General features: G+C 34.9%; 1 protein-coding gene across 1 annotated transcript; it reads right to left on the bottom strand.

Annotated features, from left to right (window-relative positions):
- Nucleotides 1–20,797: 20,797 nt before the first annotated feature.
- Nucleotides 20,798–44,737, bottom strand: RGS21 (regulator of G protein signaling 21). The gene is made up of 4 exons (XM_045981913.1): nucleotides 44,727–44,737; nucleotides 40,030–40,106; nucleotides 34,700–34,866; nucleotides 20,798–21,001 (listed from the first exon to the last, which is right to left on the bottom strand). The coding sequence occupies exons 1-4, from the start codon at nucleotides 44,735–44,737 to the stop codon at nucleotides 20,798–20,800; spliced, it is 459 nt and encodes a 152-aa protein (XP_045837869.1).
- Between the last annotated feature and the right edge of the window lie 27,352 nt (nucleotides 44,738–72,089).

Genomic DNA, 72,089 nt, shown 5'->3' with positions numbered 1-72,089 from the left:
AATGGCATTTCTGTTCTGATAAATTAGTGTTGTTAATTTAAATTAATTCTATTTGTGTACAATTTTAAATTTTGTTTTTGGCTATTTACTATTGCACAAATTATAAAATAGATTTGATTTTTTACTTATTCAGGTGACATTAAAATAAAAATCATTCTTCAGTGTTGCTTATCCACTAACATATTTTTTCCTTTTAGAAGGAGTTCAGATCTGCTGTAAGTTGAATTGTGTATCCCCACCAAATTTCCTAGGTTGAAGTCCTAAAGCTCAGCACCTCAGAATGTGACCTTAGGTGGAAGTAGGATTGTTGCAAATGTATTTAGCTAAAATAAAGTCATAATAGAGCAGGATAGGTTTCTAATCCCATATAACCAGTGTCCTTATAAAATGAGGGAAATTTAGACCCGGAAAGAACTCCACATCACCTGAAGATGGCCATCAACGAGCCAAGGAATGATGCTTGGAATAGATGCTCTTTTCATGGCGCAGAAGGAACTAATCCTGCCCATATCTTGATTTCAGACTTCTAGCTTCCAGAACTATAAGAAAATAAATCTCTCTTTCTTAATCCACTTAAACCTACTCTGTAGTACTTTGTTATGGCAACCCCGGCAACTAATACAACATCTGACTGAAGTTTTGGAAGTATGTAGCTTTAGTTTCCTCTGTACATTTTTTCAATGTTCTTGAAACTTTCTAACATGATTAATGGCTTAGTAGAAACGAATTTTTCATATGTATCTATTTTTAAACCTCTTTTCCAAATTGCCCCACGAATTTACTTATATTGTTATTTATTCAACTAAACTAGAGCTTGGAAAGAATCTGATTTTAAATAATTTCCATGATGTCACTTCCTTTTTCGCCCACTTTTCTCTTTTGACACATTCATGCAATTTTAGAGAATCAAAAACCTGAGGACCCACTGACCATCATAGAGAAAACTATCAATGTATAGCAGCACGAATATAACGTGTAACTAGATTGTAATGACACTTGTATCAAAATCACAAAGTAAAATCCATCACATTCTCTATAATCATAATTGGTATAGGACTTATATAATGTGACTTTCTCTTTTTTGGCCTCTTCCTTTTTTCATCCTTCCTTCTTATGTAGGCATTGATGCTTTTTTTTTTTCTTTCTAGATTTCTTTTATGTACATACACTTTTTGTCTTAATTCATATGAAAATTTTTTCTTGGAAGATGGTATAGTTTAGTAAATTTCTTGCCTATCATTTATGTTCTTAGAACTAAAGAAAAATGGAAGGAAGTCAGGAAATCAATAATGCTACCAGAAAGAAAAAAAAAATAGCCTCCAGATTCAATCATTTCCTATAAATCACCTTTGCTTGTTTCTATGACTAATGAATGCAGTATGGAAATTACTCACACTCCAGCAGCAACCTCATGCAAACCCTTTTGCAGAAGGCCTTGAATAAGTATATAATTCAGCATTCGTTCATTTTAAATGCAAATAGTGGAATCTGAATAGGACAGGAGTGTCAGTGTGGAAAGGGTGTGTTTCCAGGCATTATAGAAAGCTGTCATGGTGACTAGGAGGCATAGCAACTTACTTATTTATAAAAATAAATCTGAAAAGAAAATGAGTCAGGCACAGGTTTTCGACTTTACTCCTGTCAATGTTAGATGGAGAATGTCTCCTGAAAAATCTTAGTTATCAAGATCCTGAAAAAAAAAGCTTTAGAGAAAGAACAATAACAGAAAACCATACCTTTACAAAGGTGGATATTTGCAATCTATTCTTCCGCAGGTCGTTTGAGATTCCTACAACTACAATTTTTGGAATATTTCCTAAATTAAAGGCAAGGAATAATTTTGTGTGTGTAAAATTAAAAGGTATATATCTAATGAGTTCTGATGTTTTATTAAATTGTGTATCTTGAGTTTTATAATGATAATTTTGCAATCTTTCCCCACAGGTGTATTTTTCTCCTGCACTTCTATGGATATGGTAAACCAAATGGCAAGACTGGGGACTATGTTGAAGCTCATACAAAGAAAACTAACTGGAGGTCAATTTCAAGTAATAAGGCAACATTGTAAATTTGGGATATGTCCTCCCTCTTGACTTGAATACATTAGGGTAAAGTGTCACTGAGATTAGTTTGGGAAGCATGGGGTTTAAACCCAGCTCTGGGTGATGAAGTCCCTGCAGTCCCAGCGTGAGTTCTGTAGGGGCCATACCCCCAGGCCCTGGAGCTCAGCAATTAAACTTAATTAGTTAGCTGGCCATCCTTGGGGGATGGTGGAGGCACCTAATCAGTGGCAAGCAGTTGAATTTTCCACCTGAGTGGTCTTTCACTTCCTCCCATGTATAGACTTTGAACTGGATGAAAGTGTAGTGGTAAATTTTTCACCCTGATGGTATGAATTTTGATGTGAAATGATCAGGAGAAAGGTGATCTCATTCTAAAATACCTATGTGGGTCCCACTGGGAATTTCCTCTGAAGATTAGCTGGCAGGATTCAGGGAAGAGTTTAGTCTATGAAAAGTGTCCCTTGTTTCCCCACCCAGGACACCACACTTCTAGGGTATAGACCAGGGAAATAGGCAAGAGAAGGGCTAGTTGATGTTTTTAGAGAACTAGTTAGAGAACTTTAGTCAACTTCGACATAATTTTTTTTTTTAATTCAATGGCATGCACAACATGAAAGGCTTACAAAATCAAGGTGTCTACTATATTTGTAACCACTACTAAGGTTACAACTTATTTATAGTTTATAGAAAGCAAACACTGTCAGCTTCAGTTCCTTGTATTTTCTGGTTCTAGATTAGATATCACAAGAGCATTTGAGATGTTTTTATTGTGTATGAAGTACCTTCTCACTGCTTTGTGAAAAGAAGCTTTTTGCCCTGAAGTTGCCTATAACTTATATATACAAAGGAGGGGGAAGAAATAGACTATTTTGATAAACATTCCTACATTCATCAGATTATACATAAACATTTAACATTTAGAAGCAGAGTGATGCCTGGGAGGCTCGGTCATTAAGCTTCCGCCTTCAGCTCAGGTCATGATCCCAGGGTCCTGGGATTGAGCCCTGCATCGGGCTCCCTGCTCTGCAGGAAGCCTGCTTCTCCCTCTCCTACTCCCCTGCTTGTGTTCTCTTTCTCTCTCTCTCTCTCTCTCTCTGTCAAATAAATAAACAAATAAATAATCTTACAAAAAATTAGAAGTAGAAATTTTGTTCATTTCTAAGGCATTTCAACACTACAGACATTTATCTTTCTAAAACAAAATTTTGATTAGTTACTTTGTTGGTTAAACTTGTACCAGAGTTTGCTACTCACTCCAACACACAGAATCCAAAGTAACTTTGGAAAGGAACGTTATCTGAGCTTCCCGTCCCTGTCAGACTTTGATATATTCTTCCATGATCCCGGTCCTTTCTCTTGAGTATAAAATATCTTTGGGCTTGTTTAATTTTGCTGCTAAATTACACTTTCCAAAGAGGCAGTTATCCTATCTATTCTATTCATTTTTGTATCTCTAGAAACTAGTACATTGCATACCTCAGAGCAAGTATTTCTGGAATGTGTGAATTGACACCTCTAACTTGTGGTGTATCAGCAGGCAACAAAGCAAAGCCAAGGGAAGTTCATTCCTTTTTTGTCTGGACACCTTCAGTCTTGGTTTATTAGGTGCTGGTTGAGGAGATGAGTGGAATTTCTAGGGGTGCCACGTATCCCCACTTTCACATTCAGCTCCAGAAATGAGGAGATCAGTAAATGCTAATTAACATAGGACAAGCATGAAGCTGGCTGGGCACTGAGGTTCCTTAACTCATAGTTCTCTCTCTCTTTTTCTCCCTCTCCTCTCACCCTACCTGGTAGGTTTTGAAGATTGGTTTAAACCTCACTTATTCCTCAGATTCCTCTTGAGCCTCTCTTCCAAACAGGCAAACAGATACACACTCACATAAATACACTCGTTTTTAAGCTCTTTACTCCATCTCATCCGACTTAATACAGGGCCTTGTATCATTGCATTCTTTTAATTGTCCTATAACTTGATCAGTGAATATAACATATTATTTAACCCATTGAGAGACGTCTCTGCTTCTCATTCACTTTTTTATCACCAACAATTATGAAGCAGCTCAACAGTTAATTACTTGCCGTATTAATGATTGAAAGGATTACATACATGACTGAACAAATGGACGGATGGACGGATGGATGGATGGATGATGGAAAGAGGGATTGGAGCAGTAACTGCTTTTTCCCCTTATCTTGTCAACTTGAATTATTATGTTCCAGTAATAGATTAGGTGGATGAGAGGAAGAAATTAGCAGGAAGAAATTAATAGCAAAATAATAAACAAAATAAAATACATTAAAGAACATATCACAAGGAGCCTGATACATAGTCTTGGATTTATATTATAAAACACTACATCGAGTTACTTAAGACATTTCCCTATTTTGTGGAGATTTGTGTTGGGGTTTGCATAGAGAGATAGTAAGTTTTATGAAATAGACTACCGCACCCCCGAAAAAGAAAAGAAAACACAATGCTTTTAACCCATTGTTTTGATTATGCTTTTCCTAGAAAAAAAAAATTTTAAGGATTTCTTTTTTTTCTTTTAAGATTATATTAATTTAGTTGACAGAGAGAAACACAGCTAGAGAGGGAACACGAGCAGGGGGAGAGAGAGAGGGAGAAGCAGGCTTCCTGCCGAGCAGGGAGCCCGATGCAGGGCTCAATCCCAGGACCCTGTGATTATGAGCTGAGCCCAAGGCAGATGCTTAACAGCCCCTTCCTTGAAATTTTTTTACTGCAGTTGACTTAGTGCAGGCATGAATTATATCTTTGTCCTTGATGAATGGGGGCTTGATAAAGAGCTGTCCTATGCCACTCATAGTGGGAACTGTGTTTAATTATTTTAAAAATTTCTACAACACCAGAATTTAGTATTCCTCCTAACAGACACAAATTGATTTCAGCAGAAATGGAAAGGGACTGAGGTCTACTGCGTAGGGCTTTCAGAACGAAAACAACACAGTAAATGAAGCTGACTTTCAAGTGGGCAACCTTGCTCAGCTGCAGTATTGCATAACCGCAATATGGAGCCACAAGGTGTGACACAACTGAATCTCTACGTGGTTAATTTAGGATTTGAAGCGACGACTTCTTTTTAGAAGACGGCAAACAGCAGATCTGGGAGCAGTGAAGTTTCAGTTGAGTCATCTCACTTGTGACACTTATTTTAAACGCAATCTGTTAGCTCAAAGTATTACCATCCTTAAAAAATACAGGCCTCTTTTCCCAGGCATTTTCTCTTATCCGTTTGTAGGCAGCTTATTGAAGAGCTTCCAGAAAGAAAAATCCCGTCTCATACTAAGCATTGTACTTTGACATATTGTGCTTCTCTAGCAAAGGATGACTCTGACCCCTTCTCTTGATTTTTCCCTCCTTCTCTCAGGGAATGGCTTCCTGCAAGTTCAAATGAAGCTCCTATAGTCACAGTCAATGGAACAAAGATGCCTGAGCATTCCCCCATATTCCTTATAATAAGACTAATTATTTTCTAGCCTTTGGGTGGTTGTTGGGAGACAGTTTCCCATGAACCTCTCACGTTTCTGCCCATGTTGAAAGTAGAGACTGTTTTTAAGAAAAGATTGGTGGCAGTTGTACTCTTAGTTTGGAAGGGGAAAAAACCCTTTATCAATATTATAAAAATCTAATAGAAACAGGAAGAAGAAAAGGAAAATCTACGCACAGATGAGGGCAATAGTAAGTAGTAACGGAGAATAAAACAGAGTTACAGCAAATTGGGTACTTGCAACATCCAACCTCATTAGCTGGGGAAGCCCTGTGGAGATGGCCAGGATGGAGTCCCAGTTGAGAGGCCTGGGCAGAGTGACCTCCCCTCAGCTGAGACTTCCAACTGGCCATCCCCATAAAGGCTATATTTATAGAGCAAATGATGCAGGTCTGATATTGAACCTACGTGTAGTCTGGAGCAAGCTGCCTTCCTATGTTATCATGTCTTTACATCTTCAAAGAGGCTGGGCTAGGTGTGCTTGCCTCTCCTCCCTTCCATTCCATTTGGGAGCAGGGGGCAGTCAGCCTGGAGCCAGATGGGATGTAAGGCAAAATTTATATCTCTTAGAATCCAGACCAGAAGGGACAATTCTGACCTGGAAGCCAACTAATGTCAACTAATCAGTCTCCTGAGATCACTCAAGCACACAAGTCTCACAAAAAATATTCTTTTTTAAAAATTATTATTTCATTTATTTATTTGTGAAAGAGAGAGTGTGCACAAGCTGGGGGGGAGGGCAAAAGGAGAGGGAGAAGCAGACTCCCCGATGAGCAGGAAGACCAACTTGGGGCTGGATCACAAATCCCCGAGATCATGACCTGAGCTGAAGGGAGACACTTGAATGACTGAGCCACCCAGGTGCCCTGCAAACAACACTCTTTTGCCTGCCTGCATCTGTGCTGGTTAAGGTGGTCGGTTGCACAGGAGAAATCACAGAAACCTCCATCCGTACAATACAGAGGCACTGACCATTTTGTTGTGGTCTAATTTTTCAAGGATGTTTTTGTAGCAAACATCTTTGGAGAAATATTGTCTCTCTTCAGACAAAGAGTAGGCATGCTTACTATTCATTATAAATGATTCAGATCCCTAAACGCAGGCTTTCCCTCTGTAACAAACCACTGAGCAAGCAGGTGTCACCTGCCCCTTCGCACACTGCCCTGTGGGAGGTAAGACTCAGGGATTCTGATAGTCTTGCTCCTACTATTGCTATGAGTAATAACATTTTTCGGTCTCAGATTCTGGAGTCTTGTGTCTTCTGCCAGCATCTATAGAATTTTAGCAGGCTAACTTGTTAGCTTAAAAAGGAGATAACATCCCATACCCTTCACAGTAAGTGAGAATAGTAAGGTAAGATATATTATTTTAAGCACTGTGATATAGAATTAATTATAGCTTAGGTTTTAACAAATACTTGTAACATATGCTAACTAACCCTTCACTGATAGCTAAATTGTTGTGTGGTAAGTTTAGAATAGTACTAAGAAGACATGTTTCATTATGATACAATATGTGCATTTATTCAGTGTTACAGTGAGGGTAAAATTACATTTGCATAATGTATTGTGTTGTTTTTGACAACCAGTACACTGCACGTTTTGTTGAAAAGTTGCAACTTTTCTAAGCTTAACATTTTAATTCTTGGGAGAAAAGTCATCTTAAATTAAAAGTTTTATCATTTAAAACATTTCAGGTACTTTCCACCATAAGGTTCTTCAATTATTTTCTTACATTTCATGTCCCCAAGAAATCATATTTTTCTCAAGGCACGTTTCTGAAATATTCAAGCTTAATAAAAATGTTTATGTTTGTTCACATTCAAATATGTCTGTATTTTAAAATTTGTAAATATTTAATTACTACTATACTATTTTAACTTCGTGGAACATTATAATTGATTATAAGTTTGATAGCATTCTCAAAAATGTTAAAAAGCCTAATTTAAACAATAGTCTTAAATAACTCAAGTATAGCTTCTTAATACATGCATTTCATAAAATAGGAATTTTCATTAAGCACTTACACAAAGATTTAAATACCTTTTTATTTCATACTGAAGAGTTAATAAAAGTGTTTCAGCATAGTAACCATATTATTATATTTAGGATTTCAAATTATCTGAAAAATGGAAATTCAGTGAGATAATAATGTGTTTTTTCATTATGTAAATTTAGGAGGTTTTTAAAATAGTCAGTGTCTGATAATTATAATGTTAAAGTAATAAATATATTTGAGATTAGGGAGTTATATATATTTCGTGTTTTTTTCCCTTTTTTAACATGTTCCATTTCATAAATTATTTTGGGTGCTTTTATCAGGGGCTGGCAACTTTTATTGTTCAGAAACGAAAGCTTAGTCTTGAGAATCAGTCTGCTGTATTGTGCACTGTGCTTCCTTCTCTCTTGATTCCTCTTTGGTTCTTGTTTATTCCCTACTTTTATTTCCATATTTACTTCGTTTTCTTCTTTTTCCTTTTTTTTAAACTAAGTGCGTTGGTCCATGGGAACCAAGAATTGGTGAATGGCATGGGGACAAGAATTGGTGAATGGCATGGGGACAAGAATTGGTGAATGGCATGGGGACAAGAATTGGTGAATGGCATGGGGACAAGAATTGGTGAATGGCATGGGGAAGGGAGAATCCACAGTGTTTACAGTGTTTTCCCTCCTCTCTTTCTTGGGGAGTGTCTCCAACAGGGACTATGTCTTCTCCAATGCTTAGAGCATATGTTTAGAACATAGCCCTCCTTCTGTGGTTCCAACTTCTGCCAGTCAACCCTGACCAGGGTGTTCTGGCCCCAGACACTTCTGGCTTTCAAGCTCCACTAACACCCTCTCCTCTTGGTGTTTCTCTAGCCTGAAAAGCAGAAGTGGCTTCCTGCTGATGTTAATCTCTGCATTTCATCACCGTCCTTTTCTTAGCTTCTCAGCTCGTCCATCACTTGTATAACTAATTCCATGTATTAAATGTCTTCTTAACACACCCAGAATGGTTTTCTTTTCCCTATTGGATCCTGACAACTCTCTTGAATTGATGAAGATCTTTATCGCCCTTGGTAGTCAGAGTTTCTTCATTTTCTTTTACTCCTTCCTTCTTGGCTCTTCTCTCTTCTCTTTTAACTTTTTACTCCTCAACTGACATTGAGTTTTTTGCAGATAGATCATGCTATGATTGCAGCTACCCAACAAAACAATATCGAAAAACAATGTTGACCGGATTTCTTATCACACATCTTATGTTTCACAATATAAAAAGAATTAATGAGTACAATAAATTCTTTTTTAAAAGATTTTATTCATTTGAGAGAGAGAGCGAGAGAGAGCACATGCATGAGAGTGCAGGAAGAAAATCCCAAACAGACTCCATGCTAAGCATGGAACCCGACTGCGGCTTGATCTCTTGACACAGAGATCATGACCCGAGTCGAAATCAAGGGTCCAATGCTTCACCAGATGAGTCACCCAGGTGCCCCAATAAATTCTTTTTAAAGTCGTTCATGCAAACTGTGTGACAACTGTCTGTGTGTGTCTGTGTCTGTACGCATATATGTGATTAAAAGAAATGAGAGAACAAGGCATCGAAATCAAACTCAAGTCCCAGTTACACATTTGGCTTTAGAATTTTGATCCAATTTACTCTCTTTGTTTCTGCTTCCTCATTTGTATGGTTAAAAAGTTACCCCAAACCTGGAAAAAAGGCAGAGGAAGACTGCAAGTGTTTTTCACTGTCATGCTAGGACCTTGTGCAACCAACTTATCCAAGGATTATTTTATTGTTTAGGGCAGTGTTTTGGCAAATTATGGCCCAAAGGTAACATCAGCCCCAAGGCCTGTGTTTGTTCAGTCCTTGAGCTAAGTATGGATTTTACATTTTTAAAGAGTTATTAAAAAATGAAACAAAGATTACTATGTGACAGAGACTTTATGTGGCCCATAAATACTAAAATATTTACTATCTGGCACTTTATAGAAAATATTTGCCAACTCCTGCTCTAGGGGAATGAACCCTTGTTTGATTTGTTATTTACTATTGATCAGGATTCAGACTCCATGAAGGTAGATGATAACTTATAAATTAATAAGTTGTAAATGACTTTTGTCCATTGCAGTAGCATTATATTTATGTGTGGCAGAAAAGATATCCTAAAATTATGGTTGTATTACTCTCTAGAACATTAACCAGTTTCTTTTCTTTCTTTTTTTTTTTTTTTAAGATTATATTTATTTATTTGTCAGAGAGAGAGAGAGAGCACAGGCTGAGGGAAAAGCAGGCTCCCTTCTGAGCAAGGACTCCCCCTGCCCCAATGTGGGACTTGATCCCAGAACCTTGGGATCACAACCTGAACTGAAGGTAAACACTTAACGGACTGAGCCACACAGGTGCCCCTTCCATGGTTTTTTTGTTTTGTTTTGTTTTGTTTTTTAAGATTTTATTTATTTATTTGACAGAGAGAGAGAGCAAGGGAACACAAGCAGGGGGAGCGGGAGCGGGAGAGGGAGAAGCAGGTTTCCCACCGAGCAGGGAGCCCAATGTGGGGCTCGATCCCAGGACTCTGGGATCATAACCTGAGCTGAAGGCAGACGCTTAACGACTGAACCACCCAGGTGCCCCCCCTTCCATGTTTTTTTTAACATACTGTTTGAGTTCTGCAATATTGAATCCTCATAGCCAGTGCTCATCTCCTCCTACCAGTAGAATAGTATGTTTATCAAAAGACAGGGAAGTTTTTTTGTTTTTGTTTTTTTCTTCTTCTCTTTGTGTAAGTTTTACTTATTATTGTTAATACGTGATTTAATTGAATAATATACAAACAAAATCATTGCAGGGAGAGAGATTTGATTCTGCGAAGACCAAACTGAATGCTTTGAGAAGCCTAGACAAAGGTGAATTGCTAAATAATAGCAAGCAATGAAGTCTGAGTGACACAGCTGCAAAAGTCCGGTGTGCTTGACTCTGATCCCTGCTTGGAAGTGCCTGGTTTTGAACATCTCTATGCTCTGTGTAAATCCCCTCTCTTATATCTTCATGCCTCATGGCACAGTAACAACTAGAAAGTTTATTACCTTTTGTCTGATATGATAACAAGGTAGTCATGTGTCCTTAGGTGTGGGTGGGCACTAACTGAGGTGCAGAGCTCAGTCACAGAGAGACTCTTGTCTTATAACCCAGCATGGACTTGGTGAGACATTTGGAAGGCATGAAGGAGCAGGTATACCTTTCGTTCTAAACAGCTGAATGCTTTCTTCTCCTTGCCCTAGTTGAGGATCTACTATAAATGGTCTGACTGCTGACCCCACCAGTAGACAGGGCTCCCACATTTGGAAAATAAAAATCTGGAAGAAGATCTGCACTCAGATAATTTCTTGAAGTTCTCATTCACTTTAAAGAGACTGAACTATAAATTGAAGAATTTGGATTGTGGGTATGGAGTCATAAGACAAAGGTAAAAAAGCTGAAACCAAAAAATAGATTCATAGAGAAAGAATATTTTAGGGTAATCCTTATTTTCTTAGATATTTACTTATTTTTATGATCCTTCAACTTTAATTGGTCTTGATCATGTTTAACGAGATGATTTATGATCAAATAAGGAGCATACTACTTTAAACCCATAAAGATATTAAAGTAGGTATTTTGATGATTCCTGAGAGTAAAAAACATCTCAGCTTTTATGACAGTGAATAGAGTCTGCCTTAGTGGGAAATTTACATTATTATCAACTCTCATGGAACATTTAACAGGGTATCAACAGGTCATCATATACAAATATGGCAAACCTAGAAACCATTGCAGTACCCTCCAGGTATTAGAGTCTTATCCACTAAGTTAGTGCACTGTTTTTAAATACCAGAGATAATTCTATATGTAATGTTTGTGTCCCATGTTTTTTACTTAAGCACTTCCCCTGTAATCACGAAGCCTTTGATATTTTTATTTGTCTGTCTGTCTATTTTAAGTAGGCTCCACACCCTGTGTGGGACTTGAACTCAGGACCCGGAGATTAAGAGTGGCTTGCTCTATAGCCTGAGTCAGGCTCGTGCCCTAAATTAATGCATTTATTCAGTATAAATGTGATATCAGTTATAATATCTGACTCATACTCTGATGAAGGCACAGAGTGGGTTTACCTGGGAAGCCTTGATCTAGGCTGGAGGGAGAGCAGCCGTGGTCACGGAAGGCATCCTGGAAAGAGTTCCTAAAGACCAGAGGAATCTAAGCAGTTTCTTTAGGTGGTGATGTTTCAGGCAGAAAGAGCAACAGATGTAAATACCCGACAGTGGGGTAGTCAACGACAATCTTTTAATATTGTCGAACTACAGATGGTGCAGAGATGGGGGTCGAGAATAGATAAGAGGTGTGGCTCATAAAAGAAAAGCAGAAACTATGCTGTGAAGGGTTTTATATGCCACACTGAGAAGTTTGGAAATTGCCTTGAGCATAATGAGTGTCCATTAAGGGTTTAGGCAAGAGGGCAACTTCACACGATTTTCAGTTCCGAAAGCCTGGCAAAACATAAAAGTGAATCGCAGGGTAGTAAGGCCAGCGCAGAAGGTGCCAATTAGTTGGCTGTTGGAAAAGCAGAAGCAGTGGTGAGTCTCTGAAGTAGGCTAGAGGCACAACGATGGCAGCGTTGTTGGAAATAAGTGGAATTGGTCGCAGTTAACAGTTATTTACTTATTTTCTAAAGTTTGTTTATTTTATGTATTTAAGTAATCTCTACACCCAACATGGGGCTCGAACTCACGACCCTGAGATCAAGAGTCACGCGCTCCTCCAACTGAGCCAGCTGGGTGCCAAGTTAACAATTTTTGCGATATGAGATTGAAGGAGAATTGCTAGAAAGATTCCCTGATTTTCGACTAAGGCACCTAGGTGATAGGTGACTGATAACTGAAAAAATAGGACATGATATCAGAGGTGCTGTTGCCCAGAGGTAAGCTTGCCAAATCCTTCTTGAGCATGTATAACTTGAGATGTTTGTGTAACAGCCAGGAGGAGAGGCCCATCTGGATTCGATGAACACTAGGCCACCTCACTAGCATGGCTCTGGGAGGGACCCTAACAATGGGCTCACATGGTCATATGCTTTTGTAAAATTTGTAAAAATAAGGAATTTTAACCACAATTTTCTAAGACTAACATCCCTTTCCACTCTGACTCACTGCTCCCCCCCCACCCCGCCCCGGCCACACACAAACACATTCTCCCTCTCAACAATGGCTGGGTGGGTTTTGGGGGTCCAGCTGAAAGGTGATGAAGATGCAATAGTTTAGGTTGAGAAGGAAGGACTTAGGATGCTATTGCTAGCCACCTTGATGCAGGAAAGTCTTTTAGAAACACATCTACTCCCCATGTGCTGACTCATCCTAGATAATGTGAAGAGACAGGGCCAAGTGTCCCAAGGTGCCAGGCACAGAATAATGTGGGTCATGGAGGAGAAACAAAGTCTGAATGTATGGAACCGCATGTTGTTCTGTGGGAAATTCTTTTAATCACCCAGATGTGTAAAACGTTAGTGGAGAATTTGGCTCTATTAATGCTTGGTCAGACAGAAGTTCTTTTCTTTCATGCTTGTATTTGATAATGAAATACAGAATTATAAATGTCTCATTTTTTGGAAGGGTACTGCAAGAGATGAATTTATCTGAGGGGTGCCTGGGTGGTTCAGTCGGTTAAGCATCCAGCTCTTGGGTTTGGCTCAGGTCATGGTCTTGGGGTCCTGGGATGGAGGTCTGTGCTGGGCTCTGTGCTCAACATGGAGTCTGCTTGTCCCTCTTCCTCCCCCTTTTTTCCTCTTCTGCCCCTCCTTGTACTCTCTCTCTCTCTCTCTCAATAAATAAGTCAAATCTTTAGGAATAAAACAAAGCAAAACAAAAACCATCTGAATTCCTTTGTCAGACATAAATTTATACCAACATCACATACAGCAAGTTTATCTGTATGATTAGTCTCAAGTATTTTGCATTCCATATATCAGTAATAAAAAATTACATCTGGTAAACCATACTAGACGAAAGACTGATTTATCTTTCCATTCTTTCTATAATGTTACAAAATAGTGGAAATGGAGTAAATTGTAAAATCATGCCAGACATTTAATGAAAATGTGTTAGTTTCTTGGATTCTAAAATGCTGTGGTATTTTTCAGCTTTTTAAAGATTGAGTTTTTTTGTTTAAATATGTATTTACCTTTAAAAAAAATACTTTATTTATTTGACAGAGATTACAAGTAGACAGAGAGGCAGGCAGAGAGAGAGGAAGGGAAGCAGGCTCCCTGCTGCTCAGAAAGCCCAATGCGGAGCTGGATCCCAGGAACCTGGGATCATGACCTGAGCCAAAGTCAGAGTCTTTAACCCACTGAGCCACCAGGCGCCCTATATTTACCTTTTTAAACCTAATTTTATGTTCAGAATTCTGTGTTCCTTTTCTTAAAGAGGGACCTCCATGTTGTCTGAGCTTCAGACCCCCGGGGTCTTGAATCACTCCAGGAGTCAACATATTCATCGTGGTGGAGACCGGGGAGTATGGATCCCCCAGGAGAGTGTACTGAGGGGACAGGAGAACAAGAGCAAGAACAGAAACCAAAGTTTGCAAAACGAAGGAGCAGGCAGAGAAAGAAAGCCCAAGAAACTGATGGGAAAAGAGAGCTCTGGAATGAAGACAGTAGTGAAAAAGGGCATCACAGAGACCACGTGAGTCGAGTTTTAAGAAGGAAGCAGTCAAGAGTGTTCAACACCTTGGAATGACCATAATGAGTACTGAAAATTGGTCACTAGATTTAGTCTCAAATAGCCGTATCAGTTTCGGTGAAAAGTGAGAACCAGAGAGTAAAGCCTCACTTATACTAAGTTAAATAATGAATTTAGGGTAAAGAAAAACTGATGACAAAATTTTGTGAAGAGGATACATCATGGGAGAAACAGAGCCGCGATTAAGTGTGGCGACAGCTTTTTTATTAAAAGTGGGAGACCCGAGCATTTGTAACTGCTCCTGGAAGCTGGGAGGTAGAGGTTTTAGCTACTTGAGGGGGAACATGGACTTCTTTTATATTAGTCAAAACCACAGGACATACATAGGCAGCCCTACAGCTTTATTGTTACATTGAATACCTTTACCGTGAACCTAAGTCAGGATCTTACTTTAGTCATTCTGATTTTTTATCAAGATATTTCTATTAGTTTTAGTATTATTCTTCCATTCTTCCAAGGCCCAAAGAACCACTACAAGGAGTTCTTTTCCAGTTTCTTTCCCTGACAGACGGAGCGCCCTACCTATGGTTTTCATATGCTGTTGCATGCTTTGTTCACGTTTTCTCTGGCTCTTCTCTGATGAATGATCGCTGCATTTCTCACACATTGATTCTCAATTTCTAAGTCTTGGCTGAACCCATTTTAACTAGCCCTGTCTTTTTGTGTGTTATATGTAATGGTATTAATTACCAATATTTATAGACACATATTATTCTGTAATTATCATGTATGCTGTAGTTCTTTTAATTGTATATTTTACACAAGTTAATATTTTACTTTTCTCTGTGAAAATACTTTGTAAGCTGCTGTACAAATCTGCTATCTTTCCAGTTTATGGCATTTTTTTTTTGATGACTTAAAAAAATTTTTGTCTTCTATAATGCTTACTTCAGAATTAATAACAGTGAGAAATTCTTAAAACTCAACTGATCAGATGATAGTTATTAAACAGTTATGAATATACAATTATAGTTTTCAACAATGACTTAAGAAAGGTTCATCCATGTTCCAGGGAGAATGATTTCATTTTAATTGATTACATAATGAGAAAGTAAATGTATTTTGCCTATATTTAGCCTTTTTTCAAAGTTATTGATTTTGAAAATAAATCTTTTAAATTGATTAACACTTGCTTTCAGTTGCTTTTTTCAAGTCTTTATTCCTATTTGAAATAGAGGTATTATGAAACACAATTTATATGGGCTTAAAAATAACCAATTGTAATAATCAATTAAAGTTTTCAAAAGACAGAAACTTAAAAAGAGTTCTTTAGTGAATATATACATATGTTCACATGTTCATACAAAGTTAGATTCTCAATGAAGTTCTAAGTGTACTTAAAATCACTACCAAATGATACTTTTTACTCTCCATTGACTTCTACCACTTAATATACAAACAACATTTGGGAAAACGGCTTTTTATCTGGCTTAACACACAGTTAGGGCTCACGGCTTGAAGTTTCCAATCAATCTTTAACCATCCAGTGTTAGGGCTTATTTACTCATTTTAAAGACTGCTTCTAGAAAAAAGAAAATCCTTTAAAAGAATCTATAGAATTGCTGGACAATAAACAATGCTTTAAAACAAATTTGTAATCAACCAATCATAAATTCCACATTCAAATCTCCCTTGAAGTGCTCTTGGTTTTTAATAATGAATTTTTGTATGATCCCATGAAAGATTTATGTTCAGATATGAAACAAACACTGCTTTGAATGATTAATTTTAAAATCCACTTTTCCTACTAAATAATAAAAATTCTCCTGTGTTTTCTGTTTATAAGAAGTAAGGAAAACCAGTCTTATGATTTTGCATTCATTGTTACATTTTCATGGTAAACATGACATATTTGGAAAGTACAACAAAAACAGTAATTCAGAATCATTGTGAACAAAAATATTTACTTTTTAAAGGCCTAAAAGAGTAATTTAAAAATAAGACATAGTAATGAAAATCTATATGAAAAAAATACAAGAATATTTAATATATCTACATTATGGAAACTTTAACTGTTTAAATCAGTTGTTAAACAGAGCCAGATATTTATTATATTTTGTATCTGACCCATCATTATTTGCAAAATTAATGATCCAAATATTACAGTGTATTTTCCTAAATACACAAAAAATTGAAAGTATCAGAACAAAAAAAATACATCATATTTGTAAGGAACTAACTGATCCAAAACTCTTATTTATAAAAATATGTCAATGCAATAAGTTTTTATGTGAGATATCCTGAAATAGTTACTTACACACTCATTACTCAAGAAAAGAATATGAATTCAACAAGATGGTTTTTTCAGAAATATTCGTAGCTGGTTTTAATCTAGATATAATACAAAGCATAAATATTTAATGGCTAAACAATAACCTGGTTAAACTTTGGGTTTTTTATTTTTTCTTTCTTCTTCTACCAGACATCCAATCCTGTTTTTGCATCTTAAAATAAGGAGAAAAAAATAATGTGGTTTCTCAAAGAAATGAAGTCATTTAAAAAATGTTATTTTCCCACCTCTGTTATACTTGGAAACACACCAATATCTGTTCATTTATTGTTAGAGTTAATTACATATATGCATTTTATAGTTGGACATACACTATAAACAGTCATTGTATATAACTATAAAAATTCTTCTGAAATGACATAGCTAGAGTGAATAGTTGTCATTTGCTATTCTTTCCTGATGATGTCCCATTAAAATGAAATGGCAGATCTGACAAAACAGCAAGAGGAACATAGAATAAGCGACTCTTTATTCATATAATAATTGATGGTTATTGTGATAACATCCACCCTTTTTCACATAGTTGTGAAAAGTTCACTTTAAAATTAATTGGCATCACCATGAAATAAATTACATGACCGCATCGTTGGGAAGCAAATCAGGCCCACATTAGATATAATTGGGGTGAAACTGTTATATGGAAATTGTGTGGGTGAAGGCTAGAGTTAGAATTTATGCATAACACTTGAATGTTCTAGGGATACTGAGACCAAATGGTATATTTTTGTCTTTCAAGAGGAAAAGAATCTTCTTCTTTTTTTTTTTTCTGAATGCATTTTTTGGTGGGTTTTGCAACAATGATTCATATTGATTGCTTATGTTAGGAAATATATGATTGGGAAGATGAGCTAATCAGCATCCATTGAAAAGGAAAGTCAATTCAAGCTAAATTTCAAGTGCAAAATAATGGATTTGAACTTTTCTTGAAATTCCAGGAAAGAAATCTAACCTGTTCTCCAAAGTTATGGGCCAGAGTGCTACTATTGTTTAAAAGCCAAGATGATACTAAGTTTCTAAGAAAGGATATCAGAAAGGAAACAGAAAAAATTTTCTCTGCCTTTACTATATCAATAGTACTTTCATCAGGAATACCATAGACACACATAGTTACCGCACCACAAAAAATTAGGAAAACTCTAGAGAACAGTAAAGCACTGAAGGTGAGTAGAGTGAATTCTAGACAAATTTTTAAAAGTTTGGAAACGATAAAGTTTGACACTACCTCATGTTTGCAATGCCCTAAGGGTCTTAAAATCTTACAATATAGTAAAAACAAGACTGTTGATTTTGAGACCAAAATAGAGCCTTTCTTAGCAAATATTAAGAAACCACATTTACATAGACTTATAGGAATAAGTAATCATTATTAATGAATTATTGTTATTTGATAGTCAAGTAAATTCAAAAGCGTTTTGAATAAATTCATGAATCTTAGTTCCACATTGGATTGTTTATAAAGCTAAAATTTTTTAAGGAATATAGAATTTAATTCGTTTAGTCTGACTTAATGGAGGTCAAACATAAATTGCTTTAAAATATATTCTGTAGGAACTGTTAGAAAATGGAAAACATTGTGCTTGAGAAAACTCATAATTTGAAGATTATATCATATCAATATCTTGTAATTCTGTTATAATTCTACTGCTTAGCTTAGCTTAGCTTTTAAGATAAGTGCTTCATTTCTTAAAGCCAACGACATAATTTTAGAAAATGCCATTATACAATCATTGAATATGTAAATATTTTACCAGAGATGTTAATGTTGTTATTCATTTTTTGCAAGCTATTCTCTTTTATTTAAAAATTCCATTGATAAGATCACACATCAGCAATAACTGATAAAATCAAACAGCATATGGAGTGAAAGACATAAACGGAGCCACATGTGGAAGTTATATATCTGATATTTTACTGAAAATCCTTACTACCAAGTATTTCAAAAACCTGATATTTTTAAAATTCTGAAAATTTGCCATTGTTCTTTCTTCTGTCCTATTAAATCAGAAAACCTACAATTATAGCTTGGGATGGGGAAGGAGTCAGGAAAGTGAGAGGAAAGCACGGCTATTTAATTAGGGGTCATTCCACTTCCAATTTTTCAACAAGGTGTTTTGACACCTACAATATTTTTACTCATTATCAACCATCTCCTACTTCTAGGTAGGGTAAGTTTGACTTGTGGCTTCCTCTACATTGTTAGAGAAAACCTGAGAGACAGGCATTAAGCCTTTTCTTTTCTTTTCTTTTCTTTTTTTAAGATTTTATTTTGACAGAGAGAGATCACAAGTAGGCAGAGAGGCAGGCAGAGAGAGAGGGGGAAGCAGGCTTCCTGCTGAGCAGAGAGCCTGATGCGGGGCTCGATCCCAGGACCCTGGGACCATGACCTGAGCGGAAGGCAGAGGCTTTAACCCACTGAGCCACCCAGGTGCCCCTAAGCCTTTTCTTACTCTGGGATAACAAGAAGAAAGCTGCACACAGAGTATAAAAAAAACAATTTGAGTACTCAGTGAAAGGAGCAGTGCTGGGTATTTCGTCCAGGAGTCAACGCAGTTCCAGCTGGAAAGAAGTCGCCATGGCTGCTATGGGAAAAGGCAGTGTGGCACCTTGGGAGAAAGTGCTCTGATGCTTACCAGCTGGGAGACTGGAGGAAAGAGCTCCTGCGTTGTGTGTCTAAAAGGAAGGATGTGATTTTAATTTCTAAGTCTCCTTCTAACTTGTAAAGTCTTTTTCATTTCTTGGAATCATCTTTTTTCCACCCGCCTAGGAATAATTTTTAAATTTCATATTGAAAAAGAGACTAGCTTAAGGTTGGAAACTTCAGAATAAATGGTGAGAAATATGTAGCACTTTCTCACTAAGTGTCCCTTTAATGTGGCACTGAATTCTTCACCATCAGTTTGTGTGAAGCTTTCCTTTAAAGAATTTGCAAATATACAGGAAATATTCCATTTGCATGTGCTTAAGTGTTTATTTTTCATGACAAAGGGGAGACAAAATTTTATCTATCAAATGAACAGTTTGTGGAAACACAAAGTAAGCCATGGTATTTGTCCTCTATTTTTAAATATTGAAATAATCCCCAAATCAGAGATACTAACAAAAATAAATAAATGTTTACACATAAAATGGAAACATAGATGATCTGTGAATCTTTATAGCTTCTCATATTGACATTGAGCTATTCATACTTATACAGAGAAAGAAACAATTTTAAGAACATCTCAAAAATGCATTTTGAAAATTTCTTTGAGTTTCATAAACAAGTTCCAGTACTGAGTGAGTGAACAGATACTTTACTCCCCAATTCAAGTAGATAATGCAATAATTTTTTATTTTGTGGGACAATTACGATGATGCAGTTCATTATATAAGGACTTATCCATCCATTTATCCATTTCATTCCTTCTCTTTCCTTATATTCTTGTAAATCCAAGAAAATCAGTCCTCTGCACCCTCAGAACTCTTTCTACGCATATACCTAAAATTGAATGGCATTGAATTGAACCAGGCGATATATTTTGACAAACTTTGATCCACAGTGTTCCATACACACACACACATACACACTCACATTCTTGTAATTTTCTTTTTAATTAATCTGAGGGTCATGGCAATTTAGATAATCACCATATTATTATGTGGCAGATCCTGATTAAAAGGACATAGCTGAATACACTGAAGGGAGGATTGTGTATTGGTGCAGAATTTACTGTTTTACAGAAGTAAGGTTTTGAATAATGTAAATGGCATTTAAAATCATGTATATGGTGCTAAACAGGCTCCCACCCAGCAACGTGAAGATATATAGTTCGTGAATTCATAATGTCATGAGAATATCCACTTACGATTTAAGAGTATTACATCTCTATTAACTCCCTTGTATGCTCCCAGTAGATTTCTAAGTACCTGATAAAATGAAAAATTCTAAACAAATGACTTAAAACCTAAAGTTATATCTATCTCTCTCTCTATCTATCTATCTATCTATATAGAGAGATAGAGAGAGAGAGAGAGAGAGAGTATTCTACTGGAGTAAAAAAATGTTTTCTAAACCTTAAAAAAAACTTGTTTTTGTATATTTAAACAATTTTAGCCTTGAGTATGGTGATTAAAAGTTGATTTCTCCTGTCACTTGTTTTTCCCCAAATTGTAACCTGATTATTAGTTTATCATTTACCTTCTTTACAAAAAAGGGAGCCATTTCTTATGATTTCCAACCTGTTTGCTATTTACCAGTTTCTTATAAATCTCTGACTTTAGAAATCGAGGAAAAGAATCCTTGGCCATAAGACTATAGATTAACTTTTGAGCCTCATCAAAACATTTGAGAGTTGGTTCTGCAATATTCTTTGAGATGTGGTCCCTGGTACTGAAGTCAATGTTGATCTGTGGAAATAAATTTGCATATCATTATATTAGTTTAGTCAAGGTATACATGGTTTATACAGTTGGTAGATGCACATATTATTTGAATTGTTTTTCTAATCACAAAATTAATCTGATGCAAAACAGCAGAAAAAGTCATGTGCTTTTTTTTTTTCCTGGAATGCAGAACGCATGTGTGGTATAATTATTTCTCTTTCTTTGGGTGATCTTTTCTTATTTTTAATGGGAGGACAGTAAAAAGGTGGTCATTTGGGGAAGCAGCCAGTAGCAAACTAAGGCACACTGGTTGCAAAGAGACCAACCAGAGGCTAAAAACTAATCTGGGTGACCCATTTGGTTAAGTGTCTGCCTTCGACTCAGGTCATGATCAAGTCCTTAGATCGAGTCCCGCATCAGACTCCTTGTTCAGAAGGGAGATTGCCTCTTCCTCTCCCTCTGCCTCTCCCCTTGCTGGTTCTCACTTTCTCTATTTCTCTCTCTTGTGCAACCTCTCTCTCTCTCAAATAAATAAATAATGTCTTTAGAAAGTAATTATTTTTCCTAGTTTGAGAGGGTTGGCATTGACAGAGAACAGAGGTAAGGCCTTATTTTGAGATTATAAAACAATAACAAAGGCGAAAAATCAAACAAGATATTTCATGATTTTAAATATATTTTCCCATAAATCCTTTTTTTCTAGTACTTTAACCCTAATACCAATAATATACTTTCCATAGGCAGAACAATAACTAGGCTTTAGCAGGTTGGCTACTACCAACACATTCTCTGTACTTCCCCTTGTTTTCCACACAACATTCTTTTTTGTATTTCTATATTTTTATTTCTATTTTCCACACAACATTCTTTTTTTTTGTATTTCTAATTTGTATTTCTTTTTGTTTGCCAAAATAAACCAAATAACATCCCCCTCTTCAATGACTCCCATGCCTTCCACAAAGTATACCTGTATATGTGTGTGCGTGTGTGTGTGTGTCTGTGTGTGTCTGTGTGTGTCTGTGTGTGTGTCTGTGTATCTTTGTCCCCAAACGACTACCATACATGAGTATCTTCCGCAAGGTCCAAGAGAGATCTATTACTTTGGAACATACCATTCATCTGCAAACCTGTAAAATGCTCCAAACCCTTGGAAGATGCTTGTTCAACTCTACACATATTCCAGGATATACTCTGCGAAGCAGAAAATTTCACATCCAGGGTGTCTAATTTAAATCAAAAACATTCATGAAGTGCAAAAGAGATTTGAATCTTAGAATTAAAAACTCAAGAAAGGCAGGTGCTCCCTCCATCTTATTTATCCTTCTATTTTCCAGCACTTCACAGAGTATCTGCCAACATAATAGGCAATCAATAAATATTTATTGACTAGAATTAAAATGTCTCTTGGCAAAATGGGGAGATTGTAAAAATTCCATAATTTAGGGGTCCAGTAAAAGAAAGAATATAAATGGCAATTTGTGCTTATTGAATTGAGGTTAAAAGAAGCAGACAGACCTATAATCAAAACTTTCTTCAGCTACTTAACTTGCTATTCATATGAGTGAAGGACATTCTATAATTTCTTTTAATCTTTGATTTCCATGGTATAATAGGGAAGAGTAATAGCATTTATCTTAAAGTGTTTCAAGGACTAAATGAGATAAGTGATATCAAAATATTTTAGTATTATTATTCTAGAAAGAAGAGAAGAAGAAAAAACTTTTAATTTGGAAATAACCAGAAAGAGGTCACTATTTGTTCACAGATGTCTTCCTTCTTGAGGGATTTCAGCTCTTCAGCGATCCCACATCTGTACCTTTATTTCTCTGATCATCCTCTTACGTCCTCCATGAAAATTCCAGACCAAACGCTACAACTCTCTGAAGGCCTCAAATCTGCAATCAATATCTCCTTCTTTATATAGGAAGATGGTGGAGGGCAGTGGAAAGACTTTGGGATAATTTTCTAATCTGTGCTCTAACACTTAGTACCCTGGTGACCCGGGTTGAGTTTTTAATATTTCTGAGCAATGCTTCCTCATCACTAAGCTAGGTAGTTCCTGACTGAGTTTTTTTTTTTTTTATCAGAATTAAAATAAAATCATCCTTACAATCATTGATTCCACAAATATTTATGATTATCTACTATGTACCAAATGCTTTCTATACTTGGGAAATGATAACCGGCAACTAAATAAATAGCATTATTTTAGAAATAAACTTGAAGGATGAGAAGAAGCCAGTCCTCTAAGAGTGTAGGAGGAAAAAAATTTCTAGCAGAAAAAAAAAAACAACAAATGCAAAGTCTCTGATGCGAGAAACAATTTGTTATGTTCTGAAAAGCCACATGTCTGGACTGCTGGGGTAGAAGGTGTGAGAAAGAAAGTTCCTGTAATGAGATTTGCCTACAGGTCTTGTAGGGCTTACATGCAGCATAAGGAGCTCTTATTTTTCTACTAGAAATAATAAGAAGACAACTGAACAGTTTTGAGGAGGGAAGTGGCATGATGATTTGTTATTAACCTAGTATACTACCTGCCTCATAGTGGGGATCAGTGAATGGTGGTTGTTGTCAAGACCTTGCAGAATTTTTTAAACATCTGGGGTAGTCTTTCATAAATCCTATCTTATGTTGTGGAGATATGAGAATAAATATTGCCCGTTTCCTCCTTTAGCGATACCATTATTTACTAAAAGGCATCATCTGCAATTTGCTTAACTTTGTACCCCCTGTAATAGTAAATATAGCAATTTATCTCATTGAAGCATTCACTCATTGGAGGGAGTTTTCACTGACAGCAGGGCCTGGTGTGCTTGTGTTGGCTTATTATTATTATTTTAGTCAGAACTGAACACCTCTAATAACTCCACATTTCCTATTTAAAACGTCCAAAGCCTTGATTTTGGCATTCATGGCTTTTACAATGGAGTCCTAACGTCACTTTTTTTTTTTTTCTCCTCTATCTGTGCCCTGCATTTTTACCAAGCTAGACACTCCCCCTCAAATCCCTTGTATTTTCCCACTTATGAACATTTTTTCATACCATCCTACTCTACCTGAATGTCACTCCTCCTCACCAAGTCTTTCACAGTCTTTTATACCCGTGAGCCTACATTCAAGTACTATCTACCCTGTGAAGTTTACTTGTGGATTGCTTCCTTTTGGACCCGTCAAAGGACTTTGTGTTACTTAGATCATGTTTACATTTTGTGCATCCTTCTCTATGCCTTGTGCCATGTAGGGACTCCATGAATACAGACTGCATAAATAAATTGTTTCTTGATTTGTTAAAAAATCACGTTTTAATTTTAAAGGGAACTATTCCAACATATAATTAATATTATTTATTAAAATAGATGAAGCTTGTACTTCTAACTTATCTCTCTCATCTCTCTGACTTGTCTGTTCTCCTACCAAGGAACTGCCAACATCAGCTATGATAGCTAAGTGATGAGCAGATATACTAATCCCAGGAGATAATTAGTAGTCTTATGAGGCTGTGTCTTGGCAATTCAGCTTAATGTCAGTGACAAAACATCACACCCACATGTTTGTATAAATGTCATTATTTTTCTCCAAGTTCTTCAAGCTTGAAACATAGGAATCATCTCTGACACCTCTTATTTCTCTGATCTCTCTATTTTTTCCCCTCATTTTCCTTTTATTTGGTAATTTCACAATGGCTCTTTTCATTCTCACTCTTATTTCTCTTGCTTAGCCTTTTATAATGGAATCTCTTTCCCAAATTCTGTAATTTCTAGTCTTACCATGTCTTTCCCTTCTGCACATAATCCAAAGGAAAAAATATGCTTTCTGAAGGAAATGAGAGAGCAAGCAGGTCTCTGAATTTTTATCACGAAGAGATAGTTTAAGGAAGGAACTTGCACATGGGCAGGTAAACCAAAAGGAACCCAGTGGATTTTGAGAAAAGAAAAAGCAAGAACCTGGAAAGGAATGAAGGTACCAGATTATGTGGGACCTTGTAGTTCTGTTAAAGGAATATTTACTTAACCTGAGACCAATGGGAAGAAATTTTAGTAAATCAACATGTTTGAAAAAAACCATATCACTGGTTGCCCTGTGGTATAAAAGGTAGAAGAATGAGAAAAACTTATGAAAAGTTCAGGTGGGCAGTGATGGTGAATTTGGCAGTGAAACGTCACAGGGAATGGTGGGAAGTTCATGGATTTTGAAGATATCTAGAAAGTAGAATGGGTGAAACTTGTGATTGCATAGTGCACTAGGATGAACGACAAAATATTGAGGAATGGCTGGATTTCAGCAGTATTCTGAAGAATGAGATGACAGAAAGTGCTGATGGATTGTACATGGGGCGTAGGTGGAAGAAAATTAAGGATGACTACCGATTATTTATCCAGAGCAAATAGAACAGAGTTGCCATTAACTGAGATGGGGAGACTCAGGTAGAAGAACGTTTTGAACAGAATATCAGGACTCAGATTTGAATTTGTTACGTTTGAGCTGCCCTTTTAAATATGGGCACCTGGGTGGCTCAGTTGGTTATGTGTCTGCCTTGGTTCAGGTCATGATCCCCTGCTCTGCAGGGAGCCTGCTTCACCCCCCACCCGGCTCCACTCATGCCTGCTTTCTCTCGCAAATATATAAATAAAATAAAAATATATTTAAAAATATGGGACCAGACAAATTATTGAGAGAATGAATGTGAGCAGAAAATGAAGGGGATTGCCTTCCCTCATTATAGTGTCTGTTGGGTTATGAGTCAGAACAGTAAAAGAAATTGCTAAATACAGTCAGTAAGGAAGGAGGAAATCGAGTACTAGAAATTAACTGAAGATAGTATTTCAATTAAGAGAGAGTGATCAATTTTGTTAAATACCCCCGAGAAGTCAATATAAGTGAGTATGAGAATTAAGTTATGGAAAGTGTCTTGTCTTCAAGTCCCTTGAAATTTCAGTAAACTGGGAATACAGTGAAAATATTAGATCTAAAATACAGAGATAGATAGATTTAAAAGAATCACTTCTGGGGGCATCTGGGTGGCTCAGTGGGTTAAAACCTCTGCCTTCGGCTCAGGTCACAACCCCGGGATCCTGGGATCGAGCCCCACATCAGACTCTCTGCTCAGCAGGGAGTCTGCATCCCTTCTTCTCTCTCTCTGCCTGCCTCTCTGCCTACTTGTGATCTCTGTCTGTCAAATAAATGAATAAAATTCTTAAAAAAAAAAATCACTTTCTGGGGGCATGTCTGTGAACTGCTTCTTCTACTTTGTTTGAATCTCAGCTGTGATTTTTGGTTGGGTTCTACCAGAAGACACATGGATAAATTTCTATCTCCAAAAGTAAGGCAGGAGATGCTGAGCTTGGAGTAGACCAAAGGTAAGGTCCCATCAGGAAGTGACCTTCTAAAGATGGAGCCTCTCCCCTGTAGGATATTGAGGCATTCCTGAACTGCTTGGGAGCCAGGGGGAAGCTCCGACTATGCTGAGAGGGTCAAATTCTTAAGTCAAGAACCTGGGCTATGGGGTTCCTGGGTGGCTCAGTGGGTTAAAGCCTCTGCCTTCAGCTCAGGTCATGATCCCAGGGTCCTGGGATCGAGCCCCACATCGGGCTCTCTGCTCAACGGGGAGCCTGCTTGCCTCTCTCTCTCTGCCTGCCTCTCTGCCTACTTGTGGTCTCTGTCTGTCAAATAAATAAATAAAATCTTAAAAAAAAAGAGAGAGAGCAAGCCTGGGCTAAACAGTGTATCAGTTAATGAAATAAACAGAGTTACATTACTTACTAATATGATAGCTACTTGCATTTTGTTTGTATGGATACAGAGTTCAGTTTCAAGGACTCTGAGACATATAATATTTCTTTTGCTTATTTTTTCAAAAGATCATGAATTATCTTAGATACCTGAGCCCACGGCACTGTGAGTCTCAGAAAAGAACTGTGATTCTTACTGAATCTCTGACAGCAGAGATGTCATCGCAAGCATTAGAGGCTTTTAAATTCTGTCAACTTTGAAAAGGCCTTGACGTAGGTGACAATGAAAGCAATCCAGTGCATTAAAATGACTACCTTGCGCGAATGATGTTTGGGGCAGTTGTTTAAAAACAGTTTTATTCTAAAGACCCAGAATATTTTAATACTCATGGGATTTTGTTAACTGTAAGATATGGCAGCCAAATTCCTCCTGACGACACCAGCAGTTTTAAATCCTTTCGGTTTTCAACAAATTATTTTATCAGGAAGAATACGTTTTAAAGGGTACCAGCTGGCTTTCCTGTGACCCTCCACTCCGCTTTCTCTATTTTTACATAATTTGAATGAAAATTTTCAATTGTGTTCTCACATTCAAATTAGGTAGTCTTTTCCTCATCTGGAAAGTCAAGTGGAGCAGGAGACTGTCGTTAAGCACAGAGTGTGTTCCTGCATATGGAAAGCACCTTACTAAAACAGAGCAGGCAGCGTCTTAGACCTCATTCACAACAGAGCTTGGAAATTACTATTCAAAGTAAAGCCACCTATCATCATGTTTTTGGTTACATAGTTCTATTTAATCACCACAAACACCTCTTGTATTACTTGACTTTTGACATTATTAAAGGAAAATGAATATCCTGAAATATATTCTCAAGGGGGGCTATTAAAGTTGAGAATGGCAGAGTTTGTAACCCCTAGAAGGAATCCATCCCTGCACAGGACTTTATCCTTTCGTTCTTATCGGTTTTAGAGACAGAAATCAGTGACATGTGTTGGGAGGTAGTATTAATGTCTCAAATCAGGCAAAGGAAGCAGAAGAAATTATAACACATGCAATCACATAAACTGATAAAAATAGATGTACACAATGTATATGGATAATGCATATGATTGCTAAAAATAGATGTACGTAAGCAGAAGTTATCTGGACTAGCCGAGAGGGAGTCCAATTGACTCGTTTCATTCACCAACCCAAACATGCTAATCCAAGATTAATTTCAGTAGCACAGAGACACATGGAAATTGGAAAAACATGAGTGTTTTCTTTTCAAGTTAAAACATAGCAGCCAGTTTTTCAGAGGGCCAAATGACACTGCAAATTATTTAGAGGAACTACTCCTGCAACTCTTTTGCCTCTTAATGCCATAATGAATCTAAACTTGGTGGCTTAAGAAGTTTTATACAAATTAAAGAGAATCTGAGAAGAGAAATAAAGCTTTTGATAGAAAAGGAGATAGACTCTATGTGCCAAGATAATTTTATGCTTTTGCCTTTAGCATAAACATCAAGGTTCCCAGCTTTATTGCAAACATTTAAAATAAATAGTAGATCTAGAGAAAGGAATTTGAAACCTAAGAGCGTGGGCTGTAGACCTCTCCTCTCATGATCTGTTGTATCTTTATGACTGCAGGGCTCATTATTTTCTCTCTAGGGCTCAGATCATTTTCACCTGGGCAATGTGGGTGATTGTAATACTCCCTACCATAGTGCCCGTGATGATCAGATACGATAGTCCACATGAAAGCATCATGCGGCGATACCACTTATCGTTCCTTTAGCTCCGTTTCCTTCCTTTGCCTCCCTTCCTCCTTTCCTCCTACCCCTTCTCCTTCTCGTCCTTCTTGATCTCCTCCTTTTTCTCCTCCTTCTCTCTCTTACATTTTCAGAGGCTTTTGAAGATGAAATAAATAAGGAAGAGGAAATTATTGGGATCCAGAAGGTGACATTCCTTCAGGCTGCCCTCTGACACAGAGGCTTCCTTCACAACTGTTCTAGCCTTCTAGGCACTGGCTGGTGCTTTGACTTCCTCTTCATCTTTCTTTCCTATCCTTCTCCCCATTATGTCTAATTCCCTCCATACTCCCATTTCTGGTCAATGTATTACTGGTCATGTATTACTTTTTTTGAGATACATTTCCTCATCCCCCTAGAAACTGATTTTCCTGTTACATACTACACATCCCCCGTGTTCCCTACCACAACTTTCATGAAAGATTATTGTAATTATTTTTTAACTGGAGTCCTCCCCTCAAAATGGTTAGCTTTACCTATTCAGGGACTCTGTCTTTTTTCTTATTTGCTCGAGTATGGTTCCTGGCATATACTAGACACTTCATGATCAGTATACAAAAAATTAAGAAATTAATAAAGAAGCAAACTCATTATATCTGGAGATGATCCTAGAGCTGGGGCACACTGTTGATAAGCAGCAACTTGTGGGGCCAGACAAAAACATTAACATGTTGGTGAAAGTGGCATTAAAAATGCCAAGAAAACATTTGAATCTAAGATGTAGAATACAAAGTTGGCATGACAGTAACATCAAGACATGCTTCCAAATGCCTATTTTTATGGGCCTCCTTCTACCAATAATTCCTATATCTATTTCCTTTCTTTGAGATTCTGTTTAAAGCTAACCTTATTTATAATAAAGAACTTATCTCAGTATCTTGTCTCACTACTATTCAATCATTATATCCTCCTAGGGATAATGCAAAGAGTTCCCTCTGTAACTTTTTTTTCCCCACTTAATCATTTGTAGCTTTGCTATTTTTCCCTAGTTCCATAAATTTCATTTTTTTAACCTAACTCACTTCAGAGTTTCTTTTGAGCCAAACCGTAGTTTCAACCTATTTTATTTTCTTGCATTTCCTTATCAAGCTGCCTAGTTCACACAACATATTGCATTATACTTCAGTGTTTTTTTAATCTGTTCTCCTGCCTAAACTGAGCTGCCCTTCCACGGAGATACTTCGTCTTATAAAGGGATGAACAGTATACACAGAATAAGTATTTGCTGATGTGAAATAAAATATGTCAATAAATAACACTATACTAACTTAAAAAGAAAAGCAAAAAACCAGACATAGATATTTTAAGAAGTCTCCTGTACACACTCATGAAGATACCTTCTCCCCTGTGACTATAGTTTCTTCTTTGCTTTATGAGTTGTGGTGTCTTCACATTTAATAAATACATTTTTATTTATTTTTTAAAGAAGATTTTGTTTATTTATTTGAGATAGAGAGAGAGCACACACAGACTATAGGGAGAGGTAAAAGGAGAGGGAGAAGCAGACTTCCTGCTGAGCAGGAGCCCAATAGCAGCAATGCGAGGCTCTATCCCAGGACCCTGGGATCATGACCTGAGAGGAAGGCAGATGCTTAATTGACTCAGCCATCCAGGCGTCCCACTTAATAAATACATTTAAGAATTAAATATTTCATATTAATATTCTTTGACTTAAAAAACTGCTAATGTATTTTTTCCTGGATTGGTGATAATATGCAGTTGAATTTATATAATTTTAAATATTACACTATTGTCTGATTTGGAACATTTTCTACTATCTCAAAATGAAAATCAACATAAGCATAAACATTCTTCTCTCTAATCATATATTTTCCATCCTGAGTAATTTCCTTTTCAATAAAAAGAATGACACAAATATAATATACCTAAATGAGATAAACATAATAGGAATATATAAAATCTGTCAGTGTTTTTAGTAATATGAAAATATTATTTGAAATATTTTGAGGAGTTCCATTCTCTTGAAACCAAGTAAAATTACTTTCTTAAAATTTCCAAATATTATGAAATGAGTAGTCCAAATTGAAGGATGAATACATAAAAGTTTAAGAATTTCTTTTACACTTACAGGTTCTTATTGTGTACAAAGTAGAGGCACTTTAAAAAATAATTGCTTGTCGGGATGCCTGGGTGGCTCAGTCAGTTAAGGGTCTGCCTTGGGCTCACTCAGGTCATGATCACAGGATCTGCATTGGGCTCCTTGCTCAGCAGAGAACCTGCTTCTCCCTTTGCCTCCACTCCCCCTACCTGTGCTCTGTCTCTCTTCCTCTGACAAGTAAGTAAAATCTTTTTTTAAAATTAAAAAGATGAAAAATATTGCTTGCCTAATAATTTTCTCATTTTTAAATCACTTAGTTAAAGGTCTGGCTATATTTATACTTTTTTTTCCACAGTATTTTTCTTCTGAAATTGTCTAGGTATAGTCCATTCAACGAGTAGCTCTTTTTATCTCAAACTAGCGATTTGCTAACATGTTTTTATAAGGGTTGTTTTCAGGTTGAAACTATGGCCCTAATAACGACTTGTTTAAAAAAAAAAGAAAGGGATTACAATTGCCTAAGAGCTGTTTTGCATAAACCATAGACATGTGATCTTACTCATCATTCTTATCTGTCCTGTGTGGTTGTTATGTCCTTGCTTTATAGGTGAATTAGTAGATGGGAAACTGAGGCTTAGAGAGATAGAACAGCTTACCACAAGATTACAGGATTTTAATTTAGGTCTAGATATCTCTCAACTTCCAGTCTTCCACTATATCACACTATTAGTTTAGAAACTAGAGAAAAGATAATGCTGTAAGGGAGAGAGCATAAAGTCTAGATACGATTATTGTCATTTCTCATCAAGACCTAAAATTTCAATTTTTGTTGTTTTGTTCAGTGTGCTGTCTTTGCCTGTTAGAACAGAAATGGAGAACCATTAGTAATGTCAATTTATAGACAGGGGTTGTTTAGTAAATTTATTATAATCTAATTATAAATTGTTAAATTGCATCAATTGAAAATTAAGTTATGCTAGCAATTTCATAGATGAGGAAATAGAGACACAAAAAATTAAAGAGAAAATAAATAGGAGTTAATAGGCATCTACATAGCATGATTTTGCCATTCTTCTTTACTGTAGGATTTTCTACCAAGAAGATCAGTTGTAATTTTGATTTTTTTAAAGGGGTTTTAATTTTTTTTAAAGATTTTATTTATTTGACAGAGAGAGAGACAGCGAGAGAGGTAACACAAACAGGGGGAGTAGTAGAGGGAACACAAGAATGGAGAGTGGGAGAAGGAGAAGCAGCCTTCCCACTGAGCAGAGAGTTCCATGCAGGGCTGGATCCCAGGACCCTGGGATCATGACCTGAGCTAAAGGCAGACACTTAATGACTAAGCCACCCAGGTGCCCCAGTTTTGATTCTTTATAAGAGTCACTTATACAACTATAATCAAATATGGAAAAATGGAGACTATTCTCATATAAATGTCATTCTTTTTTTTAAGATTTATTTATTTATTTGACAGATAGAGATCACAAGTAGGCAGAGAGGCAGGCAGAGAGAGGTGGAAGCAGGCTCCCCGCTGAGCAGGGAGCCCGATGTGGGGCTTGATCCCAGGATGCTGGGATCATGACCTGAGCCTAAGGCAGAGGCTTTAACCCACTGAGCCACCCAGGAGCCCCTAAATGTCATTCTTGAATTAATTTTTTTACTTGTGAAAATCATGATTTCCAGCTTCCATATCAAATATATGAACTTGTCTTCATAAGTTTGACTACTAGATAAATCTAAAATACTTCCCACGCTTTCTTCATCTTTACTACTGCCCATCCAACCTCATTCCCCCACTTTTCACTAGCCATATCAAAATGTTTGTAACTTTCAGGAAACACTAGGGAGCTTTGTACTTCCATGTGATTTCACTGTGCCCTCAGCCTGAAATATTCTTTCTTCCTTTATGTCTTGATAGTACTCTTTTCATGACATACATTTTTCATGTGTGAGTCACCCAGCAAATGCATCCCTTAACTCTCCAGATGTAATCACGTTTCCAGTGTGCTAATAATGAACTTCAAATGTGGCTTTATTATTATATTGTTTATTGTGTATTTGACTGGTTTTATTACATGTCAGTCTCTCCTGCTTTGTGACTTCATTGTGGGGACAGGTACTCAAAAAATCAGTTTAATGAATCAACATACCCACAGTTGTATTATATTTAACATACAGCTGATGGACAGAGAAATACCTTGAAGACTGTAACTGACATATAATATAAGAGGCAAATGCCCATTAGTAATTTGAGAAGGTGAAATTTAGTAATCTGCTGAACTGGAAACAACTAATGGCAAATAATAGGAAAGATAATGACTATTTCAAATGTACATCTACATAGTTCTTTGTTTTCAGTGAATTTTGTCATATTCGATAATAACATTTTTAGATACTTCAAGGAGAAAATATAGTTATTACTTGAAAAGCAGCCATAAATTTAATTATATTTTATTAAGTCAAATTAATTAGATGGACGAAGTATAAAAAGCCATAAAACTTTTATATGCTAAAATAATAACTGTGCTATTTATTTAAATTATTACCACATGAATTTATTTTAGAAGAAAAGATTGGGAAGATAAACAAAACTATTTTGTCGAAATTGGTAAATTATTATATATTGTAAGATTAATTGAGCTATAATTAAAAGACGACATTTCTTATTAGAAGACTTTTCATGCAAATGTTTGAGAATATTATTCTAAAACAATCACTGTTAATTAGCTGAATTCATAGAGAAGAAAAAATATCTGGCTTTCAAATCAATATCACAATAAATAGGATATCTTTAGAGCTGATTTCAAACCCTTTTAGGGAATGACACATTAATCAACTTGACAAATCTCGTATACTATATTTTCAATTTTCTAGAATTATTTATTGATTCTTAGATGGTGACGGGGAAATGAATGTTGAAATAGCTTCACAGCAGTTAAAATTCTTCACTCTTCACCCACCCCCACCTCGTGAATTTAAAGCTATGCTTTAGGAGCTCATATGTCTGTAAAGTTATACAAGCCAATGTATGCCATAATACTTCATGTCCAGTTAAAACTGGAACTACTGATACAACCACTTTATGTCCCAGATTTTCTGGAAGTGTTTCCATTTCACCTATTCTTTTCTTTGTCCCCATAAGTGTCATAACCCTTCTCACATCATGAATCCTAATTTGGGGTCAGAAAATATGATAACTATCCCCTAGGAGGAAATTGGTGTTTTTGCCTCTAGGAAAGATGACTTGTCCTAGCAGTTTATGTTCAGTACTAGTAATTCATGGAGCTTTCTGTTTAGTACTTATGCATTAAAATTCCTTGCTTATATGATATATTCAGTGAGGAACTGAAATCATTTAAATTATAAATCACTTAAACTTTAAATATTAAAGGGTATATGGGGATATCATGGTTTTGGTTCTGGAAATGAAATCAAATATAAATGAGGTGTTACATACACTGAACACTTTTTTGGGGGGAGTTATTACCAGTCATTCCAGGTTTCTCTCTAAGACCCTTTCTACCTTCCTTATCTTAAAGCAGTACAGGTGGATCCTGAAACATTGCTTCATACCTTTGGCTCATTTTTACTATCAAAGAAATAAAGGTAAGCAAACGCTTCTTTTGGAAAGTAAGATATTACCTGCCATAATGTGGACACCCAAAATATGAAAAATGAAGAATTCATGCTGTTCATTAACAGTCCTATTTTCCCCCACATATTATTCTTAACTTTTATGTGAATTATTCTATTCTAGAATTCTATTCCGTCTTGACTACCATGATTTAGAAAAGGGAAAACAAAGGTGAACTTGACATGCAAGAACACGTTGAAGTAACATTTCTGTCGGGTAAACTTTACAGTGATTTAACCTGAGATAAAGGACACTGTTTTTCAGGAGTCTGCATGTTGTGCTAAGGAAACAAAAATATTGGCCATATCTGGCACATAGTAGGTGTTGAAAAATACTTGCTGAATCAGTAAAAGATAGGATCATCTTAAAGGCACTTCTATTGCAGTTTACAGACATTTCTACTTGAATACATAGTGACAATTTGTTTCCCTTTAGATGCATTAAGTCTCATAATTGGGAGCAGATTTGATAGCAGGTGAATAGTCACTATCCTGGAGTATTTTCCTCACCTCTTTAGGGGCATCAGCTTCAATGAATTCAGAATAGATCATCTTGGCTTTAGAAGCAATTTTTTCTGCACTTTCTGTTTTTTTGAAGTCTTCACAGGCAAGCCAGAACTCAACGTTTTCTTCACTAAACTCTGATTTTAGAAATGTTCGAAAAGCATCCAAACCAGCTATAAAATATAAAAGAAAAACTTTTGTGTATCAGGCAGTGCAGTATACATAACCAACAGGAATACATTGTATAATATGAGCATTTACTGAGTGCTCAGTGGCAAATATTTACCATCCCTCTCTATGTTGTATGTTTTTGTTTTTAAGTTTAGAAACCTTATTTTGGATCAGTAATCATAAATATAAAATATTCTTTTTTAAAATATATTTTTAAAGATTTTATTTATTTATTTGACAGAGACAGAGATCACAAGTAGGCAGAGAGGCAGGTAGAGAGAGAGAGAGAGGGAAGCAGGCTCCCTGATGAGCAGAGATCCAGATGCTGGGCTTGACTGCAGGACCCTTAGATCATGACCTGAGCTGAAGGCAGAGGCTTAACCCACTGAGCCACCCGGGTGCCTCATAAATATAAAATATTCTTGTCTCTATTTCTCCAGTTAGCTCTATTAACAAAGAAAACTGCACTTTTTCTTTCTAGATCTTAAACATCAAGGAGTTGTGTCTAGAGGAAAGCCTTGATGGTGGTAACTTCATGGGAAATCCATGGACATAGCTTTCTATACCCAATGAACTAAACCCAAACCAAGTAATGATGCTATATTAACTTCAGAGTAAGAATATCTTTGCTGCTATGAGTTGGTGAGGAAACAATTTGATGCTCAAGAGTTAGATTATGTGCTTTTGGGCTCAAAACAAAGATGAAAGGACTGATATTTGTTAATCTTGAGTGACTACATTGGCAAATTCAAATCTCTAGACCAAGAAAGTAACCAGTAAAAAACTTGGTGTGACTATTTCTCCCCTCTATGTGGTGATACGCAATTTTAAGTCAATAAAGCAAGTGAATGAGCTTTTCTCCAATGTTGCCTTAAGTAAAACACTGTTGTCTCCCATTCTCCTTCATAGTACCTGCTCTAACTTAGCCTATGCATTGTATTTTTCTCCTGCTCCCAGGTATTCTGAGCATGCATTTCTCCAGAAACTTTAGACCACTTATTTGCAGGCTTGTTTACTTTGCCTTAATTAGTATACGTTATTTCCTTTAAATTTAATAACAACAGGTAGCACTTGCAGCCTGTGATTCTCCCCTCTTTTTGACTTTCAGCCAAATTTACATGGGTATTATTCCTATTTGAGATTAAGATTACTCCTTTCTTTACCTTCTTCATCAAAATGTGCCCTGAAATTTTCTTCTTTAGAATATCTAGAGTTGGGGTGCCTGGGTGGCTCAGTGGGTTAAGGCCTCTGCCTTCAGCTCAGGTCATGATCCCAGGGTCCTGGGATCGAGCCCCACATTGAGCCCCACATCGGGCTCTCTGCTCAGCGGGGAGCCTGCTTCCTCCTCTCTCTCTCTCTCTGCCTGCCTCTCTGCCTCCTTGTGATCTCTGTCTGTCAAATAAATAAATAAAATCTTAAAAAATATATAGAGAGCTCACTGAAGAAGGTTATTCTTGTTAAATCAGTTAGGGATGAGTAGGTTGGCTAACTGAATTTAAATAAGAAAAGAAAATCAAGCCAACAAAAATGGAACAAAAAATTTTGGTTATCTAATTATTTTTATAACACAAAAAGTATTGGGGAGAATTGAGAATGAGAAAAATATATGAATCTTCGCTTGACTAATGAAAATTTAAGCTTAACATCAGGAATTTTTAAAATAGTGTAATTTTGAGGGGATTGGTAGCATAAATATTGACTGTTGTATGCAACAAATCTATATATTTTTAAAAAAGGATTGTGCCTCTATTTAGATAGCAGGTTAGAAAGGTCATTATTACATTTCCACAATTGAATGGACTAAGGTAGTACCTTGAATTTGTATCATTTGGTTTCACAGATTGCACCTGTTTATAAATGAGACTGTGGATCGCTCTGAGGAGGAAAATATGCATCAACGCTTTTTTCCCTGGGAAGGATTTGCTTTCCAAAACATTGGTGACTCTCTTCCATCTGCCATAAGGGCCCCTTTGCATTTGCTCAAAGCAGCTTTTCCCTGACTGCATACTCAGAGTTCTGATCCTTCTTGTTTCGAAGTAGGGGTGAATAAGCTTGTGGAGAATCAAGGGAAAGGGAAAATAAACTAGTGGAAAAGAAAGTGTTAAGAGAAAGTTTATGGAAAAGGGGCCAAAGTCAGCTATTTGCAGGTTGTTGCAGGTGGGAAGCAAAGTGATTTTAGTGAGAGAAAATAGAAAAGGCTTCAGGGAGCCAGATAAAAGCATCTAAAAACACTGGGAAATTAAAAATAGATTTAATATATTTTTTTATTATTCGAAATAGAGTTGAAATAACAAGTCATTACCAAAGGTTATCAGGTACCAATTAAAATTCTCAGTAGAAATATTGGAGAGTGTGGATGTTGTTAATATGTGAGCACTATAAAAAATTCAATTAACTACACATTTATTGCATTTAAAAATACATCCAAGAAGCTTCTGTGACACAAATTTAGGTTATAAAAATCCTCTTAATAATATTCAGTTAAAATTTCCATGAGTTTTGTCTGAACGATGATGAATTTGAGGGTTCAAAACAGAATTTATGCTGAAATCTATTTTATAGAGAGGATAAAGTACACTTTAATGGTATTGAAAGAATGTTGTAGATTCCTGTCTGACAGTATTTTGTATGTGTGTCATTAAGGCATATGAGGCCTCCTCCCAACGAGGATTATCTAAATGTATCCCTGAGAGATGGGAAATTAGAGATCAAGAAACTTATTATTTTCTTACATTCAGCAATTTTAATGAAAGACTACTTGGAGATAATAACTATTGTCTTCTTTCCCTCTCCCATCACTCAGTTTGGGACACAATGAAATAGAATCAACAGTTAAAATGAGCTAGTTATCTTCGTCTTGGACACACTATTTTATTGAACTATACTTCTATTCTCTATATACAATATAAATGATCAAAAGATGTCATGGGACTTTGGAATAATATGTTACATGCAATTAAAATGATATTCTCTGAGGGCACTCTCTACGGAATGGAATGGCTACTGGTTAGGCTTAACAGGGGCTGACAAATGGATTAAGCCCTCGGTGTTGCAACTTACATGAGAGCTGATGCACAGTACCTACAGGACATATCCCCAAGTTGACGAGAAACATAATTTGATGAGTTATTTAGCTGATTAAAAATTTCCAAGCTTTTTTCTGGTATTGTAAAAAGCAAAAACCAAACATCTACTCAAATGAAACTATGACTCTTCTACTTTACGTGGGCATGAAATAGAAGAGCTCAGGAGGTATGCAGATGAGACCATTTGTCTTCAGCTCAACATCTTCCATGCCCCTGTTCTGTGGTGCTGTCCCCTAGAGCTCCCTACTCCCCTGCCACCTGCAGGCTTCTAGTAAACCTGATCTGTCCCACTGGTTATACCCTGAAGTAAAAAAGAAACATGCCTTTCAAAACTTACAAAAATGCAATTCCGTATGTTTGATGTCTTAGTATATGTCCTTAATTGAATTCTAGGAGTGATGTGGATTATTTTATGTCTATGCTTTAAGAATTAATCATTTAAGAATTATAAAAACAAAATAGTTTTTTCTAATTCAATTTAATTTTGCATGTGAATAAACAACTATGAAGAATTCACCCAACTTTATTACGTTGTAAAGTTTTCTAATATTCTGATATTACTTTGTAAATTTGAAGTAGAAATTCCATTTGATTAGTATCAACGATATTAATTATTAAACATTCTTTAATACATGTCTCTGCAGAGTCATTTTTTTCCTGTATGAGATACAACTGAGATAAAACTGCTGCAAAACAGAATTGTCTATAACAGAAACAGAAGTTCCAAATGACTACTTTGAATTAAATTTGGGGGTTTTTATTTATTGAAAATCAGCTTACCTTATTGAGTCAATATGAAATAATATAAATACATATCCACACATGTACATATTAATACATTTAAATATGTTTTTGTTTTCACTAAAAATTAGAATTGCAGTTGAAATAAATACTTAAAAACTGTTTTTAGCCTCGAGACATGAAAATAACAAGTGATTTATTTAAATTTTCAACTTTTTAAAAAAGATTTTATTTATTTATTTGGTAGACAGAGATCACAAGTAGGCAGAGAGGCAGGCAGAGAGAGAGCAGGAAGCAGGCTCCCTGCTGAGCAGAGAGCCCAATGTGGGCTGGATCCCAGGACCCTGGGATCGTGACCCAAGCTGAAGGCAGAGGCTTTAACCCACTGAGCCACCCAGGTGCCCCTAAATTTCCAACTTTTTAATAGTTTGTATGTTTCTTTCAGCTTGCAACAAGAATAGTCTATATATATATGCATACATATATATATATATTCATGTCTCAGGCTAAAAACAGTTTTAAAATATTTATTTCAACTGCAATTCTAATTTTTAGTGAAAAAAACATATTTAAATGTATTAATATATACATGTGTGGATATGTATTTATATTATTTCATATTGGCTCAATAAGGTAATTTGATTTTCATTATATATATAATGATATATGTACATATATATATGTATATATATATAATGATAATGAGTCTAAGAAAATAACAAATTTCTTACTTCCTACTCTGGATTTTCATTTTGTGTCACTGTTTGGAGTTTCTATAATCATGTCTTATTTTAGGTTCTACCTAACGCCACTTAGGTTTAGGACTATATTCCATCTAGATTTGTGTGACTGTTGGGACTCTTATACTTCAAATATTGATGAAATTCATATTTTATAATGACTACAACTTTCATAATTTAAAGACTTACTTTTAATCATTATATATATATTTTTTTCCTAAAAATGTTTGATTTTTATTTTTTTTATTTTTTTTCCATTTTATTTATTTTTTCAGCGTAACAGTATTCATTGTTTTTGCACAACACCCAGTGCTCCATGCAAAACGTGCCCTCCCTATTACCCACCACCTATTCCCCCAACCTCCCACCCCTGACCCTTCAAAACCCTCAGGTTGTTTTTCAGAGTCCATAGTCTTTTATGGTTCGCCTCCCCTTCCAAATTTTTTTTTTTTTTAATACCCTGATATGAGGACATGGAGAAGCAACATGGAGGGTTAGGGGGATAGGAGAAGAATAAATGAAACAAGATGGGATTGGGAGGGAGACAAACCATAAATGACTCTTAATCATTATATTTTTAAACTTAGTCAGATCTTACCTTGGTTGGTTAAAAGTGTGTCCATATTTTCAGACCATGCCATCGTTTCTGTTGTTTGTGACCTGTAGAAACAACATCTACCCTTGACAATAGCATTGTGATCTTTTTCTTCCGTAACCTATAGTAATATTTGAGTTATATGTATTTGTTGAATTACATAATTTAAAAGAGCTTCATTAATCAAACTGAAAAAGGTCAACAAAAATTGTATAATGTTTTCCACAGTGGACAGCAATAGCAACATAGAGTGGGATATAATTCAACATCAGCAATTATTTATTAATCTAGCTTACAATGTTACTAATATTTGCAAATTCTAACATCTTAATAAAGGCACAGGAGAAAGATTGATCATGGTTCTATGAAGTATAGTGAATTTCTTCTCAACTATAAATATATTGATTGTTAATTTATGTGGTATTACTCTGGTCTATTCCCAAAAACTTATCACGATAGCAATAGTGATAAATGAACTATTTTCTAAGTTTTCACAGTATATAAAATTATCCATGTTATAATTAGGAATTTCAAGAAAGTTTTTGAAGTGTTTCAATTAAGGATTTCTAATATGTGATGATCTTAAAAGTGTTTATTTATATAGTGTTCTGAGAAACCTTTGCCCCACTTCGAGACAGGCTTTATTTTTCCTTAGACTGGTATGCCTCCAGTTCTGGGATGATTTATTTAAATCTAGCAATCTGTCAGGACAGAGTAATATCTTTTCCAAAGCAGTCAAAAAATTTATAGACTTAAGTCTTCTGAAGAAGGTATACTTTTGGGGATGTGATGCAGAAATGGTAAATCAGGTTTAAGATATAAACTTTCTGAGATGTGAGTATATCATGCATTATTCACCTTAATAAACTAAGATCCTGATGAGATAAGCTCCCATCCATAGAAAGCATCTGCTACCCAGAAAAATAAAAAAAAACAACTAAGATTATATAGCTGTGATGTGCAAATGACTTACTTATTATGGAAAAGAATGAGCTAATTGAAAGTTTTTATTAAAATGATTGATGATAAAATAGAGACAGTGTCATATTCAGTCATTTTTATAAAACTCTATCTTTGCATATCAAAGTGACTGATCTTAAATACGATATGTGAAGCAATATCCATACTTTTATATTGTGTTACTTCTTGTAATTTGCTGCCGTTTTTATTATTTGTGTTGGGATTGGTTGTGTTCCCTTCTGCTGTTGCAGATGTGATTGTGTTTTCAGATAATAACGGTTGTCCTTATAGACAGTACATAGAGGAAGATCTGTGCCTGGAGATTCATTTTACTACCTTACATTATTTACATTTCCTGTTGAAACTTTCTTCCCTGATGGTGGGCAGCTGATACTCCTTTCTCCCTTGATTTACTAAATCTTAGGCCCACAAGATTTTCCATGAAACCATTTTTAAATAGTGGTTTTTTCATTCAAATGGACATTTAAATAATTTAGGTTGTTCAATTTCTATTTTCATTAATGGAGAAGGGGACCCAAACCTAGATTTAAATTTATATTGAAGAGCTTTTGTGCACTATAAAACCTGTTATGCTAATAAGCTTATGCTATATTTCATGATTCAAATACTAGGTCTTGTAAGGAGTCCTATTTAATACTGCTAAAATTATCATATGGTCACTTAAAATACACATGTTTAAAAATGTCTCTATTTGAAGATTGATATTTGGTGGTTAACAGAGTACTCAGATTGCGAACTACTTAGTATGAGTGAAATATATGTTAATGAACAGGGCACTGAGGAGTGTTGAGCCCAAGCCTGGCCACACCGTACAACAATTCTGAGTGAGGAACAGCCACCAGATAAAGCACATAGAAAACCAAACAAAAATGAAAACCCCTGAGAAACAATGTAGACAGAAAGGATTCGGAGATGAACATACACTTCCTTGTTGTGTAAGATCTCTGATGATAGGAATAAATATTGTTATTTTCCACTACCAAGAACAGTATGTCTGGTCCAAAAATGTTGTGGGACATATATAATCAAATAATAAATGAATGACTGAAGTATTAAAACCTTCAATGGAAGCAGAACAATGGCTTTCAAGATGGTGGTAGGTGACCGTGCTAAGGCTATTGAACGTGAGAACTGAATTGCATTAGCTTCAAAGGGTGTAATTAATGGTGGAGGGAAGAGGAGGCAGGATGTGAAATTATCATGGGGGAGCTACAGACCATGGACCTCTCTCTTACCCCTGGGGAGGTGAAATTGGGGGAAATGGACAACATCCATTCTGGAAGGCATCGAGGCAAGTCATGTCTTTCAGGGAGAGCCAGAATTTGCTTACACCAAAAAGCAAAAGGAATATTCAAGGAAGTCATTATCAGATGTAAAGGAGTCTTTTAGGAATGGAAATATTTAAATGAATGGTAGCTATTTTTGTTAGTTTCATTAATGTAGGAAAACCTTAAAAACAAAAGAAGAAAACAAAATCTGGGAAATGATGTAAAACCCAGAACAAAAGAAAAATGCCAATGTTTTGAATTAGAGAGATATACTAGAATATTATTTTCTATAGTAAGAGATTATTAGAATAGAATTAGAGATACTTGGATGTTCTAGTATTACTTAAGGCCCCACAGATGTTCCATTATTATGAAAGGAAAATTTACCCCTCAGCTCTCTGAAGGAATACCCCTGCTGGTGTGTGATAAATCCTGGGGTGCTCTCAATTCACTATTTTCTAACCAATTTCGAGTTTGACTTGAAAGGTTCAATTTTGATGACCCGATATGATGGGAGGGTCGGTGGGAATGCAGTTTTCACTTTTCTAGAGCTAGTCAAGATGCAACTCTTTAAAGGAATAAGTTCTTAAATAGCTGTCCAAATTTTTTAATTCTGGGTTGATTGTATATTTACAATTCTGTGGGAGAATATATATAACAATAATTTCTATATATGAATAAATGAAATAAATATTTTCCCTAGCATCAGAATGTTCAGCAATGCATTAAATGTTCATAGTCTATAGCACACTGTGTTAGGCAGGTCATATACTTTACCTTATTTAATCTTGCAAATGACAGTCTGTTTTAATCCACATCACCAGTGAATAAGGATCCTCAGAAATGCTAATGACTGGTGCAGTATCTTGCATGTACTAATGGGCAGTTAGAATTCAAACACAGGTGTGTCTCCTTATAACCTAAACTCTTCTTACAATTCTTCCTAGAATGAATGAGTCAATATGCACATGCTCATACTTTGCTCATGTTTTGGAATATTGATAATAAATACTTCAAAAATGCTTTTTCTGTAATAGAGTTTACTGAATTTCACACAAATAATATTTCCTGTAAATAATAGCTAAATTGCAGTAATCGAGTACTCAGTAGAAAGTTTTCAGAAGATAGATTCTGAAATCTATCTGATAGATTCTGAAATCTCATTGTCAAATGAAAATGAAATATCAAATGAAAATAGGACAATTCTCATGTTAGATGTGAGTGAGAAATATGTTTTATGTTTTTAAAGATGCAACTGTACACATGTTAAGAAAGAAACTATTGAATTCAAATTGGGGGAAAAAAGAAGGTGGCTCACTTGGCTAAATTTTACTTGATACATGCTACCTTAAGTAAGTGGATAATGCACCACTCTAACATTTCTTTTGCTCTCTTTCTTACTTTGATTTTGGTTGTAACTCTAACAGAGCTTTTGTCTGACTCTTCTCATTTGTGTGTGTGCATTTCCTGTATAATTGTTTTTTTAAAGATTTTATTTATTTATTTGACAGAGAGAGATCACAAGTAGGCAGAGAGGTAGGCAGAGAGAGTGAGAAGGAAGCAGGCTCCCTGCCAAGCAGAGAGCCCGATGCGGGACTCGATCCCAGGATCCCGAGATCATGACCTGAGCCGAAGGCAGCGGCTTAAACCACTGAGCCACCCAGGCGCCCTTTCCTGTATAATTGTGATGCATAATCAGAGTAACTTCATATGTGTATGATTTGCCATGAAAATTCACCATGTATCGGGAGCCAAAATTGCACTTAGTGTTTCATGGGGTTTTGGCTGATTTCCTTTCTGTTTCCTTCATTAAGCGAGTGCCGTCAAGGCCAGCAGTTCCCATATTATGTGTCCGGAGAAGAGCCAGGCCAGATGGGAACTGCTTGAAAGCTACCAGTTATCTTGCTAATTGTGCCAGCTAGAACCAGTTGTATTGCATTAAAAAATGTGGAATCCAACAACTTAGCTGTTCACACTCAATTAGCAGTGTGCTGGACAATGGGAAATTCAAGCAAGGAGTCCATGTGCTCCAGGAAGTGACAGCTGCTAACTTACCCAGCATTTAATATCGTTTTCAAATTTCTTAATAAATATTGCAATAATGAATAATTTTTGCAAGGATCATATATATCTTTTGTCACAAACTCTAACATTTTATAATTTTGAAAAGCTTCACCAAAAAAAAGCTTACTGTTTTTTCTCCCCTGTATCACCTTCCTTTATCTTAGCAAATATGAAAGAATTAACTGCAAAAGCAAGTCATGAATTGTTGACATATTTTAGAAAAGAAGAAGAAATCAATAGAGAAAGGGGAAAAAATAAATCAGCAAGAAAGACAACAGTTAGCATATTTATCATAAATGAAGGAAACAAAACATTGAAACTAATGAAGGCTCAATTGTTTCATTTGTACATCTTCCGAGATAAAAATAGCTTTAAACAGCAACTCACTTCACTGGCATTTTTCGTTCCACTGTCTGACTGTCACAGGTGATGCCGAATTTCTTTTTCTGACTGATCTTCAAGCTGAAGGTAATGTGACAGCAGGAACATTACAATTAGTATGCAAATACCTATCCCCTGGGTTACAAATTGGCATTCCTTAAATCATGCTATGCTCAGCTTTTTTCGTTTTGTTGTTAACTTTTCACTGGTCAAAACACTTAAACTTCTAAGTAACAAATAACTCTTTGAATAAATGTGACATTTCTAGGCGTCTGTGGCATAACTGAAATAAATTCCGTTTGAAAGTTTGGTTTCTAAAGTTCCTATACATCCATTTACCAGACAACTACTGCTCACATGAGGTGAAATCAACTCAGAAAGAGACGTATATAAAATTTAATATTCACTTTAGGTCTTTCTTCTGTCTAAAAGATCACTTTTTCCCCTTTGTTCTTTGATTTTCCAGAAAATCCAAGGAAAACTCTACTTTTAATACACTTATCTTCAACAACTATGTGTGCCTAAGTATTTTTACAATTTAACTTATGGACTAAAACGTTCTAGTAAAGGCATTATATTTTTTCAAAATGTATGTATTTTTTATAGCTTAATAACACATATTTATTTCATTTAACCACGAATCTCATGGCATGTTCTGCCAGTATTTCTTTATGCAATGCTGATGTTGAAGGTAATAATGCTTGAATATATTTTAAAAATAAAGTCCATATATTGGTATTTTTATTTGTAGTCTAAGTGTCGAACATGTAACCCCATGCTTCATCAAGCTTTTATCTCAATATAAGAGAGTCCTTCGGTAGTAAAATTCCACCAGTATATATTTATGACCCGCAAAGTAAATTTGAGTAAAGATTGATGATTTTCAGGGTGGACGAAAGAAAGGAGTCAGAAGATCGCAAAAAATCTGCTTCTGCTTGACTTAGCATCGAAGCAGGCCCATGTAGTTGATCTACAGAGATGCCAGAGGGCACCTAGGAGGCAAGTGGCCCTGGGCTAATGAGACTGACGGAAGTAGAAGAGATGACTCAGAAAGTCAGTGTATCATGAAGAAGGGGTGTCATCAATTAGCTCAATTCATTTTGTTAATTCAAGCACCATTAAGTAATGTTCTTATGTGATGCAAAAATTGAATCATTAAGCATATTTAGACTTTTTGTTTTGCTGAGGGGGGTATAATGAAGTACGAACTTTATAATATATATTTGAACAAATCCGTTTTGGAAAAATAAACTGTCAAAATTGAAAGACCTTCTTGGTAAAATCATGCTAACTCTGTAAAGAATACAAACTAGGAGTCGGCTTATTTTATATTAAAACTTTAAAGCAAAAACTGTAAATTTCTGTTTTGAGTTCAATGCAGTAGCAAGCATGCTCTTTCTCCCACATCCTTCCACACAACACGCATTTATTATTTGTGTAATATACACTGTTCGTTTCTTACAAATTTCTTTTAATTTTTCAGGAAAAACCAAGAATTGGATTTTATTTATCAACATGAGGATTCATAGTAAGGGAGCAGGTGAGTAAATAAACTGGGCTGAACGTTTCCCTATTGTGTTCAATACATCTTGACAAAAGATGGTAATGAATAGGGATGGTTGAGACAGCTAAATATCTTCACCTCTTAGTCTCTTCGAAGGCAGGATGGAATAAAATGGGCACACGTTTTGAGAGTAGAGCAATGAGTTCCTATGTAGCACGAACCCTTTCCACTGAATAGTAATCTTGACTTCTCTGAGCCTTTTTGCTACTGAAATTGAGAGTACTTTTCTCACAGGTTATAGTGTGAGACTAAATGGAAATGTACTAAGCCAAAGAGTCTTCGAGAATGCTGTTTATATATGTTTTAAAAATTTCTTTTTAGAGCACGTGGGTGGCTGCCTTCGGCCCAGGTCATGATCTCAGGGTCCCGGGATCAGAGCCCTGCATTGGGCTCTCTGCTTGGTGGGGAGCCTGCTTCCTCCCCTCTCTCTGCCTGCCTCTCTGCCTATTTGTGATCTCTCTCTCTCTCTGTGTGTCATGTAAATAAAATCTTTAAAGAAAAAAAAATTCTTTTTGCCTCATTTGGTACTCATAGACCACAGTTAAGATGTAGTATGGGACTCTTACAGACAATACTACTATCATACAATCAATGGGGGTTTCTGAATAAGGATATAAAAAATTTTTTTACATTGTGTAAAAAATTATGATAGGTGGTATAGGGTTACAAAAGTTCATCAGACAGTATAAGGTAGGTAATTCTGGAATATTAGAGGATGAGGTTGTGTGTGCAATGAATTGGGAGAATGTGCGAGTAAAGAAAGGTGGGGGTATTCGAAGTATAGTGTGGTGGTCCACGTGTGAGATGAAAAGGTTAAGTCAAGAGCATTTGGAGAGGGATGGAAGGAAGAAGGAACATCAGGAATGTGATGCCTGTGTAGAAGGGGTAGGATAGGGAGTGTCAAAGGAACAGCTTTCAAACCTCATACTCTGAAAAGATGGACTTCCCACTAGTGATCACAGTAATAACAAAAGAAAAGCAGGTTTGGGGAAGTCAATAAGTAAAAGAAAGTTTAGAGGTATGAGAATATTTATTAGACATGTTTGATTAACTTTCCCGTCAGACAGAGCTCATAGCATTTTGACAGCAGACTCAAAGGCAATACAAGCTTTTATTTATTTTTTAAGACTTTTTATTTATTTATCTGTGAGAGAAAGAGAGAGAGAATGAGAGCGAGCGAGCATGAGAAGGGGAAGGTCTGAGGGAAAAGCAAAAAGAAATGTAAGTTTCTTTTCGTAAACAAAAGAGAAAATTTTATTTTTCGATTCTGCTTTGCTTCAAGTTACTGTTATATGAGTGCAATTTATAAAGCAATGAGCCTGAGTTTTGTATGGCTCATAAATTATTTCTGAGAGAATTCTAAAGAAGTTTGAAATGTTTTGAGCAGTGGCAACACCACTGAAATGTGTCTGATCTCCCAAAGTGGCTGCTTAGAAATACGGTGTTCATTTGGATGTTTAGTCCTTAGTATGCTTGTTGACAAATCAGTCACATTACTTGCTAGTCACATCTCATGTTATATGTCCTGAATGCACTTTCTTTGTGTTATCTTAGAATACCAAGTCACTGATAGTCAAAGAAACATCTGCTTCAGTAAAGTGAAGTAGTTTAGAAGTTTAACAAGCTTTCCGATGCAAGCAAAAATGTCTCTCTGATGTTTTAAAAGTTAAATACCATTTTACATTTCAATGGATTCATATACCTAAATTAATTAATTAAAATTAAATTTGGGTAGTTTGAAATGACTAGAGCTAAAAGTATTATCTAATCAAAAGATCAGCTTTTCTCTTTTAGTAAAGAATGTTTAAATCTTCATTATAATCTCATAGTCTTCATAATATGTTTAATGATTCCTTGCACTTTTTCTTTACTCTAACTTGGATTTTTAACAACACAGAGGTGCAGAACCATTTAATCGACTTTTCTCCTTCACGTCCAAATTTCTGTGTTCCCATCTTGTTCACACAGCAACCATTTGACTTTTCTCCGAAGCTGAACTTACATGCTTTACTATCTGGTAGCACTCCCTATTCAATGCAAAAACATGTAAGGCAAGGTGGGTGTCATGAGAGATATTAATAAAATTAGTAATATGATTTCTAAAACACAATTGCCACTGGAATCTATATACATCTTTGGTCAAAAATACTTTGTTCAGTTTTTGTGGTCCAGGAAAATATTCAAGACATTTTGATAGGGAATAAAATGCCACAGTCTGAGTAGTGGAATTTTGACATACTGAGGTGACTAGTTCTCTGTACATTGTAGCTTTTTAAAATGTACAACAGAGAAGCAGCTAAGGTGCTCCATGTATTTGAGAGCAGTAATCCCTAAAAAGAAAGGATGAAACGCAATTCACACGATGTGTGTCTAAAGTTCTCTGTTACATCCAAATATATTTCAAGCACAACATACAATATTCTTTACTATTTTATAAAATAATAGTTCTATTTATTTTATTATCTATTATTATCTATTATTATATTTTATTATCTATTATCTATTATTTTATTATCTATTATTATAATCAATTACCCAAGCCATGATACAAATGAAAAAATATTAATTATATTATTTCAACCAAATCCAAACTCCAACTAAGGACAACTTGGCTCTCTCTACTTTTTAGTTATCCAGAATGGGAAAGGAAAGAGGCAAATAAAATTCTCACCAAGTCAGTCACCTTTCTTCCTTAACACATGACAAGATTATTTTCATTTCTTTTCTTCATAACGTGGCATTTACCCATCCACAATAATTGTTTTCATAGATATGAAAATATGTATTATAAATAAAAAATACATTCATATATATATAACTTTTAAACTTGTGAAATTATTTTTCTAGAATGGAGGAGGAAAGAGGCAATGAAAAGCTCTTCACTCTTTATAGCAGGTGTGAGTAAAATATTGGTTAGATACTTAGGGACAGTCAACCATTTAATTTTTTGACAGGCTGAATGAGTTTCTCTTAATTTGTAGATTATTGCTTTAAGAACTCTCTTTTCAACATTATAAAGAAGGCAGGAAGTCATCAAATATGTGCACTGCCGGGAATAAGACAGTAGTACTGTCTTCCATTGAATTTATCATTTATCATTTCTTGACTACTTAAGCCTTTTAATCTTCTGATCAGTGGTGCTTAGGTTTGACTTATAGACTGGCTACAGGAAATTCAGAAATGTCTTATATACATTAATTTTCAATCAGTTGACTTTTAGACAATATGCTTTTCACAGAAGGATATTATACACAGTTGTTAACCTAGATACTCTTACAATGTGTACTTTGCTGAGCAACAAAATTCTTCACTGGTTTCCAGTTGTTTCCTCCGTCTGTCCAAAATCTTAAGCATAGCATTATGGAAACTATTTAAACTATCTCGTTCATGTTTATTTTTTTTTTTTTCCCACTTGGAATTCTTTACCCATTTTTTGTCTTCTGAAATACCTCAAAAGCATAGCTTAAAAGTTCCTTCTTCTTAGGAATCTTTGGTGTTCTCCAAAGATCATCCTACCAATAACCTTCAGAAAGTAGCACGGCAGAGTTACGAATCACCTGTTTGCTTCTGTAATACTGTGTCCTAGTTTTATTTTCTTGTCCGGATCATAGAGAGAATCTTGTAACATCTCAAAGCACATGGGCATAGTACCTTGTGCGGGAAGAATGTCCAATGAGTATTTGCAGAAGGGATTAAATGAGATGGATATGGTAGGAAGGTACATATAAAACTAAGGGACATACTGGAAGTATTAAAAAACAAAAACAAATAAGAGTGAGAAGGAGGTTAATTGGTGACCTAGTGAATGAGCGTGATCCCCTACAGTAAGCCTCTACTATATGCCATATGTTGCAGATTGCTTTATATAGAATTTTTAATTTTATTCTTCTACAAAGTCTAAGACTCTCATTATATATGTGAGGAAACAGGTTGAAAAAGTCAGTTCTTTTTCTCAAAAGTCACTCGGTTTAAGTGACTCTCCATTTTGGCTCAGGTCACGATCTCACGGTGGTGAGATTGAGCCCTGAATTAAACTCCATGCTGGGCACTGAGCCTGCTTAGGATTCTCTCCCTCTGCCCCACCACACTCTAAAAATAAATAAATAAATAATTTTAAAATTAGAAAATCAACATTTTTACACAGGGTACATTGTTCTGTCCTTTTATCGAATGTATGGATTCATGTAAGGACTCAAAATGGGTTTAACTGATTCCAAAACCCATGTTCTTTACTTGCATATAATTTAAAATTTCGAGTTATGTACTTCTTTCAATGTGAAAATATTTGGCTTAAGTTTAAAAGAACAAATACATCAAGCATTGTTCTGATGACCTGTGAAATTAACTGTTTTTAAGTAGGAGACACATCTTTGAGAATAACATGAACAGGTTTGTTCAGGATCCCACCTTAATTCTGTTAGGTATAGGCCCTAATATGGTCTTAAGTATTTATTTGGAAAAGTATATGAAATAAAACTTAAAAGTAAGGTTTGTGCAAACTCATTAGGCAGGTTCAAGAGTTGTAATGATGTCAGTAGAATATGCATTCTGACTTATTTTAAAAGAAGTGTTACCCTAGCGTCAACCCAATCTTGGTGGGAGAAGGGAAAGGAAGTGAAGGCGGGTGGATAGAGAGCATATATTCTTTTGCAAATTTTTTTTTCTTTTGCAAATTTTACAGTTATTTCACATACTTTATGCCTTTTAGTACATGGGCTCTCTTAGCAAGCTAAATACACACGCATAAGCAGTGCATTATTATTCCCTAGTATCTGTTTGCAGCTCAGTTTTTGTCCCATCTCCTCCTCTTCAGCATTTGTCTTTCCCTGAATTTTTTGGGGGGATCCTCAGTTTCCTACAAATATTGCAGCAGAATTTAGACATTGCTTGTTCTTTTTATTTCATGAAGTTTCTAAATTGGAAACAAACATATGTTAAGTAGCCTGTCATGATACAATTATAAAAGTAGGTTATACTCATTGTTCTGCGAAGGAATGTAAGTTCCTTTCAGCATAGACAAATTCAATTTTAAAACTAAAATGGAATAATGTTGGTAGAAATCACTTTATAAATTGTATTTTCTCCTGACCACAAAACTATACAATCGCTATTTATTATCTTCACTTTAAAGATGATAAACTGAAGTTCAGAAAATGAACTGAGATTTTTACTTACGATTACATCGTCAGTAAACTTCTTAAATTAACAACTTCTGGATGTTGGATAGAAGCTCGGATCTCTTTAAATCCAAACATGCTTTCTACTACACTTTTGATGAGTCTTAAAATATCGCCTAGCTTAGTAAAGGACATGCAGACCCAAAGAGAGTGTTATATATACAGGGAGTCCATCTTTTTATAACCATAATGTGTTTAAAGAGCCATATGTCAAAGTAGTTCATTTTTATCACAGAATTAATGATATAATTTTGGCTTATATTTTAATCCATACAATATGTTTTATTTACCTTTTTAAAGCTTTTTTTTTATTTTGACATAATTATAGATTCATAGGAAATCATAAAAATCGGACAGAGAGGTCTCATATATTCCTAAGTCTTTCTCAGTGGTTGCATCTTACAAAATTATAGCATGATATCAAAATGAGAAAATTGAGGGGCACCCGGGTGGCTCAGTCAGTTAAGCATCTGACTCTTCATTTCGGCTCAGGTCATGATCTCGGGGTGGGGGTAAGATGGAGCCCCGTACTGAGCTCCATGCTGGGTGTTGAGCCTGCTTAAGTTTCTGTCTCTCCCTCTGCCCCTCCCCACTCTAAAAATAAATAAATAAACACAAATATTTAAAAATGAGAAAATTGACACTTTTATACACCGTACATAGTTCTGTCCTTTTATCACATGTGTAGATTCATGGAACCACTGCTTCCATCACGTCAGTCATCCCTCTCCTTTCTAGTCTCCCCCTCTGCATCATCTCTAACTCCCAGGAACTACTAATCTATTCTCTTCTCTCCATTTTTTGTCTTTTGATAGTTCTATGTAAATGAAGTCATGCAGTATGTGACCTTTAGAAATGGACTATTTTCACTTAGCATAATGTCCTTGAGATCTATCCAAGTTGTATGTGAATAGGCTGTTCTTCTTGTTTCTGACTAGTATTCCATAGTATGAGTGTACCACTGTTCATTTAACTGTTCACCTACTGAGGAACATTTTGGTTGTTTAGAGTTGTTGGTCTACTACAAATAGAGCTGTCATGAACAGTTGTGTGTAGGTTATTTATGTAGACATGTTTTCATTTATCTGGAAGGTATAGTGAGGGTTGTAATTGTTGGGTCATCTGGTAAGTGTGTATATATGTAAATGTATGTATATATGTATATACATACACACACATACATATTTTTAAAAAAACTAATGAAATATTTCCAGAGAAACTAACATTTTATATTCCCTCTTGCAATTTATGAGAGACCTAGTATTTCTACATTCTCACCAGCTTTACTTCTGTCACTGTTTTGTATTTTATATGTTCTAATAGGTATGTAATGATAACTCATCACGGTTTTATTTTAGTTCCCTTATGGCTAGTGAGGGGAAACATCTTTTCATGTGTTTATTTTCCCTGTAGATATCCACTTGGTGAAGTATCTCTTCATGAGTTTTGTTCATTTACTAACTAGAACACTAGTTATTATTTTAAACTGTTGAGTTTTTTAGAAGTCTTTATATATATATGTATATATATATAGTACATCATATAAGTTCTTTGTAAGATACAGAGCTTACAAATATTGTTTTATAATACACTTTTGTCCTCTTACAAGTGTCTTTCAAAGAGCAAATGTTTTTAATTTTGGTTAAGTCCAATGTATCGTTTTGTTGCTGTTATTGTTTTGTGGATGTGCTTTTCACGTTATTTCTAAGAACTCTTTCTCAAATCCTAGGTCTTAAACATTGTCCCCTGTTATATTCTAAGAACTGAGAGTTTTACATTTTACATTTAAGAATATGATCAAATTACAGTTAATATCTATATAAGGTGTGAAGTTTAGGTCTAGGATTATTTATTTATTTTTGTTAATGGGTATACAATTGCTAGTTTGTCTGAGACAGAATTTAAAATTGAAACCCATTTTCCCCATAATTTTGATGGTATTGTTCCAATGTCTGCCTTCATCTAATGATGCTGTGACTAGTCCCACGTAATTCACATTTATTTATTTTTTTTTTGTTGCTGACATTATTTAATATATTGGTGCTTTTCCTTGAGGGCTGTGTGTGTGTGTGTGTGTGTGTGTGTGTGTGTGTGTTAAATTCTCTGAACTGTACACATGACTGATCCTTTCAATATGGAGCTTGATGTTTTTCAGATCTGAGAATCAATCTTTCTCTCTCTCTCTCTTTCTTTCTCTCATGCTCTCTCTCTCTCTCTTTTATTTTTAAAGAGGGGATGGTGAGGTGCAGTGGGAGAAGGAGGGAGAGAATCTTAAGCCGGCTCCATGACTCCTGCGTGGAGCCTGACATGGGGCTCAATCTCACAACACTGAAATCATGAGCTGAGCTATATCAAGAGTTGGGTGTTTACCTGACTGTGCCACCCAGGTGCCCCTCAATATATTCTTTTTAATTCTGCTTTCTTTTTTCTGTACTTCAGTTTATTAATTAAATTATGAACATATTGAATTTCACTTCTACATTTGGTCTTTTTTCTCTATTGTAAAATGTTAGTCTAAATCTGCTACATCAATAATTTTTTTTGCATCAAAGAACTTTTCCAAATTAAAAAATTCTTTTTTACTCAAAACCCTTCTCCAGATATCTTTGTTATTGTGGGTATATATAATATTTATTATTTTAATGTTATTTCAAAATGGTCTATTGAGGAGAGGAGATAAATGTATTTTTGATTTCTTATTTTTCAACAAAAATTAGATTCTTTTGCATCTAATTTAAATAATTACTTAAAATATTAAATATTTTTATTATTACTTTTAAATTTCTATATAATTATAATTTTCTATCCTGTCATGGAATTTGTTGATTTCAGGTATTTGCCAAATAACTATGACTTAATTTTTATCCTACCAATTAGGTATTTAGGTATTGGCTACCAATTAGATATTTAAATTTGTCTAATTTTCTAAACAATATATATTAACATGCAGAAGGATGAAATTGGACCCTTCTCTCATACCATATATGAAAATCAACTCAAAATGAATTATAAACCTAAACATAAAATCTGTAACACTAAAACTAGTAGAAGAGGCACCTGTCTGGTTCACTGAGTAGAACATGTGACTCTTGATCTTGGGATTATAAGTTTGAGCCCCACATAGCATGTAGAGATTACTTAAAATAAAATCTTAAAAAAAAAGCTACTAGGAAAAAAATAGAGAAAAATTTCTTGTCCTTGGTCTGGACAATTATTTTTTGGTTATCACACCAAAAGCCCAGGCAACAAAAGCAAAAACAGACAACTGAGATTACACCAAAACCTCTTGGACAGCAAAGAAAATAATTAACAGATTTAAAGGTAACTTACAGAATGGGAGAAAATATTTACAAATCATGCATATGGTAAGAGGCTAAGATCCAAAATATATAAAGAACTCATACAACTCAACAGCAAAAAACAAGTAATCCAATTTTAAAAATAGGCAAAGGATCTGATTTCTCCAAAGAAGACACACAAATGGCTATGTATTTTTTCATTTCCTTTTTGATTTCCTTGTTGACCCATTCATTGTTTAGTAGCATGTTGTCTTACCTCCAAGTCTTTCCCAATTTTTTCCTATTGTTGACTTCTAGTTTCATAGCATTGTGGCCAGAAATAGTGCATAATATGATTTCAATCTTTTTTGTACTTGTCGAGGCCTGTTTTGTGACCTAATATGTGATCTATTCTGGAGAATGTTCCATGTGCACTTGAAAAGAATGTGTATTCTGCTCTTTATAATGGAACATTCTGAATGTATCTGTTAAGTCCATCTGGTCCAGTGTGTCATTCAAAGCCAGTATTTCCTTGTTTATTTTCTGTTGAGAAGATATGCCCAATGATATAAGTGGCATATTAAAGTCCCCTACTATGATTGTATTAATATTAATAAATTCCTTTATATTTTTTACTGTTTTATATATTTGGGCCAACAGGTACATGGAAAGGTGCTCAGCATTACTAAATCATCCAAAAGTGCAAATTAAAACCACAGTGAGCTATCAACCCATACCTGTTAGGATGGCTGTTAGGAAAATAAAAAAGAAAGAAAGATAACATGTGTTGATGAAAATGTGGAGAAAAGGGAGCCCTGTACACTGTTGACAGGAACGTACACTGGTAAAGCTATTATGGAAAACAGTATGAAGGTTTCTCAAAAATAAAGTCTGATATAACTGGATATATATCCAGAGGGCATAAAATTTTGGTCTTGAAGAGGTATCTGCACTCTCAGGTCATTGCAGCATTATTCACATTAGTTAAGATGTGGAAACAATCTTAGTGTCCATTGGTGGATGAATGAAAAAAGAAAATGTGATATCTATCTATATCTATATCTATATCTATATCCATATCCACATATATATGCCAGGATTTTGATTTAGTCTTGAAAAGGAAGGAAATTCTACCATTTATGACAACATGGGTGAACTTTCAGACATTATGCTAAGTGAAATAAGGCAGACATGGAAAGACACATACTGCATGATCTATTTTATACATGGAATCTAAAATAGTCAAACTTATGGAAGCAGAATAGAATGGCAGTTACCGGGATGGACTTTAGGTGAAAATGGAGACATGTTAGGTAAAAGGTATAAAGTTTCAGTTATGCAAGATGAATTAGTTCTGGAGATCTAATATACAGCATGGTTACTATGGTCTGTATTTTGTACTTGAAATTTGCTAAAAGGGTAGAACTTCCAGATTCCTACTTCACACAATCACTAAGAAAGAAAATGGTAATTATGTCAGGTTGTGGTTAGGTTAATGAGCTTGATTGGGGTAATTATTTCACAATATATTCATATAACAAAACACCTTAATATATATATACCTTATATATATATGTATATATATATATGTATATAATATGTATATACCTTAAATGTCTATAATTCCTATTCATCATGTGCAATCAATAAACTTGAGAAATCAGTTTATTTAAAACAATACATTTTTTTAAATATCAGGTCACCTATAGCTTCTTGATCTAGTAAAGGGGAAGAAAGTGAGTTGTGCAAAATTTGTACCGCCATGTGCAGCTAGATCTAAACAAGAATGCAGGCTACATGTACTCTACCACTCAATCTTCATTGAAGAGATTGTCACGACCAAACAGGATACATCAACCATAAGTATAGGCTATTATAACATATACACAGGGATCAATACTGTAATCTGCTATATTGCAATGACCCTATTAATTATCAATATAAGCCTCAGTGCCACATTACCAGTTATTAAACACCTCAACCTGGTTATCCCTCAGGTTAATTATCAAATTCAGTGTGTCAAAACGGATTTCCTCATTTTGCATCCTCTAGCATTCATTCCTCGTATGTTGCTCATTACTAAACTATACTCTCAGTCACTCTGATGTAAGCTTCACAGTTATCATTAATGCTATTTCACACAAAGATAATATATTGTCAGATGTCATGTAGATCTCTCTCACATTTATCTATAGCTCCCCGGGTCTGCCAGTCCCACGCCCTCACTTTTTAGTAAGACTAACACTCTGTCTCAACTGATTGCACTCTCTCCAGATTGTTCTCTCTCCAAATCATCCCATATATCATAGAAGAGCTTACTGAAAACATATATGATCTCATTGTTTTCTGTCCTAGTTTCTCTCCCTCTGTTACTTACTAAATTATGTGTGAACCTCTTAAGATGACTTTCTTCATCTTCCATAATCTGCTTCTGACCCCATTTTCTAGATTTTTTTCTTCCAAAGTTTATTGTCTCAAAGTTTAGGAAAACTATTTTTGTTCCCACACAACTCTCATTAATCTATTCTGTATCTTTGTCCATACTCTAAACTCCCTCTAGAATTGCTTTAACCTCATCATGTTTAATTTTCTAAATTCCTCCCATAAATTAAAATTTGGCTCGCATGCTTTCCCATTTCTCAACCACAGAGCTAGCAGTGGTCTCTTACTGCTCTGAACTTCCATCACATCCATAGGATGCTTAACCACTTTTTAACTTGCCTACTGCTACTATATGAGCATGTCTTCTCTCCTTATAGATTCCTTATCCATGAAGATCAGTTTTTACTCAGCTTTGACTTCCTTCTCAATACTTATCATATTACTTTATACATAACAACAAAATCGATAGACAATATTAATAACATTAGGTATAAATATAATTAAGATGGAATTAAAAATAACTTTAATACTCTGTGTCCTCCTTGAATAGCTTTTCAAGGAAACGTTGCTTTACCTTGCCATGAACATGCCTGCAAGGTGGTATTTGTCTTTGGGTTAGAATACTGCTGTTTAATTAAATAAGTTCCAGCACCTAATCCTATTCAAATGTGGAAATCTGTATACATAGATTTTTGGGGGTTTGGAGCATTCCATTTTTTTACTCTTTCCTGTATTTGCTGACCCCCAATGCTCATTTGTATTATTGTCTCAGGCAGCAAGACTATGGTGCAAAGATTTAACTATAGGTTTTACATTAATTGTATGACACACCTCATTTGAGAAACATGTCTCTCCTTTACAGTCTATGAAATTATCCTAATACTTTAATTCCTCAGTTACAAATATTTAAGTCAGAGTAATGGGTGGTCATAAATTTTATTTTTCTTATGTCAGCTGCAGTTTTGCATAGATACCTTTTTTTCTTTAATAAGAACAAGCAGATAAATTAAAATACCTTTCCACATTTCACTTTTTTCAAAAATAGGTGCACAGAGTCAGAAATATTCAAAACATTACTTTGATAAGCAGGAGACCTGGTTAGTCTTAGGGTAATGGCTTTAAGAAACAAAATTAATGATGGGATACACGATTTATGCTCATCATGATGCTAACATATATTCAAAGGATAAAAAAGAATAGGTAATTGGATTTTGTATTCACACTAGTGAGATCAGTTCTGTATGTATTTAGGCAGCCAATATCTACTTTTTTCACTGAATTTAGTGTAGTGTTGTCAATTTGTTTCCAGTTAAACCTGACAGTACCAAGCCGCTAGATGGGCAAACAAAAATTGTAAAATATTAAATTTGTGATTTATTGGATCCAATAGCTTATTTCCTGTGCTACTCTGACTGAGATTAATGTCTCTAAACCTCTTTTTGTCATTCAAAAGGAAAAACAATGACTCATAGAACTGTTTCAGGAATTGATCTATTTGAAATTATTCTAAACTATATAGTAATTTTCAAATTAATTAAATTTAATCACATTTATAATGTGTACATATGAGATCCTGTCAATACTAACCTTTAATTTTTCTGTATCAGTTAATATATTTCTTGACCACAGTAACTCGTGTCTTCAAATGATGTCATGATGTATTTCATCAATCCTCTACTAAAGTTTGGGTTGTTTCCCTTTTTTCACTATTGTAAATAATACTATGAAGAACATTTCTGTGGTCACATGTTTTACTATATAGTTATGTCAGTGTAAAATCTTAGAAATAAGCTTGTTAGGTCAAATTTTATATACAATGTATATTTTTATTCTTATTGTCAAAGTGCCCGTTAGAAGCTTTTTACTAATTTGCATTTACACACATTTTTCAACTCACTGTTGAAGTGAGTTGAAGCATTTGCCATTTCTGATTGAATAAAGTGATAAAACGCCATAGCATAAGTAATGAAACTGTTCTGTTTTGTTGAAATTCTTATCTGGAACTTGTAAGTATATTTGATTAAAAAAAACTATAGAGAAAAATTATTAATGGAATTTATTAAGCACATTATCAATAATAAAACCAACTAATTTCAGGTAAGTGATAACGATCCCGTTTAACATTTATCTTTAATTTCTATACCTACAACCTAATAAATTAAATTAATAAACAGTATATTTCATAATCTGTATACATCATATGGAATCAGTGTTAATTTCAATAGGTCTGCATCATTGTGTATGCCTTTATTTTTAAAAATTGAGAATATTACATTTTTATTTTGCATATGAGATATAGTCACATTGCCAACTACTTGAACTTTGCTAATTAAAGACAATCTTCATGGTTTTCATTTGATTGGGCAATACAACTTAAAAATAATAAGCATTTCATAAGAAATTATAAATACTCTATTGCTACAGATGCTGAGGTCAATCTCAATTTTCTGTCAAGGTAATTATTCTTCATTTTATCATTTAAGGATATAACTGATTTTCTATATTCCCCAAATTAAGTTAATTATTTAAATTAAATAAAACTCCAGATTTTTATTTATTTTTCAGTTTCCTGCGTCCTAGAATTTATATGATCTGCTTGTTGCTGAGAGAGTCGGTCTCCTAACCTTCTCTGTAAGGCTGCAGTCATTTTCCCGGGCTCTGCTTATTTTATATTGCATTTAGTTTCTTTGTACACCTTGCCCTTTACCATTTAGTAATGCCCATCCACCTCCTTATTGAGGCTGCAGGCTTTTTGGCTGACTCTTAACAACTTCTTCAGCCGGTTCTTTTATAATGTTTAACAACATCTCTATGATTTGATGCAAATTGAAAAGGGAGTTTACGCATTGCCAGAGTTTCTCTTACTATTTTTTGAAGGAAATGCTTGAAAGAATCATTGTTAAAAAGAGTCATTGGAAACCTTTTCTGGAAAGAGTTATTGTAAAAACCATTTCCTCAGAAGACAAAACAAGTTTTGGTTTTCCTACCATCCTTGAAAATACTCTAAAACAGAACCAACCTAGATCCTTGTGTCTGCAAGAACTCTGTGGAGATGGGGTGCCTGGGTGGCTCAGTGGGTTAGACCTCTGACTTCAGCTCAGATCATGATCTCAGGGTCCTGGGATCCAGCCCTGCATTGGGCTCTCTGCTCAGCAGGGAGCCTACTTTCCCCTGCCTCTCTGCCTACTTGTGATCTCTGTCTGTCAAACAAATAAATAAAATCTTTAAAAAAAATGAGCTCTGTGGAGAGCTCTTTTGACTTTACTGTCTTTCCTATTACTGTCTGTCATTATGCAGGGAAGTGTATCTATTTATTGGCATCATTCACTTGCTCTGAGCCAGTGGCTGGCACACTTGATGTTCTTCTTGACTTAAATGTTGAATGATATATAGACATGTCCAGGTGTTATTTCTGAACCTTAGGAGAAATACTGTATTTAAAAAAGCAGTTGTTATGTATATCTTACATATAAACTGTCTATGGTGTTAGTGTTAATTTCAATAGGACTACATCATTGTGTTTGCCTTCATTTTCTAAAATTTGGAAGTTTGTATTTCGTTTTGCATGTGGGATATAGTTCACACTGCCAATTACTGAAATTTACTCATCAAAGTAGAGATGACATTTTTGGTTGATTTTGTTTGATTAGGAAATACAACTAAAAATAATAAGCATTCACACATATTTAGTATTTAAAGGATTATTTCTCTTATATAATTTCAAAAGTTACTAACAATAACTTTTAGGTAAATATTATTCTTTATAATTTTTTAGGTCTGGAAAATGATTCACTTAGATCATAAAACTTGTAAGGTATAGAGTTAAAATTGAAAACCAGTTTCCCTTAAACATTTTTGGGAGTCTAATATGGTCTCTTCCTTTCCATATCCAGTTTAGTAACTCTGGTTACAATGCCATTGCTTATCTCATAAACTTGTTAATGGATTTTAAAGTCACTTTTGTACCATAAGGTGATATAAAATAAAGAGGACTATCATTATTTTATCCTTTCTTTTAAAGATTTTATTTATGTATTTGTCTCGTGAGAGAAAAAGCACAGAGGCAAGGGGAATGGCAGACAGAGGAAGAAGCAGGTTCCCCACTGAGCAAGGAGCCTGATATGGGACTCCAACCCAGGACTCTGAGACATGACCTGAGCCAAGGGTAGATGTTTAACTGACTGAGCCACCCAGGAGTCCCAGAATACCATTATTTTAAAATCATGCTTAGCATTTTTCAAAATCCTGTCCTTTAAAGCCTATCCAGATTTGTCAGTCCATACAGACAATAGCCATTCCATATTCATTGTACTTCAATTGTACTAATTACAGTGCACACACCCTTGAGTATTATTAGCTATATAATAGTCATATTTTATCTCTATGATACAATAATTTATTACATAGCACACGACTTCTTTTTCACAAAATAACCTAAAAAGATCAATATTCTTCCTGCAGGATCTGTCTTCAGTTAATTAGAGCAAAATTCTTCTTGGTATTATAAGGTAATTTAAAACTAAAATAGAAAGATAGTCAAGCCAGAATACCTACCTACAGTCTCAGGGACAGTGCAAGTTAAAGACAGAGAGAAGAGTCAAAATTCATCCCTGTCATCACAAACTGTGATGACACCATAGTGCTATATATGTTACACATGATAACTGATAAATCTGCAGTGACATATCATAATCACTCCAAGTTCATAATTTATCTTAGGGTTCACTCCTGTTATACATTCCATGCATTTGCACAAATGTGTAATGAAACGTATCCACCATGTTAGTATCATACAGAGTACTTTTGCTGCCCTGAAAATCTGTGCTCTGATTGTTTGTTTCTCACCACTGCCCTGCCCCCACCAACCACTAATCTTTTCACTATCTTCATAATTTTGTCTTTCCAGAATGTCATATATTGGGCATCATATAGTAGGTAGACTTTTCAAATTGGCTGCTTCCATTTAGTAATATGTATTTAAGTTTCCTTCATGTCTTTGCATGACTTGATAGCTTGTTTCTTTTACGGTGCTGGAAAGTATTCCATGATGTGAATGTACCACATTTTATCCATTTACTTAGGGAAGGATATTGTGGTTGTGTCAAAATTTTGGCAATTATAAAGAAAGCTGATATAAACAGCCATGCAGATTTTTGTGTGCAGGTAAGTTTTCAACTCCTTTGGGTAAATATCAAAGAGTCCCATTTTTGGATTATATGGTAAGAATATGTTTAGTTTTGTAAGAAACCACCAAAATGTCTTCCAAAGTGGCTGTACCATTTTGCATTCCTACCAGCAATGAATGAGAATTCCTGCTGCTCCATGTCCTTCTCAGCTTTGATATTGTCAGTGTTCTGGATTTTGGCCCTTCTAAGAAGTGTGTAGTGGCATCTCATTGTTGTTTGACTTTGCATTTCCCTGGTGATGTATGATGTGGGACATCTTTTTATATGCTTAATTGCCATCTTTATATCTTCTTTGGTGAGGTATCTATTAAGACCTTTGGCCTATTTATTCGTCAGTCTTCTTATTATTGACTTTTAAGAGTTCTTTGTATATTTTAGGCAACAACCCTTTTTCAGGTGTGTCTTTTGCAAATATTTCCCCCCACTTTGTAGCTTGTTTCTTTATTGGAAATGGTTTTTCATAGCTTAAGGAGTCTCACTTTTCCAGTCTACTTTTAGAAATATCCATTTTTTATTATTTCAATTCAGTTTCTGAATTGAAATTACCTTGTGACTAAGACATTTGTTGGTATAGGATAAACTTTGTTGGCTTACTTTTGGTGAGATTCGATATAACTTACCTTTCAACATTTAAGTAGAAGAGATAAGTAGTGTTTAATAAATATAGATAAAGCCAATATAATTTTTTCTGTAGGTAGAGGTCTAAAATATGTGTGTGTGTGTGTGTGTGTGTGTATATATATATATATATATATATATATATCCCTCTGTGAATACTTTTGTTTTTTTATGTGCAGATTTCCAAGTGCAATGTAATCATTATTTCCATTTTCCCAATGTGAAATTCTCATTAAAATGAAGTACTATTCCAAAGGGAACAGCAAATCATGTTTTTGACTTTTAGTTCAATTTCACAACCAGTGCAACATGAAAACTCTGTTAAGTGCAACTGCTAATGCTTTATGCTTCTGTGAAATAAATCTCTTTTACAGAGAAACCTAAATGAGGGGAGAATTATACCAAATGTAGACCAATAATTGCACTGCAGTGATAGCTCTCCTTGCAAGAAAATTATTTAAATAGATAATTATAGAATTATTCTTGTAAAATTTGTCATCATCTTAGCTTTTACCAACTTGATTTTTACCAAAACGTAACTATATATATTGCTGATCATAGAACTTACAGATCTTTTCATATTAAAGAAAACTCTCTATGCTGATTTTTTAACATTATGACCGCAGAGAAATATATCTGTGTCTGTGGAAAACAGTTAATAAGTATTACATGTGTATCATTTCTACGTGTATTTATCTGTATATTTAAATTTCTTTATCAATTATGGTATTTCTCAGGGATAAATAATGAAAACGTTATATAAACATTTACATGAGGCAAAATTAGTTTTTACAATCAGTTTTCCTCTACAAGCTACCTTTTTTTTTGGTATAAATTCCTGAGCATATAGCTGTAAATCTCCTTAATAAATAACCTGGTTAATAATCTCTAGGCTATGTATTTTTATGGCATGGCACTTGACTTTTTCTCTTCTAAATATGCATCTGTTTAGGTTATCTCAAAAACTATCTGCATAATCTTCAATAAATTCATTCATGCCACCTTCAGGTTGATGATTTTCAAATCTTCATCTCAGCTCAGACCCGTCTCCTGAGTTTATCCTTTCATCTCTACTTAAAATTTCCACAAACTTATAAGCATGTGCGTGCTTATCATCTTTGCCTCCTTCTATCGAAATGGCTCCTTCTCCTGTAATTTCTTTTCCAGTCAGTTTTTTGGTCATCTGTTCAGTGACCTAAGCAAAAAAAAATCTTGGAATCATTTTTGATTCTTCCCTTTCTCTCACCACATCCAGTATAGTTTCCTTAATATCTTTGGATTCAGCATTTCTCCTTCTTTGCTTGCTCTAGGCTGGGACAGCTTTTGCCCGGCATTTCTGCAGCAACTCCTTAGCTGTTCAGCTGTGTCCTCTCTTGCCTTCCTAAAGGCCACACTCTACATGCAACAAGATTCATCTTTCTGAAAAACAAATCTGAGATTATGCCCTGGCCTGACCAGATGTCATGCAAATGAATGCAGCTTCCTTCACAGCCAACCCTTCTGCAAAGCCAGAAGGCGGCAGTTCCCTCTGTGAGGTAAAGTGAGGAGTGACTGCCCTTCATTTCTCTCTTTGCAACACCATCATCTTCTTTATTCTTTATGTTTGTTCATCCACGGAAGTCTTATTTTAAAATGCAACGTTTGTTTTTAAAATAAACTATTTATTTTGGGCTAATTTTAGTTTTACAGAGAAGTTGCAAAGATAATACAGAGTTCATGGAGATTCCTTATCCATTCTGCTCTTTCTCCTTTAACATATTAAACTATCTTGGTATGTCTATCAAAACTACGAAACCAGCATTGGTGTATTACTGTTAACGATACTCCAGCGTTTATTTAGATGTCATGTGGCTTCCCACTGTTTTGCCCTTTTCTGATTCAGGATCCAATCCACAATGCCACAGTGCATTTAGACACTTATTTTGACAGAGAAAATTAACTGCAGTTATGGAAAACTTAGTTTAAGACAATTTATTAGATTAACTAATCATTCCTTATATACTAATGGAGGGACAGTAGGTATAGAAGAGGAAAAAAGAGGCACAATAGGCAGTGAAATTTAGAGAGTGTTCTGGGGGTCTGAGTGGTATGTTCTGGTGTGAGACCCTGAGCTGAAAGGAGTACGGCATTGGTGGGAGACCCTGGGAAACCAGGAACTGCCCTAAGAACACTTGATTTAGGAGATGCAAAATGGAGGGGACAATGAATAAAGGAGTAGAAAAAATCATTACAAACAAACATTTCGGTTGCAAGTTTGTTTGAAAATAAGATTTATTGGTTACATAGATAGTGGTTGAATCATTGTGAACTCAAACTCAGAATAGGAAAATTTTTGGAAAAAAAATAAAAGCATATGTTCTATTAAAAGTATATGTACTGAAGGACAAATTTACCAATTTCTTTTAAAGAGATCATGTGTGTGGCATTTGAAGGAAATATTGGTTTAGAGATGTGAAAAGGTATTCCGAGGTTTGGATGAACTAATTTGATTACTGTCTTGCCATGAGAGTTTTCTTCAGGTGATAGAAAATTTATGATTGATCTAATGTATTTGAATTCATGTTTCTATATTCAAATGAATCACCTGAGGTTTTAAAGGAAGCAAATATAATGTTATGGCCAAGTTACCTACATAGGAATCTGAGAATGTCTTCATGATTGTCAACTGTCTTGGAAACATCAGTTGTAGACCCCTGCAAGGGGCAGGATATTGGATTAGCTGTTTCACTTTTCATTTCCTGGGAACATATTGTGTGATTGCAAAGACATTGTAATAAAAAATCTGCATTAAATTCCTTTTCAAAAATGAGACATTACAAAAGATTTACTTGCTATAATCTGCATGTGTGGGTGCAGGTTTGTGTTTTGGTTGTTTTTGGAATGAGATTTTCCATTCTAAAGTAATATAATGTGCTACTCAAAAGGAAGGACTTGTTCCAAGTACTGAAAATGAAGAATTTACATTCAAAAGCATATTATAATCCTCAGACTTCAGCTTTTGTTATTATATCAGTGTGTATAGGTAGGGTTTATGAGAAAACAGTTTGATTTACACTAATTGTACAGTAATACTGTACATCTGCCAATTTATAATCATGTTTGTATTATATGAATATGTAAATAATTCATAAAAAAGCAATAACAAGGCATAAAAATAAAATAAATAAGGATTTGTTCCTTTTGATAGTCAATAACTTCATTAATTATTTATATATTATATTTTTAGTGTTTAGTACCTAAAGTTCTAATTAGAAAATGGCAAAGATCAGGATGATTTTTCATTAGACTTGGATTTCATCAATATGCTTGGCAGTTAGTAAAGCCTCAACTCATAAAACTTTCTACTAGTTCCAATGAAAATTCGGTCCTTATGTCAAATCATTATAAGTTTATTAGGCACTTGTCATAACAACACTAATTATAGATTAGATCATTTTATGTTCCTGAGAATGAGAAAAGTAATTAAATTGGTGGTTTCATTAGTTGACACAGTTTTGAAGAGTTTATTTCTTTTGGAAAATCAAGGTGTATTGTTCCTTCTTCTTCTAAATAGCTGCTTAGTAGAAAAATGGGTTCAATAGAAATCTAAATCTAACAGAATACAATAATTTTGTTATGAATATTAACTTGATTTTATTAGTAAACTTTAATATACCTATTTTTAAAATGTGAATCTTTAGCTTAAAACTTAAATATTAGGATTTTTCTTCATTATGTGAGACTTCAATTTAAAACTAGCTATTTAATCAAATGAATTAAAGACAGAGTCATGATAATATTACCTGCTATACAAGTCTATTCTTTGAAAATATGCTAATTACAGGCTTTATAAATGACATAGAGATTAAAATCTTTGTAAATCCTTGAGCATTGTAATTAGCCTTTATGATTTTTTTGCTAGCCAGATTTAAAAGCATACAAATAATTAATTTAAAATCAGCCAAGCTGAAAAAGATTTTTTCAGTACTTTAGTCAATTAGCTAATCCTAAATTTGTTTTCTTTCCTCTCATGCTATTTCCTGTTCTCATTTTTTTTCCTGAAGCTACTAATGTGGCAGTACGAAATTAAATTAACAGTGTAGTGAATCATAAATAGGTTCTGATGAAGTTTTTAGTCCTCTGTTTGTAGCCCTCGTTTTAAATGGAAAATGTTTTCCCTACCAGAAAGAGCTTTTATTACAAAACAGTCTCTTACACTCTAAATAATTAGCATTTACTGAGTTTCTACTATATGCTCTCCTCTGATGTTCAGCTTCTCATATAACAATTGTAATGTGAAACATTTCACAGGTATCTAGTCCAACAAAAATGCTATTTTGTATGCATATATTTTAAATACTGTTGTGCTTCTGCTTCTTAATGCCTTCCATCCAGCACTGTGCTTTTTTAAAAGATACATAAAAGTTGCTATGTGTTCTTTGCTTCTCACTGCTGTGATAGACTTCGTGGGTTGTCCACCTTGTCTTCTCTATACTCAAGGGTTTCCACCTCCCAGAAACCACAGGTACAGCTCAATTGAGCATCCTCCAACATCTCCTCTTTATCACATTTTTTTAGATAAGAAAATTGAGGCTTGGAGAATTGAGTAGTCTTACCAGGATGGCATAGTTGGGATTACAACGCTCAGTCTGCTGCCTGATTCCCTAGCAAGCTTAGGTCCTTCAGTGCACTGTTTTCATTTAGTAGTAATTAGAGCAATGTACAGCTTTTTTACAGTTCACTCCAGATGACTCTCTCCATAAGGACTGTATTAGTCTCAACTTTGACCTTAGGACACAGCTTAAGCAGAATAATTCAGCAACTAATACATGAATATAAACTCTATTCGTGTTATAATAAGGAATATATTGTGTAACAAAGAGTTAAAAAATACTACCTTGTAAAGCTCTAGTAAAAATGGAAATGGAAAGGAAACTGCCAATTATTAACTGTCTACTGTGTGTGAGGCATTGTAGCAGAAATTTTATGTTCGAGAATCAGATTTATGCATGTAGATGCCCTATGAAATAGCTAAAATGACTTTTCCAACAGATCAGAAAAGTAGCCTCAATTCTTAAAACTGATCACTGGCAGAGTGAAAGCCTTACTCAATAGTGATGAGCCCCCAAAACTCCTGTTTTTCTTACTAAACCACAATGTCTCATTTTAATGAGTCCATTCTTAAAAATATAAAAATAAAAAGATTGAGGCAAATTTGCTAAATACCCAGGTGTTTATCTCAGTTTCACAAATCACCTGCATAATCAACCTTAGCAAAGGTTCGTGTGAAATTCTTTCCAAATACCAAATTCTGTATGCTGTGTTTTCTTGTTTTTAAATAATCTATAGGAGTCAGCAAAAGTATATATATATATTTTCATATATTATATATATTCATATATTATATATATTATATATATATATTATATATATTCATATATTATATATATTATATATATTATATATATTCATATATTATATATATTATATATATTCATATATTTTCATATATTATATATGAAATTGAGATTCATTTTCCTAGAAAACAAACATTTTGAACCTAAATTGATAAAAATGTTGAAAATGAGTTTTCATGTTAAAAAGTTTGTTGTATTTTTTTTTTTTATTTGAGAGGCAGAGAGTGAGAACATGGGGAAGGAGGGAGGGAGAGAGAATCTGAAGCAGACTCCACACTGAGCTCAGAGTCCAATGTAGGGCTCAATCTCACAACCTGAGATCATGACCTGAGTTGAAACCAAGAGTCAATTTGCTTAACTCACTGAGCCACCCAGACACCCCAGTTTGTTGTCCTCTTAAGACAGCTTGAAATCTGTCCTCTTCTTTGTTTATTGGTGTATAGATAGACACCATGACTATGTTGAAACATTGTTTCTCTCTTTCATTTACCTTTAAATTAGAATGATCTGCATGTCTTTATGGTGATTATGACAGGGAATTAAGAGTCTGTATTAGCTCTTGGGAGAAACATTTTCAAAATTCCTTTTCCAAAAAAACTGTTAACAAAAAATTTCATATTCTTTCAATAGATAATTTTTCTTCTAAGGTTGAGCAGCTGAGATAGTAATGAATCCCCTATCAGTTTAGGTTCTAAAATGTCTCTTGAGGGGCGTTTGGGTGGCTCAGTGGGTTAAATCCTCTTCCTTCAGCTCAGGTCATGATCCCAGGGTTCTAGCATTGAGCCCCACATTGAGCTCTCTGTCCAGCAGGAAGCCTCTTTCCCCCTCTCTCTCTGCCTGCCTCTCTGCCTACTTGTGATCTCTGTCAAATGGATAAATAAAATCTTAAAAAAGTAAAAAATAAAAATAAAATGTCTCTTGAATGATAAAACTCACTAGTAAAGACAAAACTAACTTAGCCAAAATTTAGAAGTAAATTACATTTGGCACAAGAGTGTCTCTTCTTTTAGAAATGCCTTTCTTCCCTTAATTCCACCAGAAGATTAATCTTGGGAGAGGACAATGTTACAGAAGGGCCAGAAGAGACTTGAGCTCAGCACAAAAGTTCTGAGAGATTTTGCTGTTCTGGGAAGGTCAGAGTCTAGCCCCAAGGATGGGTAAAGTGAGAGGCAGGCTGATGGGGTGAAATTCTGTGATGTCCCTCAAATGAAACCACATAGGAGACTCTTTTACTCTTTCCCCACAAAGCGTTTATTTGGCTCAGAGGTAATTAGCAGAAGTAATTAATAGTGTTACTTTGAGAATGCTGTGGCTGCTTGATTTATTTTCAAATCAAATGGAAAATTGTAGTGTCCCCTGAACAACCCAAAGGCATACTTGACATTTTTAAGTTTAATGACTATGTTTTATAGATAATACCATATTTTGACAGTGCCTATAAATAGTAAGACATTGAGTTCTTTTAAAAGCAGATATCTGGTGGAGATATTAATATTTATTGACATTTTACAATATGATAAATACTAGAGACAAAGGAAACAAACAAACAAGGGAAAAGAACTGTTGGCATTTAATGTCATAAATTTTAGAGCATGGTGCCAGCCACGAACATGCATATACTAATACTAATATGAATCATGCACTAGTAAGTGTACAAATATAGTGTCACCACTTCTTGAGTTTAGAACGCGCACACTGACTACCAAAATCTTCCTAAATTCCAAATCAAAAATGTGCAAACTATCTTGAAAAAAGTGCAATATTTCATAAGACATAATTTTATTCAAGATGGTATGAGCATGCATTTTTAAAAAGTATTGTTAAAATAAATAGTTGAAGAATGGTGAAAATACTAATCCATCTTTAAACTTTAAACACTGTAAAGGTAAGACTTGAAAGGATATTTCAAGTTCTGCCTAAGTTATTTCAACTCTCAATAGATACAACTATAGGAGGGGTAATTTTATATTCAATATGCTTTTGTGTGCTATATATAACATCTTACATTTTCTTTATTTATATAATTATTACTTTAGAGCAGGGTAATCAGCCCTCAAGTAAAGTCTTATTATCACTTGTTCTATTTGCTTTTCTAAAAAGATATAGGATATAGGAAAAGGATGAGATAGTTTTTTACATTCTGTCTGGCTTTAAAAATTCTATGGGTTCTATGATCTTATGTCTTGTCTCTTTTTTTTTCTCTCTGTGGAGTCGAATATCCTTTGTTCCTCTCACTCTTTTACAAATTTGAATCAAAGTCTACTTGGCACAGTGTCAGTTCACTGACAACCTGTGACAATACATTATTTTGTGCAAATGTTACCAAATGAATAGCTTGTAAAAGTTTTTCTTTTTATGATTCGAAACTTGCTGAGTCTGATGAATAGGATCTAATATTTGGCATTTTTTTCTTTAAATGCCATCATTTTAATCTTTAACAAATTCATTTATATAACAAATGTTAAATCTCTTTATACTCACATAGATGAAATACAGAGGAAAATGCTTTCCTTCTTGCTCTCTTGATTTCTTCTTTGTTGACAGAATGGATGGAAGAATCTGTGCTTCTTTTAGATGAATATTTTTCTAGATGCTAACTTTTCTATATTGACATATTCCCTATCATGTATATATATATATATATATTTTTTTTTTCCTTCCCCTAAACAACCTTCATATAACTGCATTATTTTTGAGGTCAGGTTTACTATCTAAACACCACTGAATCCATTCCATACTCAAGGTATTTAGATTTTAGTTAGTTTTAGTGTGAAAGATTTGGGTGATATTTCTACCTAGGGTATAGTAAATCAAGTTCAACAATAACCTTGACTATCTGAGTGTCTTTTTTTAATAACCTGGTACCTAAACATGTCAGTGTCCTGAGATCTTCACATTGTGAGGTCACTTACCTTGTGATATGTAAATTATTTTTCAGTCAAAAATATGTAAATCTTTACTTTGCAATTGCACTCTGAGAAAACAACTTAATTTGAGAAAACAAAACAAAAACAAGTCTTATTCTTCTTCTGAAAGCAACATTTGCATGACTTTCATATGGTATACATGTTTGCATGGAAAACTTATTTTTTATTTGACATCTGCCTGGCTCATCATCTTTAGTGTCAATGATTCAAAGCTTTCCTGAAAGTCACTTAAAATGCTTAAAAGCTACATATTCTTTTTATGATTTCAGCTAATCAGGAAATAATTTTTAATGCATCAAAACCATCTTCATCAAGTCAAATAGACTTGAAGGGAAATTGTCACACTGTAGTATTTTTTTTTTTTAAAGAAATGAATGAATTGGAAGATGCACTTGAAGTGAAGAGAGAGGAAAAGTTAACCATTTCATCTGCCAAATCATTTGGATCTTTTTTGTATCAATAAAATAGCTGTTATAGTGAGATCATCTTTGATGCCCCCCTAGGCAAGGATTTAGAGGCACTGATGATTAATTTATGGAAGAGGATGCTGTAGTACTGGGAAATCTGTTATAACACTAACATTACGTCAAAAAACTAAATAGAGGGACTCCTGGATGGCTCACTTGGTTAAGCATCCGACTCTTGATTTCAGTTTAGGTCATGATCTCAAGGTCATGAACTCAGAGTGGTGAGATTGAGCCCCACAATGGGCTCCACAATGGGAGTGGAACCTGCTTGAGATTTTCTCTCTCTCCCTCTGCCCCTGCCCCCATTCTCTCTCAAATAAATAAATTAATTAATTAATTAAATAAAAATAAAAATAAACAGATTGGTTTGTCAC

The sequence above is a fragment of the Meles meles genome, chromosome 17 (assembly GCF_922984935.1).
Source record: "Meles meles chromosome 17, mMelMel3.1 paternal haplotype, whole genome shotgun sequence".
In the NCBI taxonomy this organism is placed as follows: Eukaryota; Metazoa; Chordata; class Mammalia; order Carnivora; family Mustelidae; genus Meles; species Meles meles.
This window is presented reverse-complemented; position numbering and strand designations above follow the sequence as displayed.

What these genes read in the sequence shown, in the direction of transcription:
- RGS21 (XM_045981913.1), bottom strand. An exon ending in CACACTTTTAACCAACCAAG is followed by an intron (nt 34,867 to 40,029) that starts GTAAGATCTGAC and finishes TATATTTTATAG; the next exon opens with CTGGTTTGGATGCTTTTCGA. An exon ending in AAGCTGATGCCCCTAAAGAG is followed by an intron (nt 21,002 to 34,699) that starts GTGAGGAAAATA and finishes TTATTTCCACAG; the next exon opens with ATCAACATTGACTTCAGTAC.